Here is a 70,662-nt window from a genome sequence, read left to right as displayed (position 1 = left end):
AAATTTCCAAGTTCAGATGAGATTAAGAACATAGCACCAGTTTGGTGTAAGGCTGAAGGTAGATTCCATTGTTCCGAATAACCTTTAGATCTGAATTTACCATTCCCTCGATATCCTTCAAAATTTGGTCTTTGCTCAGAGCTTGCCCCTATTTCTACCGCCGGGGGTAATTAGGCAGTCCCATAGTTGTATCAGATGGGGGTCTATATGTTGTAATGCTGAGGAGGAATATATCTGTTCTGAGAGTTTTGCCAATTGTAGGTATTCTAGCTCTCAGTTTTCCTCTAACTCTTGACCTGCTGTTATAATTTCTGGAATTTCTGGAATAATTTTGGTAGGGTATGGTAATTCCTTCCCACCACATTCCATTGCGTCTGGGAAATAGGCATTCAGGGAATTTTGGATATTTTCTGCTTCAGAGTTGGAAGTATCCTCAAAGAAGGTTGCTAGAAATTCATCATCCTTTGTCATAGGGTATTCTATGGACCGGTGTAAAGAGGGCCCTGACCTTGTATCACCTGCATAGGTACCATATGTCGTAGGGTGATGACTAGTAACATCAGGAGGGCAAAGAATTTTGATTATATTATCTGCCAGTTGCTTGCTTTGTGGTGGTGGATTATCATCCCATGAGGGTTCTGATAGCTGCAGATCCGGTGCCGCTTCTGGTATCGCATAGGTGACATAATAGTCAAACTTTCCACTTGGTTCTCCTAAAGTATCCCATCGTTGCTTGTTTTTTTGTCTTTAGCCATGTATATGTTAGTTGTTGTTGCAATCCCTCCATATGGTCTTTTGATGTGGATCCAAAAGCACCATATCCTCGGGCTGTGTCATCCAAACTTTCTACTTCATATAACTCTCGTGTGGAGATATTTTCTAGGATCAATTGCGTAATACACTCATGTTTCTGCAAAAATATACTTTGGTTAGTGGTATTAAATGCTAGAATTTTTACTTCACCTCTGTAATCAGAGTCTATTATGCCCGCTCTGATTAAAATTTCCTTTTTGAGTGCTGTGCTGGATCGTGTTGCAATTCTTGCATAAGTTCCTTTTGGCATTTTGATGCTAAGTCCTGTTGTTAATAATGTTCTTCCTTTTGCAGGAATGTCTTGAGCTCTATTGATTGGTAAATCATAGCCAACCGCTCCTTTAGTTGCTCTTCTGGGTAGTGCTACTGAGTGGTATATTCTTTTGACTAGAAGTCCTTCTTCTTCTATTAAGATCGCTACTGTGTGCAACCTTAATTCATCTTCATCGCTTTGAACTTCATCATTTTTATTGTAGGTAGCTTCTTGTGGAAGTGGTGCTGCTTTATAATTTGAAAAGCTAATAGATAATCTTCCATCCAGTAAGTTGCTACTTGATACTTCCGCGGGTTGTAGAGAAACAATTATATTTGTGGGGCGTACCACTCAGTTTAGGCCTTGTAGTTGTCTAACAGAATATCATCGTCCTAGAAGGACAATCACTCCATGACTTGTTAAATAATCAACAACACCGCTTACCTCATAAGCGAAGGCAACATTTGGTGTGTTAGAGAGTCTTCCGATTAATCCTCTGGTAATAAGGAAATTGGCTTCACCATTCTGCCATGTTTCATATCCCCTTGTCACTATAGTTAATTGGATATTTCTAAAGAAATCCCCAATTGTCATCATAATATCTGGAATAACATAAATAAGTTGGCTTTCTCTGGCTAGATCTACCTCCATTGTTGCTATTATTGACTTGTCATCTTGCCACCGATTATCTCAGAATAGGACGAGGGCTAGGTTACCTTCTTCTTGCCCGTGAAGGATTTGAATTCGTACCTGAAGGACGTCTAGATGAATATACTGTGATACGGTGCGTGTTTTGTGGGGTCGATAGGATGCTGTGAGTAGGAGTCAAGGCCCCAAGAGGGTCAGAAGTCAAGCTGACCTAGAGGACAGGAAGGTCAAAAATCAAGCCTCCGTGGCAGGTCAGCAGTCAAGCTGATCTAGAGGACAGGAAGGTCAAAAGTCAAGCCTCCGTGGCAGGTCAGCAGTCAAGCTGATCTGGAGGACAGGAAGGTCAAAGGTCAAGTCTCCGTGGCAGGTCAACAGTCAAGCTGATCTGGAGGACAGGAAGGTCAAAAGTCAAGCCTCTGTGGCAGGTCAGCAGTCAAGCTGATGTGGAAGACAGGAAGGTCAAAAGTCAAGCCTTCGTGGCCAGTCAGCAGTCAAGCTGATGAAGACAACAGGAAGGTCAAAAGTCCAGCTGACGTGTCCAAAGTCAGAGTCTTAGCGGACAGGGCGGTTAAAGGAGGAGATCATAAGACCAGCCCTGACAGTGAGTAATAAACGGGCCCAAGGGCCAGATATAGCTAAGAACGGAGACTACAGGCCAATAGGTCAGAGACAGATCCAGCATGCAGGTCGGGATGTTCATGCCTTGGATAACAGTAGACAGATGGGGGTCGGCAGACAGACCCAGCGTGCAGGTCGGGACGTTCATGCATTGGATAGCAGCAGATAGATGGGGGTTGGCAAACAGACCCAGCGTGCAGGTCGGGACGTTCATGCCTTGGATAATAGCAGACAGATGTGGGTCGGCAGACAGACCCAGCGTGCAAGTCGGATCGTTCATGCCTTGGATAACAGCAGACAGATGTGGGTCGACAGACAGATCCAGCGTGCAGGTCGGGACGTTCATGTATTGGATAGCAGCAGATAGATGTTGGTCAGTAGACAGACCCCGCGTGCAGGTCGGCACGTTCATGCCTTGGATAACAGCAGATAGATGTGGGTCGGCGGACAGATGCAACGTGCAGGTCGGGACGTTTGTACCAAGAATCAGAGGTCTTCTTACAGACCCAGTGCGCAGGTCAGGACATCCAAGTCAAAGAGTAGAAGTCTGGATATAGACCCAGAGTGCCGATCAAGATGTGCAGGCCAGAAATAGTAGAGGACAAAGGCAGGGCAAGCCTAGATCTCGGAACGCAGGCTCGTCGGTCAGACACTACAGGACAAATTAGCGAAGGAATCGTAACTGCTTGTCAGAGAGAATAATCAAGGTGTCAGGGAATATGCCAACAATCGGGGCTCAAGACACCTTCGGTTTTGCCGCCAGCCTATCAAGAAAAGCCACGTGTCCATCATCGCCAGACAAAGTCTGACAGCTGACATTTCCTGACACCCGTCAACCCCAGAAACTTCCATTGCAGTATAAAAAAGGATGTCTTGTCGCTTATGCAGGTACGCTCACTCGTCATTTTTCACTAGTCCTTTACTTCTCGTCCTTTTGCTGCGATTTCTGAGGAAAAAGTACCTGACTTAAGCGTCGGAGGGCCTGACCCGGGGACTTTTTCCCTGGTTTATGGTCTCTAACGACAGGGGGGCTCATTTGAGTGTGTGCAGAGATACAGCGTCAACGTTCGGGTCATCTCTCTTCGTCGGCTGCCCGTGCGAACCTTTCCAGGGGGGTACCAGGTAGATTCATCGCTTCAACGACTCTCCGTCAACTTTCTGCACAACAAGGCCGCTTTTATCCGACTCAGCTTCCGGACGGGATCAAATTTGGCGCCGTCTGTGGGAACACAACCTCTGTGGGAACACAACCACCTGTTCCGGAACGTGACGATGGAGGAGTCTGGCCGCATAAATGCCACTATGACTGCCGGAGAGTACGAGCTCTTCAAAGAAGCTAAGAGGCGAGCAGCCTCTGAGAAGCAGGCGACCGTTTCACGACCACGACAAGCTCCTGCTGAAGCTTCCAAGGAGCCCCTCCCTGTTTCAGATTGGGGCTCTGAAAGAAAGTAGCCTGAGGTATTTCCTCAAGTTCCTTATCATGAGCCTGGCGTGGGATATTATCAGCCAGAGCCTCAAGGGCAAAGCCTCAAGAAGGAACAACCTCAAGCCTCCATGGCTGAAGGTTCCTTGCCACGAGACTCGAAGAAGGGAAAGGCCCTTATCGTACCTGAGGTGTTTCCCGAAGATTCGGACGAGAAAGTACATTTCTCGACCAGAATTTTAAATGAAAAACTGCCTAAGGGTTACCGAGCCTCGTCGATCGGAGAATATGACGGGAGCAAGGCACTTGCGAAAATGTAAAAATGCAGCCCTGTTGCACCAATACAGCGATGCCGTCAAATGTAGAGTTTTCTTGAACACTCTAGCTGGCTCAGCCTTAAAGTGGTTCGATGGGCTACCTCAAGGGTCCATTACCTATTTTTTGGACTTCAAAACGGCTTTTCTGCGCCGATTTGCTAGCAGCAAGAAGTATCAGAAGATAGATCATTGTCTCTTCGCTTTGAAGCAAGGGCTGACTGAGCCTTTAAGGAGTTATATCAACCGCTTTAATCAAGTGGCTCAAGATGTCCCCACTGCCACTTCAGAGATTCTGATGAGCGCCTTCTCTCATGGATTGGGAGAGGGAGAATTCTTCAGAGATTTTATAAAAAATTCAGCTCGGAATTTTGATGAGATGGTGGAAAAAGCTACTTCCTACATCAAGGTGGAAGAAGCACAAGCAGCTCGGAGGAAGGCTGAAAGACCACCTCCCTCCACCAACAAGCAAGAAAGAAGGGTGCCTCAACCACCCCCTCAACATCTGCCGCGAGCCCGGGAAGCTAGACCTGCATTTCATCCCGGGCCGGAAGTCAGACCCACACCTCGAGTTGCCACCGTGCATGCTCCCCGACCAGGGCCATGGAATAATCGGTACTGTACTTATCATCAGTCACGTACACACGATACTAATCATTGTTTTCAGTTCGCGCGAGACTCCAAGAGGGCTGCCGAGATGGGTTTACCTCCGCCCGAGCTAGCTCCTCAATTGATCAAGATGATGGAAGAGCAAAGGGGGGCGACTGGATAGGCCGGGCAATCTCGCCCCGACCTCGCAGGACCCAGTACTCATCAGCCTGGCCGGGGAAAAGAGCCAGAGGGATCACGGGAGGCTGAGAACAGAGGTAATGTTGCTGTCAGAGAGATCAGCATGATCTCTGGAGGACCAACTGACGGAGATTCAGGGAGAGCACGTAAGTCTCATGTCCTTCGCTTAGAGGTTCATGCCGTCGGATGCAGTCAAGAGCAAGCCGCCGGTCCCGTTATTAGCTTTGGGCCAGCAGACCTGGAGTTGCCTCATGACGATGCGCTCATCATCAAGGCCATCATTGTCATTAGCCGAGTTTCTTGGGTGTTCGTTGATACCGGGAGCTCGGTCAACATTCTATTCCGGACCGCATTCGAAGAAATACAAATTGATGCTGCTGAACTCCAGCCGGTGGCCACATCTCTATATGGATTTACAGGCAACGAAGTGAAGCCTATGAGTCAGATTAAGTTGACTATATCTTTAGGCACTGAGCCGTTGGTGCGTACCAGGAGGAGCACTTTCATAGTAGTGGACTCCCCTTCTTCTTATAATGTCATTCTAGGAAGGCCCGCCTTGCATGAAGTTCGGGCCGCTGTCTTGACCTTCCATTAAAAAATCAAATTTCCCGTGGCCGAGTAGGTCGGGGAAGTTAAAGGGGAACAGAGGGTTTCTCACCGGTGCTACATCGACATGGTCCGAGTGGAGGCTTGGAAAAATCAAAGGATGCAAGATGGCGATGTCCATGCCGTTCAAGAGTAGCCTCTGCCAATAGCCAAAGAACCCATCCCTTGGGAAGAAGTACAATTATATACAGAGCGACTTGAAAGTTTGACCCAGGTGGCAAGCGACCTTCTCTCTCCCCTCAAAGAAGAGTTAATTCAGTGTCTGATCTACAACCGGGATGTCTTTGCCTGATCTACTGAGGAGCTTCCCAGGGTCAAGCCGGAAGTGGCTGAACACAAGCTGCATTTATTACCTGACTCCAGGCCTGTAAAGCAAACGAAAAGGAATTTCGCAGCCGACCAGAATAAAATAATAAGAGCCAAGGTGGATCAACTTAAGAAGGCAGGACATGTTCGGGAAGTTCAATTTCCCTCATGGCTCTCCAATGTAGTCTTGGTGAAGAAACCCAATAATAAGTGGAGAGTATGCATAGATTTCCGAGACCTCAACTGGGCCAGCCCTAAAGATTGCTATCCTCTGCCCCGGATTGATCAAATGGTGGACTCCACTGCTGGCTGCGAGAGGATATGTATGCTAGACGCTTACCAGGGGTATCATTAAATACCTCTAGCAAGGGAGGATCAAGAAAAGGTTAGCTTTATTACGGCCGACGGTACTTTCTGTTATACTGTCATGCCCTTTGGTCTCAAGAACGCTGGAGCCACATACCAAAGAATGATGGACAAAATCTTCCGGGAACAGATCGGACGAAATGTAGAGGTCTATGTAGATGATATACTCATCAAATCCCCGCTGGCCGTGAACTTGATCAAAGATGTGGAAGAAACATGCAGGACTCTTCGGCAATATGGGCTGAAGCTGAATCCCTTGAAATGCTTATTTGGAGCTAAAGGAGGAAAATTCTTGGGTTACCTGGTGACTGAGCGAGGAATAGAAGTCAATCCTGAAAAAGTTCAAATATTAAAGGATATGCAGCCTCCTCAAAATTTGAAAGAAACCCAGAAGCTGGTCGGCAGAATAACAGCCCTGTCAAGATTTATTTCCCGATCTGCAGACCGAGTTGCTCTTTTTTTTCAAGGTGCTAAGGAAGGCCTCCAAGTTCCAATGGGACGAAGAATGCACCAAAGCTTTCGAAGAGCTAAAGAAGTATCTGGAGACTCTTCCCTTTCTCTTTAAGCCAGTTGTAGGAGAACCCCTATGGGTTTACTTGCCGGCCACCCCTGAGGCTGTAGGGGTCGTGCTCATTAAAGAACATGACAATATACAACGACCAGTGTATTTCTTCAGTCATTTATTGAAAGGAGCCGAAGCTCGATACACGACCCTCGAGAAGTTGGTTTACGGATTGGTCCTTATGGCTCGGCGGCTAAGACCGTATTTCTTATTGCATCCAATCGCAGTCCTAACCAATAGCACCATGGGAAGAGCGCTAACCAATGTAGAAGTTGCGGGTCGGCTTATCAAATGAGCAACATAGTTGGGAGAGTATGACATACAGTATCAGCCACGCATCGCCATTAAGGCGCAAGCCTTGGCAGATTTCTTAACAGAAGTTCATCAGACTAACTCTGAAGAAACCTCGAAGATATACGTGGATGGGTATGCTAATCACCAGGGAAGCGGAGTAGGGTTCTTGGTAATATCTCCTCAAGGAGATATACTTCAGCTGGCAGTTCGATTAAATTTCCGAGCCATGAAGCAGAGTACGAGACTTTGTTGGCCGAACTGCAAGCAGCCCGACATGTAGGGGCCGCTCGGGTAATCATTTATTCCAATTCGTAGCTGGTAACTCAACAAGTGGCAACAATTTTATGATAAATTGTGACAAATTACAAGTATATCAGGAAGCATATGAAAAGATGAAAGGGGAATTCGCAAAAGTCACCGTGACTAAGATTCCCAGGTCAGAAAATGAGAGGGCAGATGAGCTAGCAAAGATGGCTAGTTCCTTGACTACTTGGGTGTTGGATCGGTCAACGACACAAACTTTTTTGATAGCTCAGATAGACCTGCAAAACAATAGAGAGGCAACTATTGATTGGCGGGCACTCATGATTAATTATCTCAAACAAGAAATCTTACCGATCGACCCAGAAGAATCACGATTGATAAGGAGACAGGTCCATGCTTATGTCATGATCGGGGACCAGCTCTACAAGAGGTCTTTCTCTCGACCCTTACTTAAATGCTTGAGTATGGAGGAAGACGACCAGGCCTTGCGAGAAATACATCTGGGATGTTGTGGCAATCATGTTGGTGGTTGGACATTATCTCACAAGGTACTCCTGGCTGAGTATTTCTGGCCTACTTTACAAAGGGATACACATAAGTTGGTAAACACATGCTTATCCTTTCAGAAACATCAAAACTTGACGCATCGACCTACGACCCTGTTGAGAACCTCTATAGTTTTATGTCCTTTTGATCAATGGGGCATGGATATCGTGGGACCTTTTCCGATGGCGCCCGGTTAGAGGCGTTTTTTATTAGTGGCGGCGGACTATTTTTTCAAGTGGGTAGAAGCAGAAGCCTTGGCTTGGATCATGGAAGATGCCGTCATTCAGTTCCTATGGAAGAATATTCTGTGCAGATTTGGTATTCCTCACAAGCTGGTGTCTGATAATGGAAGGCAATTTCAAGGACAAAGAATCTAGGCCTGGTGCAAGGGGTTCGACATAATGCAAGCTTTTACTTCAGTGGCATATCCTCAAAGCAATGGTCAGACCAAGGTAATCAATCGAGAAATAGTGCGATGTTTGAAGGTCAAGCTGGATCATGTGGGCGACAATTGGGTGGAAGAGCTGCCAAGCATTCTGTGGACCTATCGTACAACACCTCAAAAAAGTACAGGGCTAACACCATTCCACCTGGTTTATGGCAATGAAGCAGTTGTACCCATAGAAATTGGAGTGCCATCGATCAGAAGGACCCTATATGATGAAGGAAACACAGAGCGACGGTTAGCCGAGCTGGATCTTATTAGTGAAACTCGGGACAGAACGGTGGCTCGGCTGGAAGCCTATTGACAAAGAATGAGACAAAACTATAACAGAAGAGTGATTCCTCGATTCTTTGGAGAAGGAGATCTGGTCTGGAAGCAAATCAAGCTAGTGGGGGACGTGACTAAACTAGCACCTCAATGAGACGAGCCTTACAAAGTCGTTAAAAAGTTAGCATTCGGAGCTTATTATTTACAAGATGAACGGGACAGGAGGCTAGATCGACCATGGAGTGCTAATTACCTGCGACCTTATCGAGTTTGAAGAAATAGGTCGGGAAGTGTAAGCTGGGTGATATGCTGGTCTGTCCCTTATCTAACAAACTAGGATAGCAGACCAGCGAAAAGTAGATCAAGGAAAGCAGAAGAAGATGTGAGAGAAGAAATTATATGTCCTAATACTTTTTATGACAAAGGCTAAGCAATTTTAGTAAAAGCAAGCCTTAGAATGCCAATGAAGAAGTGGCAAAGTTCTTTACAAGAAATTGTTAAGTCATTACATACAAATAGCCAAGAAATGTCACTTGAAAGGAGCAAAAATTTCATCTGGAATCTCTTTGAGGATCCTGTCATGGTCTAAAAATTCAGGAGGCGGAAGGGACTTTAAATAATCTTGCTCATAAAGTTGATGCAGAGCCCCGCCCACCCCATAGATAATAGACGTGGAGAAGCGGTGTCCCACCTGTGCACAGAATTCTGGAGAGCACAGATATAAAGCACGGCTCTGTAGGCAGCGATCGTTCTCTCCATCTCTGTAAATAGCCAGAGTTGTTGATACGCCTTCTGTAGTGGTCCGAGCCTGAGCTAGTTCATTCCAGGCAGTGGCTAATTCTATGGCTTGGGAGGTCAACTGGGTCTCCTGAGATTTCAAAAGGGCCTTCTGCGATTTTAACTTCTGGTCTTGATTTTACGACAAAGTCTCGGCAGCACGCAACTGCTGAGTCAATTGTCCCATAGCCCGTTGATGCTCTAAAGCTTGCTGATCTATACTCTGCTGGTGCATAATATCGACTTGGCTGTGCTTTTCTTGGAAATCTTTAAGTTCCTGCCTGGCCTGCTTTAGGGATACTTCTAGACTATTCTTCTTTCTGGTCAAATCTTTTATCTCAGCCCGCAAAGCATGACTAGCTTGAGCAGGATCATTCAATTGCAGTTCCAGTTCAGCAACATGGTCCCGCAGCACCTTATTCTGATAATGAGTAGCATGGAAGGAATTGTTCACTGCCAGGGACTCTGCACAAGCCTGAGGCATACAGAGAATATCTGATAAGAGAGGGAAAAACAACAGTTTGAAGAGCTTCAAAGTTTACCTTGATATACAACTCTGCGAATCTGTCCATCTGAGCTGGGGGAGGCAAGGAGTCCATATGTTGTATGCTCTCTTCCCATAAAGTGGCCAAACAACCTTTCATTTTGAGGAGGCTGGTGGGAACATCTGTTCGAGACCATAACCTCTCTTCAGAAGGAACAGTGGTACTATAACAGTGATGAGTAAGCGGGGGTGGTCCTGACGGCCCTGCGGTTGAGCTAGGAGGAGCTGAGGGCCCCGCGGTTGAGCTAGAAGGAGCTGAAGAGGGCCCCTGAGGGGGTGCTAAAGGTGATGTAGCTGAAGGGCGTTCTGAGGGGCCAGCTTCACTACCCTGAGGTCGCTGCGATGTGGAAGGGTGAGCCAGCGGAGGCTCGACCTGAATATCAGACGAAGCGGGGGGATCATTTACATGGCTCGGGATTGGAGGTGAAGTCACAATGGGAGGTGTAGGGGAGGCAGTTGCGGTTGGGGGAGGAGAAGGGATAGATGACGGGCCTGAGTCGGATGCCGGACGAGGGGCTTGGCGCCGACGTCTCTGAGCCAGCGGCTGGTCATCCAAATCAGAATCATCGAAGGGTGACCGAGCCCTGCGTCTAGAGGGAGAAGGGGCATCCTGGCTTAGGCAGTCATTTGTGGAGCGGGCCCTGCGAGCCGCTTGAGAGGTGTTAGGATGTATACTAAAAGTCTAACTTTTGGTATAAACATTTATATAGAAATAAGAATCACATTGGTCAAATGTCTATATTTATGATAAATGTAGTTGTTCAATTAATTTATATTGTAGATAACATGATGTGTGGTGTCACACACAGATGATCATGTTATCAGTATCTTATAAATTATAAACAGTAGCTCACGACCAAGATGGAAAGGAAAAAACCATTGGAAGGTCGTAGTGTAATTATGTATTAGTTTATCTTAACTATATAATTACACTAGTACACTTAGAGTGTATTGAGTAGGACCATTAGAGGTTGTTTCTTTTATACTGACTTTATAAAGGAATAAGGACTTTAGTTATTATGGAAGTGTGTGCTCTTAATCCTAATATAATAACAAACACATATATTTGATAATTATTTCTTTAATTTATCAATGGGTGAGATTTAGTTTGATAAATCAATATGCCCGATAAGTTGGGAAATGATATCACTTATAGTGTGTGTTGTTGATTATAGAAGGAAACTGTGTCCTAGTGATCTAGGTTGAGAATGTCCCCAAGAGGAGCTCATAAGGATTGTCATGTTAAACCCTACAGGTGGACTTAGTCCGACATGATAATAAGGTTGAGTGGTACTACTCTTGGACTAAGATATTAATTAAATGAGTTGTTAGTAATTCATTTAATTAGTGGACATTCATTATCTTAAGCATAGGGAGACTAACACACTCATAATAAGAAGGAGCCCAAAAATGTAATTTGGGATTGGTGAGGTAGTTCAATAATAGTTCTCTAGTGGAATGAATTATTATTGATAAAATTAAGTTGTGTGTTCGGGGCGAACACGGGATGCTTAATTTTATCGGGAGACCAAAACCAACTCCTCCTCTTGGTCCCTATCATAGCCTTTTAATTATAGAGTACTATACCCACCTATACCCACCTTCTTACCCATCCTATAGGGGCCGACCAAGCTAGCTTGGAGACCAAGCTAGGGCTAGCCATGGCTTGGTTCATGGGTGAATTCATGTGGCCGGCCCTAGCTTGAACTCAAGCTTAGGTGGCCGACCCTTTTAAAATAAAAAGAAATTTTAATTTTAAAATTTTTCTTATGTGGATAACATGATTTAAAAGAGAGTTTAAAAATTTAAATCTTTCCTTTTATAAGATTCTACAAAAGATTAAGAGAAGAGCTAAATCTCTTTCCTTATTTGTAGATTAAAAGGTTGATTTTAATTTTGGTAAAAACTTTCCTTTTAATCATGTTCATGATTTAAAAGAAAGTTTAAAAATTAAAATTCTCTTTTATTAGTTTCTACAAAAGATTAAGAAAAGATTTAATATCTTTCCTTATTTGTAGATTGAAAGGAAATTTTAATTTTTAGAGATAACTTTCCTTTTTGGAAATTATCCACATATTTAAAAGAAAGATTTTAATTTATAAAATTTTTCTTTTTATTAACCAATCATGAAGGGATAAAAATTATTGGAGAAATTTTTATAAATTTCCGGAAACAAATTAGGAAGTTTTAATTCTTGTTTTAATTTAAACTTTCCTTGATTTGGGGATTGTAGGTGGCCGACCATTGATATTAAGAAAAGAAAATTATTTTTAATTAAATAATTTTTTCTTTTTCATGGCAAAGGAATTAAGGAAGTTTTTATTAAAATTTCCTTATTTGCCAAGACCAAGACTTATAAAAGAGGGGGTAGAGGTGTCTTCATGACGAACGACACTATTCTTTTTCTTCCTCTCTTTTCTTCCTAGGTGTGGCCGGCCCCTAGAGTTTCCCCTTCCCCTTCTCTCTTCTCCTTCTTGTGGCCGAGACTTCATCACCTCTTGGAGACATAGAAGTGGCCGGATCTAGCTTGGAGAAAAGGAGAGAAAGGAGGCTTGTTTCTTGCATCCCTTGGAGCTTGGTTGGTAGAAAAAGTTCTTCATCCTTTGGAAGTTTTTGCTTGGCTGAAACTTGAAGGAAGGAAGAAGAAGGTGCCTTGGTGGTTCTCATCTCGGAAGATCATTGCCCAGACAATGCCCGAGGTTAGAAGAGGAATACGGTAGAAGATCAAGAGGTCATTGAAAGTTCACAAAGAAAGGTATAACTAGTAATTATTTTCCGTATCATACTAGTTTTATTTCTTTGTAAAAATATCAAATACAAGAGGCATGCGATTCTAGTTTTTTGAATTAGTTTTCGAAGTTGTGTTCTTTTGTTTTTTCTTTTCCTTGTGATTTGATTGTTCTTAGTGGTTAACCTAGGGTTACTATGGGAAGGTTAAATATTTAATTTCCTTAAAAGGCTTTGTCTAGTCGGTGGTGGTTGCTCCCATATCCAAGAAGGCCAAGTGCCTCGCCATGCAGTACTGGAAGTCGATTTTGGAAATAGATATTTAATTGTCTTCGTGACCTAGGTGATTTGGATCGAACGTGTTAAGTTCCGCAGGAGATCCAAGTCTAAACCTAAAAGAACAAATAAATTAAACTTAGGATCAAACGTGTTAAGTTCCGCAGGCGATCTAAGTTTAATTTAAAAGAACACATGGTAGCTAGGAAAATGTTCAGACCTTTGTACAAAATTTTTGTACAGTGGAACCGTTAGGTTTTCCGAGTAGCAACCAACAAGAGGCCTCTCTGAAAGCGGGGCTGGCAGAGGGAATGTTGCCCGTTCCTCCACCAAGGCCCATACGTCTTTCACCAAGGCCTAGACCAGGGATGTAAGTGGCTCTGGGAGGACTAGCCGATTGGAGGGGTGTTAAGGTAGTAGGTCGAGCTGTACGAGGGGCCCGGGGGTGAGCAGGAGTGGCCGGCCGTGGTGGATGAGCAGCCCGGGGACGAGCAGGGGCGGCTGGCCGAGGTGGATGTACAGTGTGTGGTCGAGTGGGGCGAGCCAAGGGAGCAGATCGGACACCAGCCGATCCTCGTCGAGTAGGTCGGGGTGGAGGATGGGCTGGGGCCACCCCACCGACTGAAGTCGAAGACGAGTGAGGGAGGGCTCTCCTCTGTAAGATAACTCGGCCACGCCTCATTAGTTCCATATCGCTCAGAGGAAGGGGCTGAACCTCTGAAGCGTAGGTTAAAACTTCAGCTGCACAGGATAGGGTGTGAAATTAGTTGCCGTAGAAAAGATAAAGTGCCCACAAAGTGATATCAGGAAGGAAAGAGAGGCTTACCTAGTGAGAGAGGCGTATCAAGGGTGTGATAACTTAAGCAAAAATTGGACAACAATTCTTCCGTCGATAATAATCGCGTCAAGTTCAGCTGCCAGTCGGACAAGCGAGACGAGACTTCTGTGTAAGAAGAGTCAAGATGAAATTCCCCTAGTTCGGGAGGGGGAGGAAGTGACTGTTGCCATCGCAAGGGCCACTCCACCTCGTGGGGAAAGATAATGAAGAAGAATTTGTTCCTCCAGCTCGGATCAGAAGGAGAAAGGGGTGAGAAAAAAGTAGTTCGGAGACGGGGCTGAAAACGGAATGCGCCCTCTTCCTGGCACCGAAGGGTGAAAAAGCAGTGGAATAAGTGGATGGACCAGGATAACGCGCACACATCGCATAGTACTACAAAGCCGCAGAGGATCCTGATGGAGTTGGGTGTTAGTTGCCCCAAGGGAATTCGAAAGTAGCGGCAAAACGTTAGAGAAGAAAGGGTGAATAGGAAGACGAAGTCCCGCCACGAATTGCTCTTTAAAGAAGGTGCTGGAGCCAGCAGGGGGATTGAAGAATTGATGAATTCCAGTAGGGATAATCACTTGCGCGTTATCCTGAACTCCATAGGTGTAGCGCAGGTCGTCTCGCTCTAATTCATCGAAGGTGGATGAGCCAGGATAGTTTATGTTGGATCGAGACGCGCTAGAGGGGGGGGGTGAATAGCGCTCGCGGCTATTTTGTTCGATTATCGGAATCGTAAAAACTATCGGAGAAGTAATGCAGCGGAATAAAGAAAACAAGCACACAGAAAGACAAGCTATTTACTTCGTTCGGAGTCTAAGGTGACTCCTACTCGAAGGCCCGCGATCCTTGATCGCTTCTGGTGGGAAACAACTATAAGATCGTAAATTTACAAAAGATGATTTACAAGAAATACAATAAATAAATTATACCGACAATAGGAAGTTCTAAATTGAAGGTTCGGGTCGTCGGCGTCAAGTTGCAGCACTTCGAGATGAGTTCGTTAGCAGCTAAATGCATAAGGAAGACTTGGAAATCATTGATTCAAGCTGCTGGTCGAACCCCCTTTATAAATAGTGTTCAAGGCGCCTTGAATGCTACCCAAGGCGCCTTGAATAGGCCGAGTCAGCCGCGGAGATAAGGAGCGAACTGGTCGAATCTTATCACAGATTTAAGACGCCTTCCACTGTTCACAGGGCGCCTTCATCTGTTCAAGGCGCCTTCCACTGTTCATCAAGGCGCCTTGAACAGCTTCTCGCAGCCAGCTCCAGCCTTGCACCCGAGGTGCCTCCAAGCTCCATGAAGGCGCCTCGGACACTATTCATCCGAGGCTTTAGGTTGCTTCTTTGCACCTGCAAGATACGTTAGTCCCAAACACTACTCTGCAGCACAAAGTTAGCACATAATACAATAAATATGATAAATGAAGTATTGACAGTCTCCGGACTGTCCGAGTCTGACTTCGGGTTTCCAACCGGAAACCCTAGATCGACCCGACGCCTACTGTTCCCTCTACGGGGAACGCGTCCTCACCTACTCCACTCAGGAGATTTATCTGTTGCCAGTACGATCTTCCAGATCGACTGGACTTTTTCTCAGCACTCTACGCTTCCGGACTTTCTGCTGGACATCCGCTTCCCGGCTAGTCCAGTCTTTCACCTGGTTCGCGACACCAGGACTTTCCACCTAGGGTTACCACCTCCTAGGACTTTTACCTGAAGCCATCGACCTGCCAAGACTTTCCTCATAGGGTTACCACCCCCTATGACCTAGGGTTACCACCCCCTAGTGTTTTCTCTTTGCCTAACCGCAGCTAGGACTTTTCTCCACCTAGGGTTACCACCCCCTAGGACCTAGGGTTACCACCCCCTAGGGTTTTCACCTGCCTAACCGCAGTTAGGACTTTCCTGAAACACTCATTCAACATGTTAAATAACAGAGAATCTTAACTTTGAATCCCTTTGCCATTATCAAAACTTAGGTTCGATCGTCGGATGCTTCCTGCACCAACAGTTTACCGCCGTCAGAGAAGAAAGAAAAGAGGGGGAGGCCATGAGAAAAAGAAACAAGAAGAAGGAAGATCAAGTGGAAAGCTATCGACACAAAAGCAGGAGGATCAGAAGTAAGAAGGAATGCAAGCGAAGAGACAAAAGACAAGGATATGAAGCGCGTAAAGTCGAGAGCGAGGAGAATATTTATAGTCGCCGAGCAAAGGGGCAATTTCATCACATTATCATCCGTCGAAGCAAAAATAATGAGCGGGAACAACGAGAGCCGCAAGATCTTCCTCGGAAATAACGCCCAAGGGCATATTGGGAAAAGTACCGGCGCGGACTACGAAGAGGCGAATCTCGGGAAAGGATACGAACTGTGGTCTTAGAAAAGGGCCCAAGCTTTCCTGGTCTGAATTAGCTCTTAAATACCCCGGTCTTCGTTTATGCAGACCTGGACCATGAGGGACCCCGGTCTGGGCATAACTCTTAATGTCCCGGTCTTCGGTTATACAGACCTGTAAACAAAAGCAGCTTCGGTTATACAGACCTATAAACAAAAGCAAAGGACAGATCGAGGAGCAAGACCAAGGCAGGGGATCAACAGAGGAGGGCGAGGAAGCAGGTCAGGAAAATAGGAAGATCCCCGACCAAGGGCAAATGAGACCTAGAATAGGGGGCCAATTTACACACGGTCTGGGGGCATTTTAGATGGGTTCAGACGACCAATATACCAGACTACCAATAATAGAGCAACACACTATCAGATGATTAATATGCTAAGAGAAAATCGTGAGCCCGTGATCAGGGAATATCATGAGAAGGATAAACATGATAAAAGGAAGATAAGTCAAGAAATAAGTTGAAAAATTAGCCACCGTTTTACATCCCATTTTATATCAAAAAATGCAATACATGCTGCCATTTTAGGGATTATCGTCCGCTAGGGCAGGATTCTCATCAGCAGGGCTAGCAGGAGGCTCAGGGAGGCAGGAAGTAGAGTCGGCTGGAGGCTCGGGAAGAAGGAAGAGGTCGTCATCATCTTTAAAGGAAGGGAATGACCCATCAGGAATCTCATCCATGATGCGACCTATATCTAGGGAATATTCCGAAGGGGCAGTCCGAAGCAAATTTTGTTCAAGCATTTGATGAGCTCCTCCACCCACACCATAACACACCATGAAATTCATCAGATCTCCCATTTTCTTCATGAAGAAAGGGGAGGTAACATAAGCTCGCCTGTAGGCCCTCAGACGATCTACTTCACCTGCCTGATAATCTTTCAGCGTAATCTCGGCCTTCTCCTTGTTCGCGTGGGCCAGAGCCAAGGCTTGTTGACTTTGGGAAATATCCTCTTGAGCCTTCAGAAGTTCGGCCTGCATAGATTTAAGTGTCGCTTGGCTGGCCTCCCACTAGCTTTGAAGGGTTTTCTCCCAGTCGGCGCCGGAGGCCAGTTGACCCTGGACTTTTGCTATGGTCTTCTGAAGATTCTCCCGGGTTTTTTGCAGGCTAGTCAATTGGGCATCCTTTTTATCTAGCTCAGCTGCTAGTGCCTGACGTTTCTCCACTTCAGAAGCCAATTTCGACTCGCTTGTCTGAAGAGCTGCTTCCAAGGCCCTTATCTTGTCAAAAGCCGCATGAGAAATATTGCGGGCAGATTCGGCAGACTCTCCAATTAAGCGAAGATAATGCGCTAGGTCTCCGGGAGTCGGGTTGAGAGGATCGCGGGGAGTTAGGGGCATCTCTATTTCCTCAAGACGAGCCTTCATCACTTCATTTTCTCTCTGTAAGTTGCAGGCGTATTGAATGACACTCAGATTGGCAGAGCAGGCCTGCGTTAGATATAGAAAGAACAATTATTAAAGATTCCAACGGAGGAACATAAAGATAAGAGGACTTACAGAAACCATCTGGCAAGCCGCTTGATCTAGCCCCGTCAGCGGGGGATTCTTTCAAAACTTTCGATGACCTGAGCGCCATGAGGCCGCTAAGTCTCCCTCCAACTCAACCTTAGCAACAAGGGGAGGATCCCCTTTAGCAGTTTCTGCAGCGACCTCTGAGCTTGCGGAGGAAGGCAGGCGCAAAAAATCAGTAAAGGAGTATTTCTTGTGAGTTTTCCTACGAGATCTAGAAGTAGACACGGGAGCATCTAAAGGAAGGGAGGCAGATGGAGTGGCAAAGCTCCCGGGCTGGTCCACTAAAGGTATGGGCAGCTGACCAGGAGAAGAAGCCTGAGCTGGAAGAGAAGCCTGCTCGGGAGTTATATCTCGACCAGAAGCCGGGGTTGATATGTGGGGCGACGTAGCGGGAACTTCGAGCCCCACACTAGTCTCCCGGGCGGGAGTAGCAGTGTTAGTTTCTGAGGGGAGAAGGGCAACAGATGAGCGACGGCTGAAAGGAAGAGGCGACGGGGATGCCTGAATAGCTGGAGTAACCTTTTGCCTCTTGCGCTGAAGTTTCGAGCGTTTGGTGGGTCGGGAAGATGCAACCCGCTTTGCTCCAACCTGCTCCGCAGTGGCCCCCTCGACCTGCTCTTCGGTAGCCGGGGTGATCTGCCCTACAGTAGCCAGGTCTTTTGTGGAAGCCACATCCAGGGGTATGACTAAAGAAGCTTCCTCTTGGGTTGGCGCCGTCAAGATAGGTGGTGGAGTGGAAGGAGCGGACTGTGAAACAGAAGGACCAGATCGGGAGGAAGCTGCCACATTTTGTTTAAGCTCCTCACTTAAATTTTTCAAATAGGAGGCAGACCGGCGCTTAACATCGGAGGTGTATGCTCGGAACATGGCAGCCTCTGCAATAAGAAAGAAAGATACCTCAGTTAGCGCATAGTGGCTGAGAGGAAAACGGGGTCTTACCAAATGGAGCCCCGATGTCTGCCCGAACAGGGCTGAGCCCAAACAGATACAGAAAGCCTTCCAACAATAATATAGAAAGGCTAACGTTCACGCCTTGCAGGGCTTCTGAGGTGGCATTACATGAGGATTGATGTTGATGTGCAGGGAGGTCGGAAGGGATGTCAGGGTGCCACTGTGTGGGCCCAACAAACGGCCAAGAAGTCTGACAAAGAAGAAACGGGATTTCCACCGAAAAAGGCATGTCCGAAAAAAACTTGTAGCCAGGCCTAGCTTGTACCATAAACACTCCTGGCTCCGAGCGTTTGAAGGAATAAAAGTGGTGAAAGAGATGGACAGTCAAAGGAAGTTGGTATACGCGACAAAGAATAACGGTGCCGCAAACTGTCCTAAAAAAGTTAGGAGCAAACTGAGAGATGCAAATGCCAAAGTATTCACTCAGGGAAGAAATGAATGGATGGATGGGAAAACGAAGGCCTCCTAAAATCTGGTCTCTAAAAATGGTCATGAAGCCTTCTGGAGGGTTAGCAGGATGCTCATGCGGCGTAGGAACTCGGAGTTCATAAGCGGCACTAAGTCGCAGGTCTGAGCGAATCACAGATAGGTCGTGATCGTCTATATCTGAAATAAAGCAGTAATACCAAAGAGTGGTCTTACCATCAGCCATTATCAGGATAAAGAAGGTAGCGGAAGAGATTAGTCGAGGAGGAGAAGAGCAATAGACGGAGGAGCCTAAAAAGGGAAGGGTGTAGACGCTGGAGAAGTCGAAGCAACAGAAAGAAGGCAGTCAAAAAGCGCAAGGCAATGACTGCGGACTGCATTTAGGGTTTATAAAGGGAGTTCTCCTAGGGAATATCGAAAAGAGATGTCGAGTATCTTTTTGGGTGAAGCGCTTAAAGCCATCCGATCGCCGAAGAACCTACTCTTATGGGAAACCGTGTATAAAAAGGAGTGGCGCGGGCGGTGTCATCCTGCATAAGCAATAAAGGCATGAGACAGGTGTCGATCTCCTAGGAGTCGTATTAATGATGAGCGTGATAAGGAAATCATGATATGAAGCAGGAGTACGGAAATGCTAAACACACGATTTTCTCGGGAATCGTCAAAGAAAATTAGCGGGAAAAGAATTCAAATACAGCGAGGCCAAGGATGAGTAAGATTTTAATACAGTTATTCTCACAGCATCACTAATGATATATTTCTTGATGACAGACGAAGTCTAAGCGCTTCCAGCAAATCCTGATCGGGAGATCGACCCCCAGGTCGGCAGCATAAATCCCGGTCGGGAGATCGACCCCCAGGTTGGCAACACATATCCCGGTCGGGAGATCGACCCCCCAGGTCGGCAGCATATACCCAGGTCTGGAGATTGACCCCTAGGTCGACAACATCTATTTTGGCCAAGAGGTCACCTTCCAAGTCGGCTGTCCCAGACTCTTGCCCCAGTGCAAGTTATAAGTGAGCACGGCTCTCATGCCCAACGACCTTCCAGGTCGGCTGCCCCAGACTCTTGCCCCAGTGCAAGTTATAAGTGAGCACAGCTCTCACGCCCAACGACCTTCCAGGTCGGCTGTCCCAGACTCTTGCCCCGGTGTAAGTTATAAGTGAGCACGACTCTCACGCCCAACGACCTTCCATGTCAGCTGTCCCAGACTCTTGCCCCAGTGCAAGTTATAAGTGAGCACGACTCTCATGCCCAACGACCTTCCAGGTCGGCTGCCCCAGACTCTTGCCCCAGTGCAAGTTATAAGTGAGCACGGCTCTCACGCCCAACGACCTTCCAGGTCGGCTGTCCCAGACTCTTGCCCCGGTGCAAGTTAAAAGTGAGCATGGCTCTCACGCCCAACGACCTTCCAGGTCGGCTGTCCCAGACTCTTGCCCTAGTGCAAGTTATAAGTGAGCATGACTTTTACGCCCAACGACCTTCCAGGTCGGCTGTCCCAGACTCTTGCCCCAGTGCAAGTTATAAGTGAGCATGACTCTCACGCCCAACGACCTTCCAGGTCGGCTGTCCCAAACTCTTGCCCCAGTGCAAGTTATAAGTGAGCATGACTCTCACGCCCAACGACCTTCCAGGTCGGCTGTCCCAGACTCTTGCCCCAGTGCAAGTTATAAGTGAGCATGGCTCTCACGCCCAACGACCTTCCAGGCCGGCTGTCCCAGACTCTTGCCCCAGTGCAAATTATAAGTGAGCACGACTCTCACGCCCAACGACCTTCCAGGTCGGCTGTCCCAGACTCTTGCCCCAATGCAAGTTATAAGTGAGCATGGCTCTCACGCCCAACGACCTTCCAGGTCGGCTGTCCCAGACTCTTGCCCCAGTGCAAGTTATAAGTGAGTATGACTCTCACGCCCAACGACCTTCCAGGTCGGCTGTCCCAGACTCTTGCCCCAGTGCAAGTTATAAGTGAGCATGACTCTCACGCCCAATGACCTTTCAGGTCGGCTGTCCCAGACTCTCGCCTCAGTGCGAGTTATAAGTGAGCAGGGATCTCACGACTAACTACCTCCTCGGTCAGGCAAGGATTTTCTCGAATATTACATCTTATACTCACTTACACACCCAGCCGCAAGCTAAGCCTACCTTCTACTAACTCATTGACGTTGGTCACTAGTTCATATGATATGAGGTAACATTGGGTAAGCAATCTACTTCTTTGTTGTTGTTATTTTGGTTAGAAATATTAGGCAGACACAGGTGTTCTATAAAGACATCATGATATCCAAAGCAAAGTGTGTAGTTACAATAGTAGGGAATACGGGCCAGCAAAGAATGCAAGACTCAAGTTGGGGGTGGAGGAGACTGGGGTCTAGTCAGTCGGACTAGAGCCTCCTTCGACTAGACTTGAGGGGGAGGCTTGTGATACGGTGCGTGTTTTGTGGGGTCGATAGGATGCTGTGAGTAGGAGTCAAGGCCCCAAGAGGGTCAGAAGTCAAGCTGGCCTGGAGGACAGGAAGGTCAAAAGTCAAGCCTCTATGGCAGGTTAGCAGTCAAGCTGATCTGGAGGACAGGAAGGTCAAAAGTCAAGCCTCCGTGGCAGGTCAGCAGTCAAGCTGATCTGGAGGACAGGAAGGTCAAAAGTCAAGCATCCGTGGCAGGTCAACAATCAAGCTGATCTGGAGGACAGGAAGGTCAAAAGTTAAACCTCTGTGGCAGGTCAACAGTCAAGCTGATGTGGAAGACAGGAAGGTCAAAAGTCAAACCTTCGTGGCTGGTCAGCAGTCAAGCTGATGAAGACAGCAGGAAGGTCAAAAGTCCAGCTGACATGTCCAAAGTCAGAGTCTCAGCGGACAGGGCGGTCAAAGGAGGAGATCATAAGACTAGCCCTGATAGTGAGTAATAAACGGGCCTAAGGGCCCGATATAGCTAAGAACGGAGACTACAAGCCAATAGGTTTGAGAAAGATCCAACGTGCAGGTCGGGACGTTCATGCCTTGGATAACAGCAGACAGATGGGGGTCGACAGACAGACCCAGCGTGCAGGTTGGGACGTTCATGCATTGGAAAGCAGCAGATAGATGGGGGTCGGCAAACAGACCCAGCGTGCAGGTCGGACGTTCGTGCCTTGGATAATAGCAGACAGATGTGGGTCGACAGACAGACCCAGCGTGTAGGTCGGGTCCTTCATGCCTTGGATAACATCAGACAGATGTGGGTCAGCAGACAGACCCAGTGTGCAGGTCGGGACATTCATGTATTGGATAGCAGCAGATAGATGTGGGTCGGCAGACATACCCCGCGTGCAGGTCGGCACGTTCATGCCTTGGATAACAGCAGACAGATGTGGGTCGGCGGACAGATGCAACGTGCAGGTCGGGACGTTTGTACCAAGAATCAGAGGTCTTCTTACAGACCCAGTGCGCATGTCAGGACATCCAAGTCAAAGAGTAGAAGTATGGATATAGACCTAGAGTGCCGATCAAGATGTGCAGGCCAAAAATAGTAGAGGACAAAGGCAGGGCAAGCCTAGATCTCGGAACGCATGCTCGTCGGTCAGACACTACAAGACAAATTAGCGAAGGAATCGTAACTGCTTGTCAGAAAGAATAATCAAGGTGTCAGGGAATATGCCAACAATCGGGGCTCAAGACACCTTCGGTTTTGCCGCCAGCCTATCAAGAAAAGCCACGTGTCCATCATCGCCAGACAAAACCTAACAGCCGACATTCCCTGACACCCGTCAGACCCAGAAACTTCCGTTGCATTATAAAAAGGGATGTCTTGTCCCTTATGCAGGTACGCTCACTCGTCATTTTTCACTAGTCCTTTACTTCTCGTCCTTTTGCTGCGATTTCTGGGGAAAAAGTACCTGACTTGAGCGTCGGAGGGCCTGACCCGGGGACTTTTTCCCTGGTTTCTGGTCTCTAACGACAGGGGGACTCGTCTGAGTGTGTGCAGAGATACAGCGTCAGCGTTCGGGTCATCTCTCTTCGTCGGCTGCCCGTACGAACCTTTCCAGGGGGTACCAGGTAGATTCATCGCTTCAACGACTCTCCGTCAACTTTCTGCACAACAAGGCCTACCTTCATCCGACTCAGCTTCCGGACGGGATCATACTGCATCCTACTTCTTTATAGTTGATGAAAGCTTTCTTCCTGAATAAACGTCCGGTCTATCTGATGATTGTCCATGCATAAGATTGCTTCCTCTGATCAGTGCACATATACACGATGATTTGCGTCATCTCTTCGAGAATGATATAGCACTTCAGCTGGAGCTATTGCTGCCCTTTCCCTCATGGACATCCTCAATTGTTCTTGGGGATTTATTTGTTGCTCCAGTGTCTGTTGCGTTGCCACTCCTCCCATTATTCTTTGCCTCATTCGTCGGGACGCTTATTGTAAGTTGTAAAGACGTCTTTAATTGTGCCTGTACTCCCGTATTTGATCCTCCACCAGGGGTGTAGTGGGTACTTCTTGGGTTACCCTGGTCCTGGTTGACATTTCGTACCTTTTCCTGTTCTTGCTGGAGGATTTTAAGAGGGTCTTTGAATATTAGAAGCTTCCCCTTCGATTCCTTGGGTCTTTCTCCTGAGCCTAAAGATAAATTAGAGAGCTTTGTAATTAATTCTTCAGGTAAAGTGGGTGTACCTTCCTTCTTCCTTTGGTAATTAATGATGCCTTTTAAATCATCCCGAATTTCTTGGATGCTTTCTGCAATTTGTGTAAGCAATTGAAGTTGAAGATTATTTTGCTTGATGACTGCTACCCCGTTAGCAATGGTGTTTGAGTATTCACTTGGTTTTATGAACCCAAGAGCAGGAGGTTCTAGGGATTCAACGACTCTGATTACTTCTTTATAGGAATTTGTATTTCTGGATAGCGTATAGCTCATCCAAAATTTGTTTTTCTATTTTTGATAGTTCCTGCTCCACTTGATGCAGTTTCTTCTCCAAGCTTACTGATAGTTTAAGAGTCCTCTCTTCAATGTTTTTTGGCTGCTACAGGACTTTAGAGATTAAGCTCCTAGCCTCTTGTTGAGTAAAAGGTCTATTGCTGGCCTGTAAAATAGTCAAAGCTTGTATCGCTTTTCTAAGCTTTTGCAATTCTTTTTCCAAGGCTTGATTTTATTCTTGGAGAATTTTTACATTCTTCAAATAGACTTTACTTGCTAAACAAGTTTTGTTGTATAGTACAGAAATATTATGAGCTAGTTTCTTGTGGGATGACTTTTCAATTTTTGCTAGATCAAGGTATTCTAGGTTTGAGATTCGTTAACTAGTATACCAATACTATATTGCTTCCTCCCATCGCTCAGACATAAGAATTGAATATGGTATCTATCGGTTTTCCCTTCTTAAAGGGTTCACACTTGACACTTCACCTTTTCAGTGATTTTAAATCATAGGAATTCATCCTTTTATCACCTTACGTCTATTGGCATTGAATGAGGCTTACACACTTGATAATACAATTTCTATTTGCTTTGCTGCTTTTATGTGCCATACAAGCCGTTGTAAAGGCAGAGGAGACAACCCTACATTGGCATGAAGGTTAGAACTTTCTCCTCTTGGATTTTCTGAAGAATATTTTGAAGGACAAAGGGAAGATAAGAAATGAGGTTTTGGGCTCTGATACACTGCAAAGCAGCAACAATAAGGATCAAAATTGTGCTACAACAATCAAACCTATTAAGAACTGGATGACTTACCATAACCTTGTAGTTTCAACTTTGCCTACAAAGTGCAACAGCTTCAAACGTATCAAAATTTTTCCCAAACAAAGAATTCACCTACCTCGGCGATTCCATTGCAGAGGTCCTTGAAAGAGAGAGCCAACTGGAATCCCTTGAGCCTGTAGTTCCTCTGCTTCTTCCTGGATCGCGTCGACGGGTAGACATAGAGAAGAGTTATGTAGTCTCCGCCGCGAATGAATTTGTTGATCGCCCACTGGAGGGTCGAGCGGGCGGCGCCGGCCTCCTCCATCACTACCACCACCTTCTGGCTCTCCATGCCAAGTCCAACGCCAAAGGCCGTTCACAGATGAAGTGCGAGGCAGTCGAGGTAAGGGTGAGGAGAATGTGACATGACGAATGGGATCGGGTTTAAATTTCATAGCTCCGACCCGATAGTATGAGAACTACATCGCACCGTCAAGTAGTTCCACGTCAACTTAACGGAAACATGTCGACGTATAATTAGCCGGGAGGACACCGTTCGACGTGGCTCCAATTCCCACGTGAAAGGACCTTAACCTAAACTTAAAGCGACCACTGTGGGGCATGCGACGACCGTTGCCGCTGAAAGAGATCGCCGTCGCCGGAGACTGACTCGGCTGCTCGATCTCGACTCCTCGCTACTTCGTCAGGGCATCCTCTGCCTCCTCCTCGACGCCGTGAGACTTGTTCTTCCACCTTTCCCGGAGTCTTCCCTGTTTTTTGCAGCGAAGCTGGTTTCTGGTCCGTATCCTCCTCATGGCCCTCCCTTTCATCGCCCTTGCCTTCTTCCTCTACCTCACCCTTGAGTTTCCTGCCGGATCTCCTGGCCCAACCGTCGTCGCCACCGCCGAAGAGAGCGTTCAGGTCGGTGGAGTTCTTTTATCCTCTGCTCTAGACGTAGGCATCAGTTCCATGAACAAATTATAATCCTTTTTTCTGCGGATTACATATGGAAGTGTGATTAAGTTGATGCATGAAAGAACAAAGTTTCGGCGGCATTCGCACGACGTGCCCTATGGCTCAGGGAGTGGGTAGCAGTCTGTCACTAGATTCCCCAATGTTGATGATTCAAATAGCTACTGGGTATGTGTGACATTATCGAGTTTATCTTTTGTTTTTTCATTATTATGCATTTAAGAAAATTTCATGATTTAGATTGTTTTAAAAGAAAATTTAAGGAGAGTGGCATAATAATTTCTACTCTTTAAAACAACACATTGGTGTGTGATCATCGTGTAGAAAATTGAGCTGGATGAAATTTGGATTCATATTAAAACTGAACTGTTTGAGATTGCTTTAACAGCCGATCCAGATGAACTTGACCAGTGCTTTTGGTGGAAATGTTGCTGCCCCTTCCCTACTGGCAATTGTGTCAATCACAACATCAACATCCTCAAAGCTTGTGACATTTCCCTCTGCAAAATTAGGATAGCAACTGCCAGTGGATAATGAAGTTAGAATTGGTCTACAAGATAAAACCAACCAAATAGATAGGAATAAGAATTAGTCTTTCAGACTGAGTAGAAAGGAGCATTATTCAAATCCTGATAAGTCTAAATATACATATTGTAATCAATCACTTTACTCTAATAATTTATTCTTTCATGATTTTTAACATGGTATCTCAGCCGCCACCAGTCCTTTAGCATTTTATTTTTCCTTTTTTTTTAAAAGAAATCTTTTGGCATTGCTCTTCTTCTCATTTCCTCTGTCATCTCATTGATTCGTCGCTTTATAGTCCTAAAATAATCCATCACTCTCCACTCATTACCTGAAACCCATTCTCACTTAAGTGAAAGACTTGTAGGTCGATTTTCCCCTCTCTATGATCTTGGCCAAAGCCCTAACTTACCTTCTCACCTTCATTGTTACATAGAGATTCATCATCAGATTGCTAACTCCACCACTTCCTACTAGAGGTCCCAACGGCTAGCTCTATTGGTGTTCTGTCGCTGTGGCACCTTCATCTTTGACCGCAACCATTCTTTTCACATTGATTGATGCTCTGGACTTGCCAATTGGTTGCTCCTGCCTTTGCCTTGCCAATTGAAGTTGATTGATTACCACCCTTGCTCCACCAAATGATCAAGACCTCTCTTTGTCTTACTGTAAAATGCATATTTCTGATTATTTCTTGGAAGCTAACTCATCATCCTATAAGATGTGCAGATCATCTTTAGACAATGTGGGTTTTCTGATGATTGTTATTATTTTGTGTATATATCATTCAAAGCAATTTCATACGGATATCTACATGATTGTTAATCCATTTGAATGTAGATTGTGAAGTCTCCACCTGAGTCTTCTGTAAAACAAGGTGATGTTATCCCGAATGGAACAATCATACGACTGCAGCGTATGTGAACTCGAAAATGGTTACACAGCCACTTACATGCTTCACCAATTACTAGTAATTTGGAGGTTAGTATTCATTTGATTTCTTATATGGTCTCTGCATATCGGTCCTTACATTAGGCCTTGGTTGCTGAATCTTGCATGTTGCCTGTGCATATTTCTGATAATGGAAAAATGACTATTGTGTGCTGCTTGTTTTGGGATACATTGCTTAAAGAACAATATGAATGGATATGTTAAGATAAGGGATTACTTTTGTCAGTTATCTAGCTAAGTCTTTATACACTGTCCCTGCAAGATCAACCATTATATATGCAGCTGCTATGTTGGCTACTGCATTAACAAAGAAGATAACTGAGCAATCACCATCGTATTTGTAGATATCACACTAGTAGATGGGATTCGTCTTGCATCATCAACAGATTATTGAAATTTTCAGTATGATAAGGCTTGTTTATGACCAAAACACAAATGAAAGTAAACCATTCTACTGTTATTTTTAAATGTTAACTTACATCAAGTTTGTTATGATCGAGTGTTGGTTTATTGATTGATCTCATCAAACCAATATAAATACTATCTGTTATCTATATATATATAGATAATGATTCTTCATGTTTGAAATTAAAAAAAAAAAATAGAAAACATAAAGTGAGGAGACCGTTGGATATCCTTTTGCAAACTTGACCCTTATTGTACCTTAGAATAGAATGTCTTGCTTATTGTGCCAACAAGGATCAGACATATGGTGGTGGCGGTTGAATTAACATTGAACCTAGCTTTCAAGTACTGTTTAGACGTTGCTTGCAGTTTAGCAAGAGCAAAAGCATGAAAGTGTGACCAATAGCGAAGGTTTTCAAGTGACCGGTCATAGGACAAATGTGAATCTTTGTACGTTGCTTCAGTTTTTCCTATGACTACAATGGAATCAAATAGTAATACTCATAAAAGGTTTTCATCTTGTCTTTCCACAATAAAAACTCAACCCTGTTTGGATTGCTGAAACATATGGCTTTTTGAATACTAGACTTGCTGAATTTTCTTGTTTTCTAACCTATAGGTGAGCTGAGTTGGCGGAGAAGAGCAATCTGATACTGGAGACTTTTGGCGGTTAGAACGGCTTTGGAGCTACTTGTCCTACTTTCGCATCTTATGAGCAATACAAGAGTTCTTGATTTTAACATTCTCTTTATGTTTCAGATTAGAGATTGAGGGAAACGGTAAGACATGGAAACCAGACGAAAGGATAAGACTGCGACATATCGATACTAGTGGTTACCTACACAGTCATGACAAGAAATATACCCGTATAGCTGGAGGACAACAAGAGGTAATCTCAATGTTTATTTACTAACATCCAACTAGAGTTCTCAAGATAAGAAAAAGACATTATAGAAGATTGTTCTACTTAGACCACAACATCTACTAATGCTTAAGTATTGATCCTAAAAATAGAGACTCTAGCTTACATTGTAAGCATTGCCAATACTAAAAAGATGAACCCGACGAGAGCTTGCATTATCTTAGTCTGAAATGTTAACAGTTAAGTTTACTTGTGTGCAGGTTTGTGGAATTCGTGAGAAGCGTCCTGATAACGTCTGGTTAGCAGCAGAGGGTGTCTATCTTCCAGTCAACAATAGCAAGTAATATGTGAGTTCTCAAGCTTTGCATTTCGAAGAGACTTCTCTGTAATATTTGTAGTAACCAGATTATTTCGAAGAGACTTATTCATACAACAAGCTACAAATTTCTATTCTTTTCATGCCATAAAATTAAACTATAGGGAAATTGTAAATCATAATTAAAAATTGCTCAAGCTGGTGGCACAACTTGAACTTTTAAAGATTCCCAAACCGTCTATGGTGGAGTTCATTATGTCCGGGAAAGCAAATGCATCTTCCTCTTCAGTGCCTATCTGATTGAGTAAAAGATGTCTCCACGGCTTAGTTAGTTAAAGGGTTGCATCCTTACTATAATGGGACAAGGTAACCATTTCCAACGGATGCATGCTCTCGGAAAAGAAAAATCTTTCGATCCTCTAACCATTTAGCGGTCGGCTATAACTTGATCCCGTGATTTACCTTTCTTCATATAACTTGAGAACGGACTCTGAGTTATGTCTTGGGTGAGCGTAATCACTTGACTAAACATAAAAAAAGAGATAGTCAGACGGGCCTTTCCAAGAACACACAGATCAGTCATAGGTAAATTTGACCCTCATAGATTGACCACTAAGTAAATCTAAGAAGTGCGGATGGATTTGACGGGTGATCCAACATCACGAATGGTTTGATCATTTTTTCTCGCACAAGATATTTGATTAGCTCAAACAAAGTAGGAGAAACATAAAAAAATCGCTTAGAAATATTACACGTAGATCTTAATGTGTTTTTTGGATGTGAACAGTGTTTGAAAAATCGGTCTAGGAGGCGGCACCTAGGCACTAGGCACCTGCTAGCCGCATTGAAAATATTCTAGTCGGTCAGCCTAGGCGGCCATGACGCTAAGGCGGGATTAGGTTGGCCCTAGGTGTCGACTAATCGGTCAAATTATCTAGGCGTCGTAGAAATAATGCAGAATTTTCATGATTTATTTTAGTTTAAATTTTTAAATTTAATGCTTAATTAAAAAAAATATTGAAATGTAACTTTGAGTTTGTGTCCAATGATATTGAGTTTCGATAAAGAATAAGTTGTTAAAAATTATGACGAACAAGAAGTAAAATAAATTTATAATATTTTATTAGTTATGTAATTTTAACTTTATTTTAAATTAATGTTATTGTATTAAAGTGATAAAATATGATATCGTGAAATCCATCTATCTTTGCCTATGCGTTAGGCGCTTAACTAGTGCATAGTGAATTATACCTTCAGATATGAATGGCAATTCGGGAAGACATCCCACCCTTCACTGAAAAGGATCGGCTTCTCGTTAAGCATTTCCATCTGCCCCGGCACACTTTCCTACGGAAGGAAGCAGCACAGCCCAAGGCGGAAACTGAAGCAAGTAAACCTAGTGATGGAGAATGATTGCCAACATCAAAAGGACGGAGAGTGATGCATCAAAATACCAAAAAAACAAAAACGAGAAAATTGCCTATTAAAATTTTCTTATTTAGAATAAAAAGAAACAAACAATTACGCAAGATTTTCCCCCACCTTCTGTTCTTATGAATTTGTATACAATTACTTGCATATTTTAATAATAAAAATTATTTAAAAAACAATTTTGAAAGAATTATACTTTTAATTAAAGAATATTTTAGTTGTCTGCTTAGGATTAAGATTAAGAGACTAGGCGGGGCAAACATATTACTCATGTTTGTTTGATTACACAAGGAAAATAAGTCATATTTGGTTGAATAAGCCACATTAGTAAAATAAGATTAGATGATTCAAATGATCAATTATGCTAAAAGGGCTTATGAATCACTAAGATCGCTGCATCTGGATGACGCCGATATCACAATTTTTTTGTCGTTTTTTTTTTCCAAACTAGTTAAATTTAGATTTTAGAAAGGGAGCAAAAACTAGGAGACATGAAAAGGAGATCCTATCGATCCAGTTGTCGGCACGTGACCGGTCCCGGCGCATCACCTGTGAGACCAGCCGTCTCTACCTCCGGCGTCACCGGAACCGTTGCTCACTCTCCGTATCGGCCGTGGGCAGTACACCACCCACGACTGCTGGTGGTGCTCCTGCGAGCTTTCCTCCTTCGGCTCCGCCGTTGGAGGCTCGCGCTTGTCCTCGAGGTCCCGCTTCCTCCCGATCGTCCCCCCGAAGAGCCTCGGGCTCAGCCCCAGCCATGGAACCGCGCTCGTCGCCTTCATCGCCGCATCATCTTCCGTCGACGTGTCGTCCTCCAACTCGTCGTTCTCTTCTCCTTCCGCACGAGCGGTCGGCATCAGCTCCAGCACCGTCGAGGGAAGAGACGCCGCCTCCCAGCCGACGCCGTCGCCCGCGTGCTTGGACACAAGGGCCGTGATATGGTTGCACAGTCTCTTCATTTTGGCGAGTTTGCGGGAGAGCCGGGCGTTCTCTTTCCTTAGCCGATCGTTCTCCTCCATTAATTCAACCGAACCGCTAGGCCCAGATGACCCCGTAGGCGTCGTGGGCGACGGCCCGGGAGAGGAGTTCGACAAGATGACCTGCTCATCCCCCGAGTTCTCCGGCGTCCCCGGCAGGTTTAACGAAACATCTACCTGGATCGGCGCCGCAACGGCCGGAGCAGATGGCACGATTTTGCGGCGGTGGATGTCGCAAAGGAGGCGCTTTTCGCCTCTGCGGAAGCAATCGTTAGCGAACTCCCACCGATCAGCGACAATCTTTCGAAATCCCTAACCAAAAAAAAAAATCACTAAAAATTCAGGAATAGGAAGCAGAGTAAAATATCGAACCTCGTGATCGGAAGACACCTACGTAAGTGTTGAGCTGGCGTACGAAGCTGGAGAAATTGTTGTGCTTGAAGTACTTTGGAAGCAGATCCCTCGCGAACTCCGCTGGACGCCACACCACGAACGTCGACCCGTCCTCGCCCCACGAGATCATGTCATCCACCGACGGATCGTCCACCAGCTGATACGTCTTCGTCAGGAACGGCGTGAGCAGCGGCCTCTGCCCATCTGCCGCCGGGGGCAGAATTTCCGCCACGCCGGAGAGCTTTTCGACGGCCGGAGGCACGCGGTTTGTAGTCGCCATCACCGCCTGCTCGACGGAATGCTCCGGGCTTCTGGATTCCTCTGGAAGAAAGAGGTACAGCGGAGGAAGGAATAAGAAAGAACTAGAAGGAAGCGTGGGACCCTCCTTCCCCAACCCAAGTTCTAGAATTTTCTCGCCTTCTTTTATATTCGATCATATTGCTGCCTTTTATCTGATTGACAAGTGTACGGTTGGATGTGACTATAGGAAGGATTCCGAAGGGACACGTGTTGACAAGAGTGTCATCGTAAAGAAGTGCGAGTTGGAAAGAGAGCTTTACGGATATTTTACAAAAGCTTAAAATAGTGGCGTAAAATCGTAGTGATTTGCCACAAAGGTCGTTCGTTTTTTCCTATTCTCCCTCTATTAGCTCAGACAGGTTAGCAATCTGACACGAAACACATTTGTCGCTAAGAATTTACTGCTGCGAACAACATTTTAGCTGTAATCATCCTATTGTTTTGTCCAATTGCCCCACCAAAATCGTAAAGTATGAACTTCGGAGAAAGAGAGCCTTAATTTTACACAAAATGCCCGGTTGGGTATTCTTGTTCGCTGCCGTTGTAGTCGTAATACAGCCGCTCGCCCTTCGTTATATCTCGATTCGCAATCAGAAGAACGCGAGACTCGCCATTCACGCTGAACCGGACACATTTGAGATTCTGTTTCTTCTTTCCATCCCTGCTTGACAATGAACATAATCAGAGCATTAGGCGCTGCTGTGCATGCAAGAAGAGGAATTGGTTAAAATTCAGTGGAATTTAAATGACCTTGTGTGGTTGTTGATGCCATTGATGAAGCGGGCAATGTTGCTTCGCTGATCAGGGCATATCACAAGGCTCTTTGAAGGATCCTCAGCTGAAAGTAATGTCATCATGCTATCGCCATCGTCGTGTTCTCTATTCTTCAGGTAATCAACGTCGCCGACATACTCTGTTACGATGGTTAGGTCCCTGATGAACCTATCAGCCTCCACTGTGAATCTGTTGCAGGCAACGATGATGGACAAAGTTAAAGGTGGCATTCACAGAGATTGCAAACATAGAATATGATGCTTATGAGGAAGATGCTAACCCTTCAAGAGGATCATAAACCACCATCAGAGGAGGCCATTCTCCCTTCTCCATCATTTTCTTACACAGGTTCAAGGTTTCAGTGTCTTCCTTAGACAACACCTGCATTTATCATGCATCTTTTAAACTTGGTGGAAGGAAAGATTTGAAAAATAGAATTCATCAATCGAAGTCATAATTCATAGTTGATCTGGCCAATCTTACATTGAATTAGAATCTATAATCTATGTGAATGGGATCAGAAGGAATCTAGGAATCCATTACCTGCATCCCTCCTTTCTCAGAGCATGCGAAATTCGCTGACCTTGGAGCCATTCCGAGGCGGTAGGTGAGCTCATTGCTGAACACGGCCCCGGTGGCCGTTAAAGCGGTGGCCAGAGACGCCATCTGCTCCAGCCTCCGGTCCGGATCCTCACTAGGGTTGAAAGGTAGAAGCTTTCTCTTCTTCTTTGACATTACCAATCCTCCTGACCGCTTCTTCCTCTTCCTGGACCCGAAATCTTCTGGTCCCGAGGACCGTTGTAACCGGAAGAAATCAACGATCTTGGTCTGGACCAGAGGGAATTCTGCAATCGAAACCGTCAGATCGACTGAGCGCGATGAAATATAGTGTCGGAGGTAGTAGAAAAGAAGAAATGACAAAAAGAATAACTCACGCTTGGGTTTCCTGTCGGCGGAGCACAAGGGGCAGAACCAAAGGCCCTTAGGGACGCAAGCGAGGATGGGGCGGAGGCAGAAGGTGTGGAACCCTCGATCGCACTTGTCGCAGAGGAGGAGCTCGTCGTCGTTGTCGCCGGAGTGGCATTCCTCGCACAAGGTGGTTTCGAAGCGACTCGCCTTTGCGCAGGACGGAGGGGAGGTGTAGGGGGGAGCGTGGGTCCGCCTCCTGAATGGGATTTTGGGAGCCATGCGAGGCGATGGGAATGGAAGGGGAGTGAACAACAAGGCCCGGATGTATAACGGAGCGCAGAAAATTGGCGGGTACTATTGGTTTTGGCGCGCAGAATTGCGGCAACAGGTTGCAATTTGGCGCCAAGCTTTTCTGAGTTTTTGTTCCCGCAAATACAAAAAGACTTCTTCCCGGTTAAATATTCTGAAATAAAATCTAATTCGAAAATATTATTCTCTAAGCTTAAACATGACAATTCAATTAAATAATCAATTTCAATTTTAAATTTATAATTAAGTTTACTAATTATCCTTTTTTTAGTCGTTGAAATTTGATAATTTTTTATTTAATAGTCTCTCCAATTTCAGAGATTTTAGAATTTGACCATCTATTTTTTTTACCCATTTGATAAACCTTTAAAAAAAAGGCTAACCCTTTGTAATCCATCTTTCAATCAGTAATATTTTCTATTTAATAAATTTATCATCCTAATGTTTGGTGTTCTCTCTTCATTTTTTTTAATTGACATTATAAAGTATCAAATATTCATCTTATGACTAATTCTAAGAATGATTATCTAAACCCGACCCATAGAAGTTTTTATTGATCATGATAAATCCTTGGCGTTCAGTCTTTCATGTAATCTTGTGTTGTTGCATCATGGGGATATGAGAGTTTTGTTTGTGAGAAAACACAGGATGGATTACTAATGCATGCACCTAAAAACAGCTCCGGAATAGTACAGCTCGCAAGGGATTCATTAGCAAAGGAATCCTAATCCATCTACCTGAATCAAACTACAAAGGTAATGCAACATTAGAGGCTGACAGCTGAATTGCCCCCTTCATCAAGGTTGACCAACAATCGCCTTTTAGCTGTTTTGGCCCTGTAACACCACACTTCAAATGCCTCACTCAGATCCGGATAACTCGACTGCTCATTTCTCTTCATCCAGTCAGCAAGTATATCAGCTTGATCGTTTGATGGCAAGGCAAGCACAAGTGAAGTGATTGCACCTTCTATGTTCTGACATAAATCGCTGTCCATCTTGTGAGGAAATGAGTTGTCCTCCACGCATTTTGAATCAAGTATAGGCTTCAGCTCCCTAATATATGGGAGCCATGTCTTCAAGAACTGGACTCTGGATGGCGTCGGAAGAACCACGCTGCCGTATCCAATAGCATCCAACACTTTCCCAGTCACTTCGATCAACTTAGCCTTCACAGACCAGAAAGTGGAGTTATACTTCTCATCTTGAATGACTGCTAACATGTGATTAGATATAATAGCCCAGTTAGAAACAAATTCCTTCATCATTTCCAATTTTGGAAGTATATTGCTCATCCACTCAACGTCTGATAGGGTTTGGAAGAGGCATTGTTCAGCTGCTTCTGGGGACTGTTTAAAACCAGAGGGCAGCCAATCCAGTGTGGTTGCTAGTGTAGTGAATATCCTGGATAGGCATCCACTTACCTCAGATTTTACATCCTCATCTGTGACAACCAATGGAGTGTCTTCGTCCTCCATAAGCATGTATTCAACTTGTTCCTGTGCAGAATTTTTTAGATCATCTGTGAATGGAGGAAAGGAACATCCGACGGTCGTAGCACAATGTAAAGCCGAAAGGAACACATTCTTAGTAGCATTTGAATCAACAGGTTTTATCCGGGCTATAAGAGGTTGAGCTTCGGGACCTAGAGTGGAAACAACTTTAACAATTTCTTCCTCTTCCTCTTCCCCCCAAGGCACAGCCTCCAAGTAATTGATGCAGCTCTGGTTGATTGATCTGCACTCAAGAGCAACTGAAGCTCGAAGAATACCAAGCACAGATATGACAGAATCCCATGAGTCTGAAACTGATTCTTCAGATAAATATAATAGCTTCAAGAGCTTAACATAGTTTTCATACTCGCCGCTTTTGCAAGGAACTTCAATGCAATTCTGCGATTCAAGGCTTGGATTACTAAGATTGTTCTTGGAAAGCAAATCTGAAAAGTACTTGCTTTGTCTCCTTAGAATGGATGAATGGCAGCGGAACCACTCAGGCTTCCCATCTCCATTCCTTAAGCGAACGGTAACATCACTAGTTGCCTGGTCACCAAAACCATAACTTTCAGCTGAACTGGATTGTTCCATATGCACAAATAACTGCTTTCATTTCATGGTTTATCTCGGAACAGGTGAGGTTTAGAGATCTGTAAATGAAGAAAAAGAACAATTTTTCAAAACCCAAGTCTAAAATAGTAAAATTTGAACAAAGCTCTTATCAAACTAGCCTAGCTAGCACTGCTTTTAGTGTGTTTTGTTGGAATTTTCTTACTTGTGGACTGATATTAATAGCTGATTTTGGTTTCAATTGAGTCAAACTAAATAAATGGAACCCAAAGTGTTTAGCCAATGCAGTGAATGAATTGAATGAAGACATCATTTCATTGCAGTAAAGGTGATAACTCTCACCCCGGGGCCCCTTCAGGACTTTCCCACACAATCTCGAAGAGAAGTAAATCACGAGAGGCTGGGTCAGGCAACCAGTGAGGCATTGTGCACACGTTGAGGATCGACTCTGTGACCATTACAGTAACACCATATACAGGTACCAACTGTAAAGACATCATTTCATTTTTGCAAAAGGTTATACGTTGACCCTGCAGTCATCTGTAAAGAGGTAAGAAGGAAACTGAGCGGGCCACCACATGGGAGGGTATTTTCCCTTGGCTTTGCAGGGAATCAACCTTGCCCATTTATGCAAATCTACCATGTGGCAACCAACTTCTGATGGATGGTTGTGTCGGCCTGATACCCTAATAATTCTTTGTAGGAGAGTTGTTTAGGACTTTACATCTACAAAAGACAATTAGATCTCCTCTTTACTCTCGTGCTGTCTGCTTGATCCATAAAAGGGCATCAAAAGGAGCGGAGAAAGGTTAAGACTCAAACCAGGGAGAATAATGGTATATTTTTTATTTTGCAATTAATTTCTTGCTCAATTTACAAGATGTATGGTGGTAGAGAATTTTCCAACCTGTGGCATCAAAACCTCCATCTCCATGTAGACATATAGAACAAACTGATAGATTCATATCATTTACTAGTTAAATGAGTCCAAAATGACACCCTTTATTCTATCACCACTATATACTTTCATCTGAAGATTGAACCACCAACAGTAAATTAAAATTTTCTTGTTCACCCATGGAGATCTCCAACTGTAATGAAGCCAGTAAGGATAATCTGTATATGTAATTGGTGTTAGAAAACTATCTTATTTGCTATTGGTTTAGTGTCATCCTTGAAGTTGTTTTGTATTCTCAAATATGAGAAAGTTTTTCTGCAAACCAAATACATTTCAAAAAATTCGATTGATGAAGCAATAGACACAGATTCACCGATCAGTAATGTCAGTACCTAAATTTGTCAGTCCAATTAGAGAAATTAATCAGCAATCTCATCAAATTATTTGAGGGTATCATTCAGAAGCGTAAAGAGAGAACAATATTATTGGACAGCAATCAAGGTAAGAAAGTACAAAAATCCACATAGAAATTACCTGATGCGGTCGAGAGTCGTCGCCAGTGCTTCTGCAGTGGAGGAGGAAGAGCAGGTAAGTTGCCGAGAGGTAGAGGAGAGGTCACGGTGGCGATCGTCAAGGGGAACGACGACACCTTCGCATCCTCCATCGGTCGTCCATCGGATCCTAAGCTGGAGAAGCAGCAGAAAAGGGCAGAGGGGAAGAAGCTTCCGGCGTCGCGATGGAAGGGTTTCGCCAAGGAAGGGACAACAACGTGGCACGCTCTTAATCACCATATTTATTTGACCTTTGACAAAATAACTCTCTTTGTGCTACAATTTACAACAAGAGCCTTCGTACTTTTCGGAGAAGGCCTCACCCCCTTGTCCTGAATTTTCCTTATTCCCGTGTCATACTAGTCTCTCCAGTTCAACTCCCAGCCCTTGGCCGGACTAAAATTATACCTTAAAAGGAAGATGAATCTAGAGGGATCGCCACCTGCGTGATCTACACGGGAATTCGACCAGATCTGAGCAGGAGCTTAGATCGACGACGGAGGAAATCTTGTTCAGATTCGGCTAGATTCCGACCCCGATCACACCGACAATGATCCCCCTAGGTTTACCTTCCCCTTAAGGTATAGTATTGATCGGGTTAGCGCAGAAGGCCACCGACGGTGGGCTGGGGCAACGAGTGAGACACGGGGATAAGAGCTTTTGGGGACAGAGGATCCGATCTCCCTTAATTAGTATTATGAAATATCCTTGAAGCTGATGATTAACTTGGGTGTTGGTCCTTCCCGACATAAAGAGACATTGTGCTAGGATAAATATCTTCTATAATTTATCTTCTTTATGAGGTCCTTCTGAAGGGATCGCTAAAGTAATAATTTCACCTTTTGCTCCAATGTACAACATGCTTAGGCCCTCATAAGTCGGGACAGTTGGTATTTATATGTGGTGTTACTATAATAAGTCACAGAGTCGATCCCCAATGTATGTGCAATGCCTCCCTAATCACTTCATCCCATGTAAAGGGTTGTTGTGCTGGGTGAAGCCCTCATGATTTACCTTCTTTCCAAATCGCGTGGGGTAGTCCTGGAGGGACCCTTGTGATGAGTGTTATCACCTTTTTTACTGCAATGTACAACATGATTAGCCTACTGACATAACTGAGTTATTACTTGAGTGGTAGATTCTATTATGAAAGTAGAAATCAAATCTCCGAGGAATAATCCCTTTGGGAATAAAATCCCTCCCACCTAGAAAGGTTGCTTGTACCATGATTTACTCCATTCATCTTGTTGTGGGACCGGTGGTGTGAGGTATTTAGGATGAGCGAATTACTTTTTGCTATATGCATAATGTGCTTATATCTTCGGGACTATGGTGTGATATAAATGATAGAATGAGCTCTCTGAATGATTCGAAATCTCTCCCCGATCATATTACAGCCGAAGAGTTCAATTATTTATGACGCAAAAACTCAAATGTACAATATGTACCCTCCTATCGATGAGAAACTTTTGTGACTGATCGTCTCCAACATTAATTGCATTATTAAAAAAAATGTACAGCGTGCCTATTTTGTTTTACGGTTTGATTCATTCATCTCATTTATCTCATTTGGGTCACACTGGTTATGCTTCTCAGATTTGTGTTCTTTTTCGGTTTATATATATATATATATCCAACATAGTTTAAGAAAAAGTTTTATGAAATTGTTATTTTGCAACCAACATGGCTTCAACCTCTTTTATGATTAATATTTGAAGTCATCACACGTTGGATTGGAAGCCTTCGCTATGAAATTAACTTTCTTAACATATGGGAAGAAAGTAAGCCTAACTTGCTAGACTCATACATGGGAACTGAGAGCAAACAAAATCCTAAAAAGAAAAGTCACGGGCAAACACCATGAACCAAGAGGACCAATCAAAGAGTAGATTAAGAACTTCCGTTGGACTTAAAATTTGATGAGCAAGGAAGCTCAAGAACTAAATAATGGTAGGAAGCATGATAGTTTCGTAATTACATATGGAGTACTGGTAAACAACCTTGTACAAGGTTGCAATCTATTTGCACAGAATCGAAGCACTATCTAACTTCCTCAGTACTCTGATTTGATTTTCACATCTCCATTCTGTAAAGTTTGCAGGGACTGTGCCGGCCTCCTCGATTCCTTCGAAAAAGGAACTCATGTGATCAGTAAAAATTGACCCTATTTTTTTGTCCGAGCAAAAACAATTAGACCAAACAATTGTCACTATGAAATGTTTTGGATCTACAGTTTTTATGCAAAGATTAGTGCTAATATACACAAGTAGTTTGGATGGTAATCTGCCAAAAGAAATGTGTTTCCAAAACCCATATAGCGAACACTTGATAAAATATTGGCCAACTTGTCTGTTAATATTCTTTGTTTTCAAACCTCATCACTGCAAGTTAATGCACTCCATGGCTGACGAGCAGTATTTTCTGAAGCTTTACATCCTTCTTATTTATTTCAGACACAGTATGATTATATGATTCAGTGTCTGGCTAGCTATAACTCGCTGAAAAAGATGAACTGAAAGTGTTGTCTACTATTCATGCAATTGTACAAATTAAGTAGTTGGATATCAGAGCAGAAGCATAAAATTAGCATTGGTTCTGGATAGCAAAAGAAATGTTGGATTTTAGCAAAAATTTAAGGATGACTCTGAAGAATTGAGCTTTTGACTTACGGCAGCAGAAGAGCGGATCTCCCTGTACATGTCTACTTCATCTGGGAAAGCATGATCAAGTTCCTCAAGAAGATTCTTTCGAAGACTCTATTGCCATAGTAATGATCAGGAACCATTGCAATGATATGAAACAATACAAGGAAAATGGCTAATCAGGGAATGTATAAAAGCTATTGGCATTAAAATTATTCCAAACTAAGAAATTATAGTTAGTTACGCTCTCAGTTGAGAAAACATAGTACACAGATCAACAAGATTAATGGCATTCAGGTTAAGAAATGCTGGACAGAACAAGATTGTTTGATTCCTTAGCACAATAATCTATGTGAAGCTTGTCCTAGCAAACACCCAAATGTAGAACAAAGATATATATATATATATATATATATATATATATATTCTCTAGGAAATAAAGGATTCTCAAAAGTACTTTTGAATTAAAAAAAAAAATCTCCCTTCCAAGGTTCATTGGTGTAGAAAGGACTAATAGAGACTAATAGCACAATATACAACGTAAATACATGCATCTTGAAATATTCATTTTGTGGAAAAAAAAAATTAAAATTTTCAGTTTTTTTAAAAGTAGGGAATTAAATTATCAAATCAGTATTGGACAAGCAGTGCAGTAAGATTGAAATCAATGTTCCAATTTTAGAGGTGACTTTCATGCTAAAAAAAGGCTGACTCCTTAGGATTAAAGGTCAGCAAACAAGTTATTTACTCAATATGTAGATAAACATGACAAAGCTTCTGTTAAATGAACATAAATATGAGGATTAATGTGAAAAATTATACATTCGTTAAGAGAAATATTGCTTAATCAAGGTTCATATCATCAATAATTTCGGATAATTTTGAATTATAAAGTGCATTAAATCATGAATGTGTAAGGTTCATCTAAAAAATGTAAAATAGGACGAAAATGTTTCCTCACATCCTATATATGTAGTGTATTTGCCTTATTTAAGAGCATAATAGCATACAACCAATCGAAATATTGACCATGATTTATAATAACAAAAAGAAGTGTAGGTCTATATATCATTTCGATCAAATTTTTTTTTCAAATTATCTTATTTTATTTTATTTAGAATCAGAATAAAATGAGTTATATTTCATCATCAATAGCTTCTGAAACAAGATAATAATCATTAGCTGTACTCAGTCTGTTGACTTCAAGTCTACAATTTCAATTTGAGAAGATTTCTTCTCAATGATTGACAACTCCACAATGCCCATCAACTTTGATCTTAACACAACAAGACTGGTATTTCTACCCATCAACTTTGGTCTTGGAGCAACAAGACTTGTTCTTCATAATCACCAGAGTCAAGTCCACACTCACAGTAGACTATGGGACTTCAAGCAACAAGATTTATTCTTCTGTGTTATCAACAACTCTAATTCCACCCTCCTTGTTCTCTGCTTCTATAACATAACAGAATTTAATTTTTAAATAACGTACATAGGCATGTTAATTTTGATGGCTAGGGTATATTTTCTGATGGGCTTTCCCACTTGCATCAAATATGATTTGTATCCAATCATGTGGGATCATCGTGATTCTTTATCAACTCATGGTGTATGTTCTTTTACATCTGCGGCAAAGCCAAGGTAAATACCTCCCTTATGCGTTAGTCACTATTCCAAAGGCTAGTAGCCGCCCGTGATTTACTTCCTCCGTGTTGGCCCTGGGACGGGTTGGCGGGGGCGTTGGGGGCGAACGTATTTGCCTTTTGCCACAATGTTCTTTTACATCTGAATCTACCCAAATTCATATGATAGAAAACATGATTTGTGTGATTCTAACAACTATGGTGACAATTTAAGTGTTCAATTGTATTGCAACAGATCTATGTCAACGAAACAAGTTTTTCTCTAGAAAGGAACTTTAGCTCTCCACTGCATCAATAAGCCAAATAAGACATGATCCACAACTTCACAACATAGAAAAAGATAAGAAAGATTTAAGCAATAGGCATATATTTGTGTCAAATAAATCCTAAGAACAATGGAAGCATGGCAATTTACCTTAAAAGCATCAGTCTTTCCTTTGGTCATCTGGTTTTTGGCAACACAACTATTTATCACATCCTTAGTGAACTCATCTGGATTCTTCCCATCATCTATCAAACTTCATGGAAAAAGTGAATCTTTTTAAAGCTATTCAAATACGGACAGGAAAGAAAAAGAGAAGCACAAATTAACGGAGATCAGAAACCGACTTGACGACCTCCAAAGGGATCTGCACGTCACACTTGTCCGCCATCTTCTGCATCGCATCGAGCTCCGATACCAAGGCGTTCCTGGGGCAGCCAAAAGATCACTCAAAAACCCTAGAATAAGAGGCACTAGCATCTCCGCGGCCAAGGGAAGTGAAGAAGAGAGAGGGCGAGAAGGGGCAAAAGCCTTACAGTCTTTGGAGGAGAGGAAGTTGCGAGGCAACGCTGAAGGAGGATACCGTTACATAGAGCTGGTGGAGGAGACCGAGGGTCTTGTCGATGGAGTTGATAACCTGATTGAGGTTCTGCTTCGCCTCGTCCACTGGGGCGGAGGCGACGGCTGAAGTCGGGTTGGGGGCCGGGCTGGGTGTGGCCGAGGCGGAGGTGGAGAGACCGCCATTACCGGCGGCGGAGGAAGAGTTCTGCGGTGACGGATCCATGGAATCCGTAACGAGGTCGCAAGGATCAACACGACTATTGGAACGAAACCAGTCAAGGACCAAGAGCAACTTGATTAAGTGGCCCACTAGTAAATCTTACGGGCCGTTATTGGGTTTACAATCACAACACAAAATACATTTTATTGAACGAGATGTATCACGCAATCTTAAATCATCTTTACAACACAATCTTGAAGAATAAAAGAGAAAACCTATACATATCTATCATTCTTGAATAAAACAATCTATATCAATCTTGTATCTTACTTTTTATCCCATTCTCTACTTTCAATCGAAGTTGCAGAACTAAATGCCTCCGAGGCATTCTGGCACTCTTGTTCTTTCACCTTGCCACATCTGGAGATGTCCAAACAGCAATCTTTTTTGAGCCAATTTGGCAAAGACTCCAACGTGCCCAATCCAATGAGTGTTAAGTGGTCCACCATCTGTTTGAGTATCTTCATGCTTTTTGGCAAATGCTTCACACCAGGGCACCCAACTATTTCCAACTCTGTAAGACCGCTGAACTTGCTCCAATCCCACGATTTAGATGTTAACAGAGTTCCATTGCTCAACCACAGCCTCAACTTCTTGACGGCTGTGACTTCCACCTCCAATTGCTCCAGTTTGGGGCACTGAATGATCATCAATTCAGTGAGCTTGGGGAACAGTTGGGATTTCCTTGTCACCTTCACCCATTTCTGTAGCTCAGGCATTTCAGAGAAAGTGAGCTTTCTCAATGAAGCAAATGTGCCATTTAGACCATAGAATTCATCATCCACTTTACGCACTTTGACCATCCCACTTATCTCGACAACCTCAAGGCGAGCTAATTGCCCGAGTGGGGGCAGACTAGCACAATCCCGGAGGTTCACAAGCTTGATCTCTGTCAAAGTGTAGTGATATGGTTGCCCATCTTTCATCCACATTGGGAAATCCTTGCCTGAGTAAGAATTGATCTCCAATGTTCGCAAAGCCGTGCTGGGTTGGAGGCATTCAAGTATTTCCAGCAATGAATCAGAGCTTGCACCATCATCCCCATTCCAATGCAGCACCAGATTCCTAGTGAATCTTTTGTTCTTCAGCTTCATGGCTTCAGCATCATTCGTGCTCCGCACTCCTTCAAGGCCTCTTAACTGCAAGTCTTCTAGATACTTTAGCGGCCCTAACTCAGTGACCGTGCAACTTCCACATTCTTGAAGTACAACAAAGCCTGACAACTGCCTGAGCTCAGTCAGTTGCCGCATCCCACTGGGCATTTTAGTTAATGACAAACACCCAACTAGACTAAGGCTTCTCAAGCTTTTCAGATTGCCAAACTCATCAGGAAACTCCACTAACTGACGACAACATTCTAGGTCTAACTCTTGCAAATCTATAAGGTTCGTCACTGATTTAGGCAGCTTTGTGAGGTTTTCACAAAATGGTAGTTTCATTACCTGCAAGTTCTGGAGCTTGCCGATTCGATGGGGTAGTTCAGAGAGCTTGTGGCAATGAGCCAACTTCAAGATCTGCAAACTGCCGAGGTTGCAGAAGGAATCAGGGAGTGTAGCGATGTCGGACCAGGAGAGGTTGAGGTATCTCAGGTTGACCAACCCGTCTACAGTGTCAGGCATTTCCGCCATTTTAGTAGCTCGTAGATCCAACACACGCAAGTGTCTGAGGTTTGAAAATTCGTCTTTTAGCACCGTTTCAATTTTTTGGCCTTCCATCTTCTTCTTCTGCTCTTCATTTTCAGCAACAAGCATGGTCAACTTCAAAGTTCTCAACTTGGAGGGCAAGGTCATTGGCAGCGTCAAATCTGTACTCGGATGAATAAGCACGGACAAATGCTGGCATTGCGGTTGGTGCGTTGATTTTGGAAAACCCTTCGTCTTCCAATAACTTAGAACCTTTTTTTCGCTTTCAGAAGATGGTTGTGTTGCTTCAAGGATGGGCAAGCTGCGTATCAGATCGTTAGTCAGGCTTTTCTGTTGGCGCGAGTCTTTAGTGGCGAAGTGGCGCAACGAGCGCTTCAGATTGCTTATTATCAGTGCTTTGTTACTTGAATCTTGGATGAAGCCTTGAGCCGCCATCACGTGGAACAAGTCTTCGTAGTCATGCTCATGATCCTGCTGAAACAACGAGGAGAACAAGTACAAATGTGCATCTTTAGGGATAAGATACTGGGACGACCACGATCCAAAATGCTGCTCGTCCTGCAGTGGTTTCGGCAGCAGATATTTTTCTATTTGATCTTCCCATCGACCCACTTCGGTGCACTGGAGAGCTGAGCCCCAAACCTTGGCTAGCGACGGGCTGCCTCTACTCTTCTCGTGCAATCTACCAGCGAATCTGTCCAAGATTGCGGAAGAGGATTTGCGAATCTGTTTGCCCTCGTCGTCATCTCTGATTAACGCTGATGCACGCCGCCGCAAGAGAGTTGTCCATGAATCCCTCGATAAGCCCAACACGGGGGGTAGTTGTTTGAAGGTAGGATTCCCTTCGGGAAAATCAGAATGATGCACCGAGGTTACGGCGACGACTCTGCTCCCCGGCGACCCCAGGCGGAGGAAGACATGCCTCAGCTGCTCCCACTTGTCCCTGTCCTTCATCAGGACGGGGACGTCGTCGAGGACGAGAAAGTATCGGCCGACGTTGAGCTTCTTGCTGACGTCGAGCCACAGTTGTTGCAGATAACCCCGGTGGCCGCACGGCTTCTTGGTTACGGCCTCTACGAAGGAGCGGGCGACGGTCATGGGGTCGAAGGAGAAAGAATCGGGCGAGTCCACCCAGACGTGGTGTTGGAAGTAGTTGCGCACCCAGTTGTGGTGGAAGACCTTGCGAGCAAGGGTGGTCTTCCCCATTCCTTCATGGCCGACGATGTAGAAGATGGTGGGGATTTCCTCGTACTGCTGCTGACTCTGAAGCTCTTTTACGATTTTATTTGTTGTATCTTCTAATCCCTGCACCTCGTTATTCAGGACGGTGGAGAAATCTTCATGGTCGGCGTCAATGGAATCCATCATCTCCGCTCGGAGGCCCAATGAGGAGGCCCCCCCGAAAGCTAGATGATTCAACTTGCTAGCCGTCTCCGTCAGCCCCAGCAGAATATCACCGCGAACAGACGGCGATTTCTCCGCCGTCTCCGTCAGCCACAGCAGAATATCACCGCAAACTGACGGCGATTTCGCCGCCGCCTCCTTTGGTAATTGGCAGCGGAGAATTCTGCCGAGCAGTTGATCGACGTCCAATACGGCCTCTTTGACGTCGTTGGTCCATTGCTCGACGTCGGGCTTAGTGATCGCCGTCATCAGGCCGTGCATGTACATGGAGTTGATCTTCCACAGGCTGCCTTCGATCATCTCCAGATGGTTTTGGACTCTCAGCAGACCTGCCTGCGCCTTCAACGAAGGCGACGGCAGCACCTGCGACAGGATGCGCTTCAGATCCGCCGCCGCCATTCTTCTTCTCGCTCTCGCTCTTTCTTTCTTTCAAATCGCTTGATGCTTGAAGGTGTACATGTTTGCCGACTCCATTTATAGGATTGCATAATGCTTTTGAGATTGTGCCATGCTCACTGCGCGCGCTTCGAATCCAATACCTTTTCCATTTTTGACTGCAGCACGCCAAGAACAACCTTTGCTGAAATCTTAAAACTAATTAGAAGCTGCCTATTGGCCTGTGTATCTGTATGAACCTCCCTCTATTTTCATGGGGCCGACACTAAGGGGACCACTAAAATAGCGGATCTACCTTTTTAAAACTAATTAGAAGCTTCCCGAGAATAGCACAGACGGTGGGCGCATGATATTTTTAACATAATAGTTGATATTAACGGATCTACCTTTTTAAAACTAATTAGAAGAGGAAAGAAAATCATAGCTAGTCCGGATATGAATTTATACTTACCGATTCTCAAGTTTGGTAGATTCTTTTTTTTTCGCCCTTTTTTTCTCTTTATTCTGTTCATCCTTTAGATCACTAAGCTAACTTTAGATCACTAAGCTAAAGCGTGGTATCTTCCACTGAAGAAAGGAGCTACAAATAGAACTGACCGAGTCACCGTGGACTGGATCCAAATCGGACCTAACTAGAAATGGGAACGGGTTAACCGGTTGATTATCTATTGACCCAGTTTAATGGGTTCATATGTAATCGTTAGACCGAACTGAAGGGTTTCACTGATATTTATTTTAAAAAAAATCAAAAATTTTAATTTCATCTTAAATTTTTCAATGATTTTTTTTTTATTTAATGATATTTATAATATTTTGGTGATATTAATGGTATGATTAAATACAAATCAACTCGTTATTTTTTAATTAAGCTAATTAATTGGACTTATAGTTAAACTTGTAGCTGTAGGGTTGATGATACTCCTAATATAAGGGGAGTTTAATGGGTTCATCTGTAATCGTCGGACCGAACTGAAGGGTTTCACTGATATTTATTTTAAAAAAAAATCATAATTTTTAATTTAATTTTAATTTTTCAATGATTTTTTTTATTTAATAATATTTATAATATTTTAGTGATATTAATGGTGTGGTTAAATACGAATCAACTGGTTATTTTTTAATTAAGCTAATTAATTGGACTTATAGTAAAACTTGTAGCTATAGGGTTGATGATACTCCAATGCCAATAAAAAAAATGATTTTCTTATAAAATAATAATTTGAATAATAAGAGGATCCACAGATATGATCATAAAATATTTTTTAAAATAATAATCTATGCATAAAAGTAGGACGCATAAATTGTACTTCTAATTTATCCGATAACTAAAAAAAATCTAACTCCAAAATTAATCGGACGAAGTCAAGAAAAAAATGATTTGAATAATAAAAAAAACAAAACACTCTTTTATTTTAAATAAAAGGATTAATTACTTTTTGTATTTTTTAATCAACTTTTGTATAATATTATCATATTAACTCTGAAAATTTTAAAAATAAAATTTCTAAATACTCAAACTCACCTCTCACCCCTTATCCAAATAACCCACGTTCACTCCTCGCTCTTTCAACCCTTCTCTCATCATCTCTTACTCATTTAACTTTCATTTTTTTTAAATTATGTTTATATATATTCGATTTGAAATTGAGAAAATTAGAATGCAGTTGACTTTAAAGTTGATTGAAAAAACATCGTCAGAGCAAGAACACCTACAAGCTAACACAGAGGAGGAGAAAAGGAGTGTCAATAAGTAGACCCACGTTCAAATTAATGAAGTAGAGGAAAATTGGAAGAAGAACAGTGGAAAAAATGAATACAAAATGCACACATAATAAAATGTATCTTTACTTTTGGGGATAGGACCCTTTTATAATATCTCCCTAACTTCTCTCTTAATAATCTTTCTAATTAATCACGTGTCTTATCGTGATATGAAAATATCAAATCACTATATTTTTATTGAATTGAGCTATCCCATTGCCTATGAATCTATCTGAAATCAGTAAAGGCGGTGAGCTAGACACGTGGCTCTGCTACTGACACAATGAAGACTTTGTATTGTCCTGCGATATAAGGAGCATTAGTGTCTGGTCAGAGAAAGGGTCCTCAACGTTGACTCTTCGACGCTCAAGTCAGTGCTCAGTTTTAGAGAAGAAAGTAGTGAACTGTAGCAAATGACGTGTGCAAATAACAAGCATCGCATACCTCTGTCTGTAAATGGAAACCTCCTTTTATAGTGTCACTATTGTATTATGCACGCATCTCAAAGAATTAGCATGTTTCCCAAAGCTTTCCTAAGAAAAGGTAGGCTATAAACTATCTCTAACATCTTTCCTTAAACGAGCCCTCCAATTTCTGTGACTTAACATGCTGAAAGTTTCTAAAGGGCGATTTGTCAACGGGATATTCTTTGGTCTTTCTGGCACAAACTTTCAAAAGAGTATGATATGACAGGTAGCTGGGTCCCGTTGTAGGTCGACAGGTAGCCGCTCGACCGATATATCGCCAGCTCGGCCATATAGAATGCAACTATCGACCTGTTCTTCACTCAACCTTCGTGTTGTCAGAGAATTGCGCTATGTATGATTGACCCTTAGGTCCGATTGATAAGGATGGTGGGCTGGGTAAATTAGGACTTAGTTCCAAACCTCATCTGCAAGTTGCAGAGGACGGTCGTTCGGATGGTCTAGTCGTCCCTTCTCGTCTGACCAGCGTTGCAAGCCCACTTGGCCAACCTTGCTTGGTCAGCAGTCTCGAGGTCTATATGACTTTGCAACTTTGATCGTTTAACTTTGACCTCTATGTCAACCGGTCCTCACTACTTTTATCCGCTTTTCAGATGGTCCATCTTTATCACCGTATCATAAATCTTCCCCTCAAGTCTAGTCGAAGGAGGCTACAAGTCCGATTGACAGGACACTTAGTATTTTTTACAACTCTCCTTTCCGACCGATCACTTTGCTATCTGGGCTGCCACTCGGTTTAAATGATCACGACCCTTATTTACAGATCCTAATGGAACTCTTTTCTTCCCGATCGGGCGACTTCGAGGATCACGCCGCTCGGATCAAATGTTGGCTACACTTGGCTGGTTGTTATATCTTTTCCCATCTTTTTCCCGAGTGGCCTCCCATATTCATAGTGTCTTTTAATTACTGTTGATGTCATCCTATTTTTTAGAAATCACTCAAATCCTTTGCCATTAATGCAAAGCATGCCGAACATGACTTTTTATCATGCGTCTGCTGATCGTTTACATTCCTCATTAATGCCACATGTGATTGATTGACACGTGTCACACTTTCATGCAGCTAAATGTTTGATGTGATAGGTGACTTTTGGGATTCGATGTGACGGCTATTTTTCAAATTTTGATGGCCCAGATCAAGTTTCATTTTACTAAACTTTTGATAGGACGACTCTAAAAAACTGACAACAGGGTTTTTAAGGCCTTCGTTTCTCCTCGCACTGTGTTGCCTTCATCTTCAATTTCGTCTGCTCCTTTGCTTTCTATTTCTCGTCGCCGACGATTCATGTCCAGTAAGTTCTTTTCCATTCCACTTTCAATCTTCGATCTTCATCTTTCTCCATATGGCCCGCTCTCCTTCTCCCCCTCCGGTTGTCCCCGGATTGTGGTACACCTCCACTTCGTCAGATTTTAATGGCGATGAAGTGGATTAAATAACCATGATCTACCACATCCCTCCTGATCATAAACTTGCCATTCCGTCTAACTACGATCGTCCCCACACCCCTCTTGAAGGGTTTCTAACTTTTTTCAGACTAGTTCTATGCCGGCCTCCGTTTCCTAGTCCATCCTTTTTTTGCCGAAATCTGTAGATGCTTTCATATTCCGTTACAGCAACTGGTGCCTAACTCTTTTAGGTTACTGTGCGGAGTGGTAGTATTGTTCCATCGGTATAGGATTCCCCTTAATCTTCACATTTTCATTATTTTTATTACACTAAACAATCTAAATCGGGCGTCTTCCTCTTCCAAGTTCGGGTTGGCACCGTGTATTTTGATAAGATGCTCTCTTTCAATAAGGGTTGGAAGTCTCATTACTTCTATGTCCAACTTCCAGTTCTCGACCAGCTGGCAAAGGCAGCTATCCAATTCCCCCGAGCTGGGAAAATACAAGTGGGAGCTAACCTACCTCCAAGCCGCGGCGCAACTAGCCAGCCTGAAATATCACATACACAAACTGTTGTTGGAGGGTGTTTTGTATATGTTCGAGTTAAGTCATGTCTGCGTCTAGCTGACCTACACTTTTGGTGAGTAGCCTTTCCTTCTCTTGTTTTTGGATCTAATTGATTTTTTTTTTCTTTTTTGCACCTAAAATGATGTTTAGGGCTCTACTCAACGATTCCACTAAGTTAACTGATGGGGAGCTAGAAGCTTATGGAGTTGCCAAGCTAGAGAGCCATGGGCATTTGCTGGTCAGGACTTCAGAAGCATCGGCTGGAGAAGAAGAAGTGAGCAGAGTAGCCGGGAGTGACACCGCTGCCAACATTGGGGAGCTACCTCCCGAGCGGCCTTTCTTGGCGCTCGTAGCGGTGCCTCGAAGTCGACTACTTCTGCTGAGCCATTGGTTCAGCGACAACGCCGCAAGAGGCTCCGAATGGAAGCTGCTGCCGGCTCGACAACTTCTACCGCCGCGTCTACACAGTGACCACCTTTCGAACGGGGAGAAAGCTCCACTTTTGTCGCCCCTGAGAGAGCCATAGGTGGACTAACTCCCCCATCCTCTGATCGAACACCCTCTCTATCATAGCTGCCATTCAGTGCCATCATCATCCAACCCCTTTCTTATATGCTACCTATGCCGGTCGGCCCAGCGACCCCTTTCTCCGCCATTCACTCCACTCCAGTGTCAAAATCAAAGGGCAAGGACAGCTTAGAGCCAATTAGCTCCAGTTCGCACAGGCATATAACGACCATCCTTAGATTGCCAACCAATGAGTGGCGTTATCCCATTCCAGAGGAGCCACGCACCCCTGAGTACAAGATAAGGATTTAGGGTCCTTTGGCCCAGACTTGGACGGAAGCCAGAGATAGGGCGAAGACATTCCCCCTAATGAGTTGGCTGATCGGTTCAACCAAAATTCCATAGGAGTAAGTTCGTGTAATTTTTAAACAATTATATTTTTTGCTCAGCTCGACCTAATCAATTTCTTTATATACTAGTTTTGGGTGGACGACCTGGCTATTTGCCAAATGCTGGCCCAGTTAGACCATGAGCTCAAGCAGGCGCAAACCCCGGTCGGGGATGCAGGCGTTTCCCACTCCTTGATCGAATGCTTAACTACAGAGGTGACTCAATTAAAGGAGGACTTGGAGAAGCAATCTGAGCAGCTCATTGGGTCTGAGCGGGTTAGGGGTGAGCAAAAGTTCGGTTAAACCGAATAACCGATTGAATTTAAAAATTCAGTTCGATTTATTCAGAAATTCATTTTTTTTTCCAAAAAATTAGTTAATTTGGTTAATTCGATTTGGGTTCTATTTTAAATTTTTTATTCGGTTAAACCGAATAGACCGAATTTTTGAATCAAATCGGTTTTTTTAGACTATAAATTTTAGATCGAACCAAATTTTTATTAAGTCAAACCAATTTTTTTTTTTAAAAAAAATCGGTTTGTTGGGTTTGATTTTATTGAAAATTCAATTTAATTCGGTTCTATTTTTATCAAAAATCGGTTTGATTCAGTTTGTTCGAAAAAAATCGGTTCAGTTCGGTTTTAACCGAATACTCACCCCTAGAGCGAGCCTTGACTGTGGAGAAGGACAAAAATCATGATCAAGCCATCAAGTTGGAGAAGCTAAGGTAGCAAGCACATAATTTTGCAGTCCTTTGTGTTGTGAGACACCGAGCGGTGGTAGGAGTAGAATATTGGGATCCATGGTCGGGGCTCGATGGATCTCATCCGTCAACTTCCACATGCTAGGTTGCATGCGGTCGAGACTTCTGATGTTGCTATTGAGGGCCTGCTTAGGGCCCTTTTGGGGGCGCATTATTGTGAGCCACTTGACGCTCGTGAAGACAGCAGGCTTAGGAATCACTTCTTTCTTCCGAGCTAGCTGAGCTTCCTCCACATTGATATATTTTATAGCCCATCTGAGTAGGCGATCAAAGTCCCTAGGAGGCTTCCTGATAAGGGATCAGAAGAAATCATTATCTGTAAGTCCTTGTGAAAATACACTTACTAGAATTTCCTGAGTGGTTGAATGGACGTCCATAGCCATTTGGTCGAATCTTTTGATGAAGGCCCGTAATGTCTTTATGGGTACTTGAGTGAGAATAAATTTATAGTTGTCTTCTGATAGCAACAACTGTTGGAGAAATGTTGGAGGAACACTACTTGAAAATTCTTGAAGCTGCAAATGGATCCAATCGACAGTCTTTTAAACCATCTCTGCACCGAGCCAAACAATGAAGTGAGAAACACTCGACATTTGACTCCATCAGTATATTGGTGGAGTGTGCTGATGTTGTCAAATTTGAGTAGGTGATCTTCGGGCTCAGTCGATCCTCCATACTCTCTGATCGACAAAGGTCGAAAGTGAGCCGAAAGCTAGTCATCTAGAATTTCTTGGGAAAACTATAGATTTACCCGCTTGGGAGAATCGTCATTTTGGGGTGCTTTGCCCTTACGGGCGTCCCGAGCATGTGCGTCCTCGGAGGACGATCTTTGTGTTCTTTTCGCCTAGCCATGCTCTTCTGAAGACATTTTGAATAATGCTCTGTGGTATGGGTTTGACGCATTGGGCACTAGCGGTAAGTTAGTCGTCGGGACGGGTGCCTAGTGGAAGGCGTCCGTTGGCTGGTGGTGTAACGCCCCGCCCCGCCCCTCCCGCTAAGGCGACGGGGGTTACTTGACGACTCTTGCATACTTAACACAGCGGAAGTCTTACTTAGAGAATTTAAAAACCTTTTTCTTACTTAAAAGTCACAATAGACATAAAAGGTCCACATAGCATGCTTATCATAAATTTTGGGTCTTAATACCAAACACATACTTAAAGTCATGGAGTCATAAAGTAAAAACATCAACATGGCAAATTTCTTATTAAATGAAAGCAGGTCATTTCTTTTAGCCAGTCCACTACCGCACACATCCTTCAAGCCCTCCTGCTGCTCCCCTAGTACATCCATTCCTTGCCTTTATCTGTAGTATAAGAAAGTAAGCTATGAGCACTCATGGCTCAGTAAGTTCCTTTTCTACTCACGAAAACCGTAAAGCATATTAAAAACATAAGTCATAAGGCATAAAGACAAATGTATCATGTCAATAGCATATCATGGCATATCATAACATAACATAAAGTATCATGGCATAATCATAAAGTATAAGCATGATAAATTCCTAAACATATATCATGCAACATATGCAACATGTCTTTTGAAAACTTATACAATACATACTTAAACATAATCTCAACATGATTAGGGCTCCGGCTTGTACCACATACATAATTGCGCGCGTCCTATGTAGGTCCAAGGTAGCAAGTCTTGAACCCTACAAGGCATACATACTAGGCCCGTTTCTTAGTCCATCGACCTAGGGGCACTTAGGAGCCCATCCCTAACGAGGCCCGTTTCTTAGTCCATCGACCCCGGGGCGCTTATGGAGCCCACCCTTGGTACAAGCCATACATAAAGTAAGTAGCATGACTTAACTTACATATCATAGTTCTTATCATTTCATGCATATCATATTTCTTAACGTATCATAAAACATGCATATTTGGGCACACAGCACATGCATGAATCATAACATACATCATGAACATATCACTTATCTTAAAGCATGCATATTTGGGCACACAACACATGCATGAATCATAGGCTTGCATAACGAATGTATCATTTTATCATGTCATAAAGTAAGCATGTTTGAGCACATAGTACATACATGGGTCATAAGCATACATGAAAGAACATAACACATATCCTAAAAAGACATAACCATTCATGGAATCATTAAATATCATCTCTTCATAGCATGTGAGGTATATCTAGTCACTAAACCCATATGGCTGAAAGTCATGAAAGGTCCACATGATCTCTAGACAACATACAAACATAAAAATTCTCATGATATCTTCACATACTAACATAAGAAAGATCATAAGCATGTTAACCTACATTTTAAAGCCCTCCTAGGTTTCCAATTATTTCATGGCCGAAACCTTTCATGAAGAGGAATCAAGTTCTAAGCAACATGTAAACATATATACCCTATACCCATATCATATTATATTTCATAGGGAACTACTTAAGCACATTTAGTTTGGGTTCTAAGTTCCCTAAGCTCCTAATCATATCATGGCCGAACCCTAGCTTATCTCATCCTAGGTTACAAGTAGCATAGAGGTGTTGAACCTTAAGCCAACATGTTATACATTTTCATGAGGAACAACATAAGCATGTTTGTTTCAAATTTCAAACTTCCTAGACCCATTAACTCAAGGTGGCCGAACCTAACAATCATGGAATTAGATTTTTAGTGGCATAAGAGTATGAAACCACAACTACATTCCATAGCATACATCACAAGAACATCATAAACATATATAAGTTGGGTTCTAATCTCTCTAAGCCTTTAAACTTGTAGTGGCCGAAACATGTAAATCATGGAACTAGATTTTTAGTGACATGAGAGCATGGGAACTACAACTACATTTCATAGCATATATCTCAAGGGCATCATAAGCATGTATAAGTTGGATTCAAATTTCTCTAGGCCCTTTAAACTTGTAGTGGCCGAAACATGTAAATCATGGAGCTAGATTTTTAGTGACATGAGAGCATGGGAAACACAACCACATTTCATAGCATATATCTCAAGGGCATCATAAGCATGTATAAGTTGGATTCAAATTTCTCTAGGCCCTTTTAAACTTGTAGCGGCCGAAACTTAACAAGCATGAAACTAAGTTTCTAGTGGCATAAGAGCATGGAAACCCTACCCAAATTTCATGGCTTCATAACAAGGAACAACATGAGTACACTTAGTTAAAAATCTACACATACTAGCTTTAAAACCTAATGTGGCCGAAAGTTACATGTATTCAAAATTCTATATAACAAGCAACCATAAAACATCAACTAGTTTCATATTATTTTATCAAAAAGGTCATGAGCCTCTTAGCCTTGGTTTCAACTTTCCTAGACTTCAACTCTCATCATAACCGAACCCTCATAAGCATGAAATAAGATTCATAACTAACATACAATCATGGCATAACATTTTAGCTTCATGTCTTGTCTTAGGAAAAATCTTAGCATGCTTGGTCTTAGGTTTCAAAACTCTCCTAGGCCTTTACTCCTTTCTTGGCCGAATATTCATGAGCATGTAAATAGAGTTTCAAACAACATACAAGTAAGAGAAAAGTTAACAACCTCATTATCATAGGGTACATAACCAAAAGAATAAGGAAACATGCTTAGTTTGAGTTTTGAACTTACCTAGTCTTCTTGTTCATGCTTGGCCGAAACATGTAAATCATGAAACTAATTTTTTAATTAATTATTCTAGCATGGAAACCATAGATTAACTTCTTACATAAAATACATGTCACAAGAAAAATAGAAAGCATATCTAATCACAACTTTCTTAAACTTTTCTTCTTGTTTTTGACTGAATTTTCTTAAACAACATCTTAAGTTTTTTAAGCGATCTATCTCCATGAAAAACCATACAAACCATTGTACCACAGGTGAGGGGAAGCTTACCTAATGTTCACTTGTTAATCCTTAAGAAATGGTACCCTTGGTGAAGAGGAAGTAGGGAGCTTCTTCTTCTAGCACTCCTTTCGATTTCTCTTGCTTGGAAAGGTACACCTTGAAGGCTCCTTCTTGTAATTTAGTTTTCTCTTAGGGAGAAACCTAAACTTGGCTTGTGGAGATGAGGGAGGAGGATGCTAGTCTCAGCAAAGGGTGAGGGAGAAGGGAAAAAAATGAAATCCTTTAGTTCCTTTCCTTTTTATGCTAAGTGAGTGGAAGTTACAAAGATGAACTTTGCTTCCCTTCCTCCTTAATGCATACATGTATTTTTTTTTAATGAAAAGATGTCCTCATTCCTTCCCCTTAACTCTTCTCTTCACTATCCTCTTTAATCTCCACGAAAATAGAGAGGAAAAAGGGAGAAAGACAACTTGTCTTTTGCTTCTCTTTTTCTTAACCAAGAGGTAAACAAGAGGAAGAAAGCTCATTGGTTTTTCCCTTGTTCCCTTACTAAATTATATCTTTACTTTTAACTACCATTTCTATCATTTCCCTTTCACATATTATTCATTATCTTAGTGGTTAACATACACAATTTTATTTCTATCCTTGGTGAGAGGTTCAAGGTTCAAACCTTCACCTCTTCTTTTTATTTCTCTTATTTTTTTTTCTTCGATTCTTCTTCTTTTATGTTCTAAAGCAAATAACACCCATATACTTATCTTATAATTTTGTGGATGTTACAGGTGGTTTAGTTGCCGCTCGATGTGACCCTCCACTTGAGTCCCATGTTCAGCATATTGGTCAGTAGCGGACATAGCTAGGTTGTTCAACTTTCAGCACTCGACTGTTATTTCTTGTTGTTGTTGCACCGTCTTTACAACTCGAGCATTTATCAGCATCTCCAACTCTTCTGGGGTTAACGTCACTATGGTGAGCCGACCAGTGTCTTCCATCTTCACGTCTCGGATGCAGGTGAGATTCCTACAAATGACACCAAATATGATCTTGTCGGAAATCGGTGAAGGCAGTGAGCTAGACACATGACTCTGCTGCTGACTCAATGAAGACTTCGCGTTGTCCTGCGATACAAGGAGTGTTAATTTTGGGCCAGGGAAGGGGTCCCTGGTGTTAGTCCTCCAACGCTCAAGTTAGTGCTTGATTTTAGAGAAGAAAGTAGTGAACTGTAGCAAATGACATGTGCAAATAAGAAACATTGCATAACTCCGCCGGTAGATATAGATCCCTTTTATAATGTCACTATTTCATTATGCACGCATCTCAAAGCATTAGCACATTTCCCAAAGTTTTCCTAAGAAAGGACATACCATAAAGTGACCCTAACACCTTTTCTTAAACGAGCCCTCCAATCTCTGTGACTTGATAGACTAGAAGCTTCTAAAAGATGATTTGTCAATGGGATATTCTCTGTCATTTCTGACACAAACTTTCAAAAGAAGACAATATGATAGGTAGCTAGGTCCCTGCTGCTCGCATATTCAACTATCACTATCCATGAGTGATTGAGTGGGAGCACTACAGGATAAGCAACATCTCCTCCGGCTATCACTACCCATGAGTGGCCGAGTGTGCAACGCTAAAATTGACTGACGACTCTCTCACACAACAAGGGAGACAATGGTTGTCAGTATGCATGCAATGATATGTAGTCAACATATATTAATAAATAGAAATTAGGTATGCTACATGAAACCCGCATACTCGATAAGATACATGAATAAACAACAATCAAAGCAAGTAAACATGATATCTAGTATCTGCTAAATATTATAGATGGTAGCATGAGACTATATAGATATGGAAACGAGTATCTCAAACATCGAGTGGATAGGCATCAAGCACAAGAAAAATACTAGTGGAGTCAAGGTAAATACAATAACTATCTGAATATATAACTCATACACTAAGGTCAAAGTACTAAAGAATCAAGGTAAGAAGGGCCCACCTTTATCGTAGCTCGTATCAACTAACTCCCATGTCGAGACGCTCGTCTCTAATCAGAGTCCTGTAATAAGATGTACGGTTTGGCTAAATCTCATCATGTATTAACTATCTAAACTAAATCCAAATCCAATTAGGAAACCATAATCAACGTGATCATTAATTATCCTTAATTAATGATAACTTCAATTACTTTCATCCATGAATCCTTTAATATTTCCAATCATAATCTACAATCCATTAATAAATCCAATACAACTTAATCAATTTCTATAATTAATTAACCAATCATTCAATCCAAGATCTTCCCAAATCAACTACTAACCATGATAGAAAAATGAATGAACCAAACCTACCCAAATCTAAAGACTTCGATGTTGACCCAGCCAAAGAAGCTTGCTGCTGGGGATTCATGGTCGGAGCTATAGTGCAGCCGCGGATCTCTAAACAAATCCTAAAACATAATCAACACATCCACAGCTAAGCATTAAACTCTAATTCTTAATCCACAACATTTAAACTAACAACTTACTACAAATCAGAATTTGAAATTCCTGTAGGACGAAATCCAATTGATGTTGTGGTGAAATTTTAGCTCTCCTCTTCGGATTTGATGAGGAGATGGTGTCTCTATCGATCATCCTCCCTTCTGAATCTGGACAGAGCACGGATGGGGCTCTAGGGCACAGTAGCGAGAGAAGATAGCAGTGATGAATCGGAAAGAGGAAGGCCCGCTGATGGCTATTGTGGTGTCGAGTCAGGGCAGAGGAGAGAGCTGGCGACCAACGGCTAGATTAGGTTGAAGATGAGTGATGGCGCTCTCTCTCCTGACCGAGGGTCATAGTATTGACAAGGTGGGTAGTGGTGATGATGGGTCGACACAGGCAATGCAATTGAGAAGAAGGGTGTGACTATGAATCGACAACTCCCTGCTCGTGGATGGAGAGATCAACAGACGACTCGTAGAAGGTGCAGGATTTGTGCCGACAATGGTGGATCGGCAATCGAAAGGGCAGAGGTGCGTGAGGAAGAGGGCGGCGACGTTGCTCGGCTATCAGTAGTGGTGGATCTGGAGGAGACCATGAGGTTAGGGCTCGGGCACCACTCGAGGTTAAAGATGAAGAATCTGTGTCGACATTAGGGCACGTCGCTAGCCAGCGTTTGGCGTCGGCGACAAGTCAGGGAAGAGGAAGGCGCTCACGAGGTAGCTGCGACATTGGGACTTCACCGGCGACGACAACGGGTGGCGCGACATCGGTGGTGGCATCGGGTGATGAAGAAGAGAGTCGGGAGAGTAGGGAGATCAGGCGGAGTGAGGAGGAAATAAAGGGAATGAACTTAGGTTTCATTCATTTATACTTAGGTTAATTATGTAACCTACATTAATTAAGGTTTAATCAACTCAATCAACTCCCAACTTAAATGGTATTCCAAACCAGCTTTCTTTAAACCTAATAAATCTACTTCTTAAAATATCTCCTCCGAACTCAGATTAAATCTAGAAAAATTTCTAAAAATCTATAAAAATTACTATAAGATTATTTTCTCAAATAATCTTATAATTTAATTATTATTTGGGTACTGTATTTTATATGACTAGTACCCGAGGTGCCTTCCATGCTAAGGAAGGCGCCTTAAGCTAGGCGATGGAAGACGCCTTCAGTCAGATAAAATTAGATTTCATCAACAATGAGAGGTGAGTTGTTCATGATAAGAGTTGGCAGGTTGAAGGTGCCTCTAGTACTATGGAAGACACCTTCAACACTTAATAAAAGGAGGTCTCACCCAAAGCTTCAAGATGACTCAAGTACATCTCTTCTACAAGCTTCTACATGTTCGTTCGATGTTCCGACTACTCCAACTTCGTGCTACTACTCAGCTATGATGCTGCTGCGTGTGATTGCTGCTGAGAAGTCATCTAACACCAAGCTCGATCTGACAATCTACAAGTGTTGGGTAACGAAATTTTTTTTGTGTACTTAATTATTTCTTAAATGAAAAGTGTAGCTTGTTACACTTATCCTATCTTTTCTATTGTATTTGTCTCCCTCTTCCGATAGTTCTGAAAGAGGATTATAAGGAATTTTCCATTGATATAGTCCACGAGATTGTGGACCTTGAAGTAAGAGTCGTCAAAGGCTCTGAACTAAGTAACCGATCGAGTTCTTGCTTTTCGTTTCTATTTTTTGTTCCGCTGTACTCACTTTGTTTTGAAAAGTTCAAAAAGAAAAGTTTTTAAAACCACATGATCCACCCCCTCCCCTCTTATGTGTGTAATGATCCAACATGGGACACTTTCTAGGAAAAGTAAGGGGACTGAGCCCTAGGGCCCACCCATCTTTTGGACCGGCCGGGAGTAGACTGGAGAAGTGCCTAGGAAAAGTGAGGGAATTGAGCCCTGGTGGTCCGATTGGCTTTTGGGATGGCCGGGAGTAGATTGGGGCAGTTTCCAGGAAAAGTGAGGGGATTAAATCTTGGGGCCGACTAGGAATAGATCAGGACAATACCTCTAAAGCTAAGTCTGGGAGGAAATGGTCGGTTTGGACACGTACTCCCCAACCTTGACTACCATCTCCTTTTGACTTTTGATCGCCATGTCAACTTGACTATTAGCCTCCCACTATTCCTGAGGTCATCCATTATACACCATGATACGGTGATAAAGATGGACCCTCCAAAAGTGGGGCAAAGTAGCAAATACTAGCTGATGTGGAGGTCAAATTCAAAGGGTTAAAGTGGTAGGGTCGGATGGACTACGAGACTGTGGATTAGGCAAAGTTGTCCAAGCGGGCCCTCAGAGCTGGTCGGATGTAACAGGCTGACCAGACCGTTTGAACGACCATCCTCCGTAACTTGCAGCTGAGGTTAAGAGTCAAATACTAAGTTACTCAGATCACCGCCCTCGCCGATCAGTCCGATCGGACACAATGCATTTTTCCAACAATAGTAAAGCCGAGTGAAGAACAGGTCAGTAACTTCACTTGTACGACCAAGCCGATGACATCCCAGCCAAGTGGTGCTCTGTCAGTCTACCACAGGATCCACATACATGTCTTGTTGTACTCTTTTGAAAGTTTTAACCGTCAATAACAAAGAATGTCATGCGGGTAAATCGTACTTTAGAAGCTTCTAGCTTGTCACATCACAAAGATTTGCATACTTGCTTAAGGAAATGTGTCAAAGACACTTTCGACTTATCTTCTAATAGAAAGCCTTTGAAAAATGTACATATGCTATAGGATGCATGCACATACACTATAAAAAGGGGGCCTCCGTTCACAGACGGAGGTATATGATGCTTCATTGTTTCACACGCTCTCTACTACTATTTGTTGCTACTATTCTCTTCGCTAGAACCGAATATTGACTTCAGCATCGGAGGGCCAATGCCTAGGACCTCTTCCTTGATCTAGCACTAACGATCCTTTACAACAGAGCCACGTTCTCAGCCAACCATCTTCTCAGCTTTCGGATAGGATCATATTTTGCGTCATCTGTGAGAATTTCACTTACATCTGAGACATGAAGATGGAAGACGTTGGATGACTCACTACAGTGACGTTAACTCAAGAAGACCTAGAGATGCTGGTAAACGCTCGGGCTGCAAGAATGTTACAACAATAATAGCAAGCAGCGACCAATTGTCGAAGGCTGAATGATCCAGTTGTATCAACGATAGGTTAACATGCTGAACAAGGAATATGAGTGGAAGACCCTGTCGGCTAGAAGTCGAACCACAAGCTGACAGGCGCCTTACAACAAGCACCCATCCCACCAGCACTGAATAGGTTGATCCCATAACATAGGGCGTTATTTCGCACGCCCTCGAAAGAGTATAGCCGAGTTGAAAGGACACAAGGATCCTCTTCAAAGAACACACCCATCCAGGATGTGCGGAAAGGTAAAGTACCCTGATTTGATGACTCTCCCGAGAGGATAAATAGGCAGTTCTCCCAAGAAATTTTCAACGACCAACTGCCACCTCACTTTAGATCTCTGAAAATCGGAGAGTATACAAGATCGACTGATCCTGAGGATCATCTTCTCAAATTCGATAACATAGTCATGGTCCACAAGTACACTGATGGAGTCAAGTGTTGCGTGTTCCTCACCACGCTATCTGAATCAGCGTAGAGGTAGTTCAAACGCTTGTCAATCAGCTTCATCTGTAACTTCAAATATTTCTGAACGACTTTTCTTCAGCACTTTGTTAGCAATTGCCTCTATCAAAAGATGAATGTGAACTTATTCTCGCTCAAACAAGGGTCCAAAGAAGCATTACAAGCCTACATTAATTGATTCAATCAAATGTCCATGGACGTCCCATCGGCCACCTATGAAATTTTGGTAAGTATCTTCTCATAGGGACTTACAGATAATGGTTTCTTTTGCTCACTTATTAGGAAGCCTCCAAGAAATTTCGATCACCTGCTCGAATGAGACACGATGTACATCAACATTGAAGAGGCCTAGTCAGCTTGGAAAAAAAGAAGTAATCCCTGAGCCCGCTGTTGTCCTAGAACACGGAATGACCCACACCAATTTGTAACCAAAAGGACCCCGAGCGCGCGCACCACAACAACACTAGGAGCCTCGAGCCCATGTGGTCTATCATATGGAGGCCAAGAGGGCAAGATTCCCTAAGCCCTAATAATGGACCTCGTTGTTCTTCTCTTACCACTGCTCGACAACTCACAACACGAAGGACTATTACCATTTCAACCCAAAACAATGCCAACCGACCCCCAAGGATTTTATCGTCGATCTCCCTCTCCTGAGCGCCACCATCACCGCCGATCGGGCAAAAACATGATCAGGGCAATGCACCTATCAAGTAGCACCAACCATAGCCCAAGCAAAGAGATAATCAAAGGCCTACTCGGGTATCTATCAAGTGGTCGGGACGGTCAGCTCGGGAGGAAGAGAATCACGACAATGCTGCCCGAGGAGACATCAGTATGATAGTGGGAGGCTCGACTGTTTATGACTCCAATCGGGCTCAGAAGCCACATGCTAGGTGGTTGGAGATTCACACAGTCAGGTGCAGTGAGGAAAAATCACAGGGACCAGAAATTAGTTTCAGTCTTCGAGATTTGGAGGGAGTGGAGATCTCTCATAATGATGTCATCAAGGTTGTGATTGCCAACTACAACATCCATTAAACCTTTGTTGACACGGGCAGCTCGGTCAATATTATATTTAAGAAGATATTTGATCAACTCCAGATAGATCGAAGTGAATTTTAGCCTATGACGACTCCGTTATACGACTTTATGGACAACGAGGTGTTGTCAATTAGCCAGGTTCGGTTGGCCATCTCTCTTGGGGAGGTGCCGCTTATGAGGACATGACAGACGAACTTCATCGTGGTGGACAGGTCTTCCATGTATAATGTAATTTTTGGTTGGTCAACACTGAACTAGTTTCAAGCAATCATCTCTATGTTTTGCCAGAAGATTAAGTTTCTTGTTGACGACTCGGTCAATGAAGTCAAAGGTGATCAATTGGTGGCGCACAAATGCTACGTGGAGGTGGTAAGAATTGAATCTCGAGTTGCTTGGAAGGCTCAATACCTTGAAGTCAACACAATTCGGGAGACTCCCCAACTCTAGTTTATGGAAAAAAAAAAGAAGAGGTACAAATTCATCCTAGCCAATCAGACTCCTCCACATTCATCGCGACCGATCTAAGCCCCGAGAAGAAGTCCAAGTTGATTACCTGCTTGAAGCAGAATCACAATGTATTTGCATGGACAATTCATGAGCTCTCAGACATCTCCCCGGTAATAATACAACATGAGTTGCATGTGTTAGGGTCGGTTGGTGCTAGAGAGAGTGGGGGGGGGGGGGGGGGGGGAAATAGCTCATCGCGCTTCGTTGTCTTGCTTCGTAATGATAATATGCAGTGGAATAAATATGAAACATAACTCACAATGCTAATACAAGGATTTATTTGGTATCCACCTCAAGAAGAGATGACTAATCCAAGAATCCACACATGACACACTCTCCACTAAGAAAAAATACTCTTTCTCGGTAACTACTGGAGGTGGAGAAACCTTGTACAAACTCACACAAGCATACAACTCTAAACAAGAAGTAAATACAAGATAATACACATGAAAACCTTCTTGCTTGAACCCTTGTAGCTTGTAGATGCCTCTGGACCCTTTGGAAAGTGAAACAACACTTCTCTTCCAAGCTCTTAGTTCGGTGATGAGTCACAGTGAAGAATCTTGTAAGCGCTGCTGAGAAGAAAGCTCACCACGAGCTTTATAATGTGCGCTCCTAAGGCTCCCAATCTATTGGACTTGCTCCCAATTGCTACGTAAGATCACAGCAATCTCAGCCGTCAAAAACCTACATCCAACACAACGGTCATTTCCTAATTGATCGGCTGATTGATTGGGGATCATTCTGTGATTGCGACATTTCTTCCCAATCGATCAGCTGATCGATTGGAATGTTGTTTGTCGCAACGCTATGCCAATCGATCGGCTGATCGATTGAACCATTGTTCAATCGATCGGTTGATCGATTGGTCTTCCCTTGACTTGCTTAAACCAAGTCTAGGGTCCCCATATCCAACATCCGATCAACCGTGACCTGTTGGAACTCCTCATGCTTAGCATCCGGTCAACCTTGACCTGCTGGGACTTCTTCATCAAGTATTCGGTCAACCCTTTAACCCACTTGGACTTTTCTCCTCGTGCTAAGTGTCCGGTCAACCTTGACCCACTTGAAGTTACCATCTCGTGCCAAGTGTCCGGTCCCTCATGACCCACTTGGACTTCCTATCACCAGATGTCTGGTCTACCTTGACCCACTTGGATTTCTGCATGTCAAGTATCCGGTCACTTCTTTGACCACTTGGACTTTTCAACACCAGGTGTCCGGTCAACCTTGACCCACTTGGATTTCCACATGCCTGACTTCACTCACCAGGTTTTTCTATCTGTCTGGCTTTACTCAATAGGACTTTCACCTAGTTTCACTCACTAAGATTTTCACACTGCCCGGCTTCACTCACCGGGACTTTCACTTGCCTAGTTTCACTCATTAGGTCATTCACCCGACTTCACTCACCAGGATTTCCCAACTGCCTAACTTCACTCACTAGGTCTTTCACTTGGCTTCACTCACAAGGATTTCTAACTGTCTAGCTTCACTCACTAGGTCTTTCAACTACCTAGCTTTACTCACCAGAACTTCCAACTGCTTAGCTTCACTCACTAGGACTTTCAATCTGCCTGACTTCACTCACTATGACTTTCAACTGCCTAGTTTCACTCACTAGGTCTTCTAATCTGCCTAGTTTCACTCACCAAGACTTTCCAGTCAAGTATCCGGTCAAACCTCTGACCTACTTGACTCTTCTTTACATCAATCTGATCAAACTTTTGTTGAAGTGTATACTGAAAGCCTAAGCTTTATAAACATTCATTATGAATAAAGAATCATATTTGGTCAAATTGTCTACATTTAGTTGTAGTTGTTCAATTAATTTATACTGTAAATAACATAGTATGTGGTGCCACATGCAGAAGATAATGTTATCAGTACCTTATAAATTATAAACAGTAGCTCACGACCAAAATGGAAAGGAACAAACCATTAGAATGTTGTACTGTAATTAGGTATCAGTTTATCTTGACTGTATAATTACACTAGTACACTTAGAGTGTAATGAGTAGGAGCATTTGAGGTCGTTTCTTTTATACTGACTTTATAAAGAAACAAAGACCTCGGTTATTATGGAAGTGTGTGCTCTTAATCCTAATATAATAACAAGCACATATATTTGATATTTAATTCTTTAATTTATCAATGGGTGAGATTTAGTTCGATGAATCAATAAGCCTGATAAGTTAGGAAATGGTATCACTTATAGTGTGTGTTATTGATTATAGAAGGAAACTATGTCCTAGAGATACTAGGTTGATAATGTTCTCAAGAGGAGCTCATAAGGATTGTCATGTTAAACCCTGCAGGTGGACTTAGTCCGACATGATGATAAGGTTGAGTGGTACTACTCTTGGATTAAGATATTAATTAAATGAGTTGTCAGTAACTCACTTAATTAGTGGACATTCGATATCTTAAACACAGGGAGACTAACACACTCATAATAAGAAGGAGCCCAAAAATGTAATTTGGGATTAGTGCGGTAGTTCAATAATAGTTCTCTAGTGGAATGAATTATTATTGATAAAATTAAGTTGTGTGTTCGGGGCGAACACGGGATGCTTAATTTTATCGGGAGACCAAAACCAATTCCTCCTCTCGGTCCCTATCGTAGCCTCTTATTTATTGAGTACTATACCCACCTATACCCATCTTCTATACCCACCTAAAGGGGGCCGGCCAAGCTAGCTTGGGAACTAAGCTAGGGCCGGCCTAAGCATGAATTTGGGTGGCCGGCCCTAGCTTGAACCCAAGCTAGAGGGGCCGGCCATATTAAATTAAAAAGAATTTTAATTTTAATTTTTATTATGTGGAAGATATAATTTATTAAAGAGAATTAAAATTAAAATATCTGTCTTGTAAAAGATCTACAAAAGATTAAAGAAAGAGATTAGATCTCTTTCCTTATTTGTAGATTGGTGAGATATTTTATTTTCTCTTTAAAAATTATTCACATGTTGCAAAATTAAAATTATGAAAATTTCTTTTTATCAACCATGAAGAGATTTTTGAAGAGAAATTTTTAATTTTAAAATTTCCAGAAACAAATTAGGAAGTTTTAATTTGTTGATTAAAACTTGTCTAATTTATTTCTCCATGTGGTGGCCGGCCAATATAGTTTAATTTGGGAAATTTTATTTTATTTTTCTCAATTAAATCATGTCAAGGAAATTAAGGAAATTTTATTGTAATTAAATTTCCTAATTTGCCTAGGCCAAGGAATATAAAAGAAGGGGTGGGGGTGCCTTCATGAGGTGAACCTTAATTATTTCTCTCCCTCTTTTGTTCCTTGGTGTGGCCGGCCATCATCATCCTCTCCCTCTCTTCCTCTTGTGGTGGCCGAACCTCTCTCTCCCCTTGGAGCTCTCGTGGTGGCCGGATACTACTTGGAGAAGAAGAAGAAGAAGGAGAGAAAGCTAGCATCTCTTGGAGCTTGGTTGGTGTTTTGATTTTCTTCCTTGGTGAAGCTTCCTTATTGTTGGCCGAACCTAGCTAGGAGGAGAAGAAGGTGGTTGGTGGTTTCTCATCTCGGAAGATAGTTGCCCACACAACGTCCGAGGTTAGAAGAGGAATACGGTAGAAGATCAAGAGGTCTTTCTAGAAGGTATAACTAGTAATTTTTCCTTTCCTCATCATACTAGTTATTTATGGAAATAATACCAAATACAAGAGGCTTACGTTCTAGTATTTCGAATATGTTTTTCGAAGTTGTGTTTTTTTTGTTTTATTTTTCCTTGTGATTTGATTGTTCTTTTCGGTTAACCTAAAGTTATTTTAGGAAATTAAATATTAGATTTCTATAAAAGGTTTTGTCTAGTCGGTGGTGGTTGCTCCTATATCTAAGAAGGCCATGTGCCTCGCCACGTCAGTACTGGGAACCAATTATGGAAATTAATATTTAATGGAATTAATAACTTAAGGTGATTTGGGTCGAACGTGTTAAGTTCCGCAGGAGATCCAAGTCAAAACCTAAAAGAACAAATAGATTAAGTTTTGGATCAAACGTGTTAAGTTCCGCAGGCGATCCAAAATTTAATTTAAAAGAACACATAGTAGCTAGGAAAAGGTTCAGACCTTTGTACAAAATTTTTGTACAGTAGAACCTCTAGGTTTTCCAAGTAGCAACCAACAATTGGTATCAGAGCTAGGGTTTTGCCTCTGTGTATTTGGTATTAGGTTAATTATGCACATGTCATACATAATTTAGGCAGGTTAATAGTAGGATGTGCTAACTTTGTGGATGCAGGATCCAACTATTATGACTTTTAATTATTATGTGTGTGATTGGACCCTTGGACATGTCAAGGGCATTTATATGTGTGTGCATGATTGTATTAAAATACAGGAGTATTTAGTTTTATTAGGATTTTATTTTTGATCTAGATACATGTACATTCCTTTTATGGAATATAGGATCAAAAATGTAAAATTCTATTTATGTCGCGAATCGAATCTTGCAAAGCGTGGAACCTTCTAAGGACCAAAGGCGCAGCGGAACTAGGAGCAAGATGGAGGCGACAGCTAGACCCGGTGGCGGTGGCCAAATATGGCAGCAGCTTGGGATGACAACACACGGAGGACGACTAGAGATAAAAGCCACAATAGTTGAAAATTAGATTTTCTATTTATTGCTTTTATATTGTGATGTGTGTGCATGTTAGTTTACAAGTTTAGTAGGCTAGCATAGTTAAAATTCCTCATTTATAAATAACTAAGTGGGAGAGGGATTTTTAAGTAAATCCCATGGTCTCCATTACTGGTTTGTAAGTGATGCAAACAAGCTTGCGCGTTGGCTCTGAGTGCCTTCCTCCATAACGGATGAGCTTGTTTGCAGATCACTAGAACATACTTCCATTTTTGGATGACTATAGGAAGTTAATTAAGAGCGTGTGATCTTCTCCAACGGAAGGGGCATAATCTTATTAATGGACTTAGTGTCAAGTAATGGTATACACTTAGACACATCTAATAGTATCCTCCCCATCGAAGTCACTGCTATTATTTGTGTGACCAAATGATATCAACTATTAATTTTATTTGTCAAAAAGTTAGGTTGACAAGATAATAAAATTAATGGGTTAAAACCCTCCTTTTACAAATGTTGAATTTGTATACGTCCACACTAACGTGGCATACAAAATTCACGGTGTTTTGAGGTGTTGGTTAATTTAAAATAATATTGTTTGAGGAATCAATATTATTCTAAATTTAGAGTTCTGACCAAAAGTTATTTGTGATTCTTAGGATGACTTTCAACCCACTGTCCATCATACTTCAACAGAATAGACTTACTGGACCTAATTACATAGATTGGAAAAGGAACCTGGACATTGTTCTTACTGCTGAAAGCTATAAATTTGTACTGACTGAGTCGTGCCCTGAAGCACCTACTGGTGAATCTACCCAAGAGGAGATTGAATATCGTAGGAAATGGGTAAAAGCAGATGAGATGGTGTGGTGTTACATTTTGGCTTCAATGTCAAATGTATTGCAACATCAGCATCAAGATTTACCAACAGCCTATGATATTATGAACAATCTCAAGGAACTCTTTGGTCATCAGGATAGGGCTTCTAGGCAAGAAGCCATGAGAAAGATAATGACAGCCACCATGCAAGAGGGTACTCCTGTGAGAGATCATATCCTAAAGATGATGGCTTATCTGAACGAGATACAGATCCTTGGAGGAGAAATTGATGGGGAAACTCAGATCGATATGATCCTCCAAACGCTACCTAGAAGTTTTGAGCAGTTCCGCCTGAACTATAATATGAATAAGAGGATTTATTCATTAGCGGAACTACTGACAGAACTTCAAGCAACAGAAGATTATTTCATCACAATTCTCAAATTCACTATGCTGAAAATGGTTCTACTTCTAAACCGAGAGGAAAGAAGAAAAAGAAACAAGTTGGCTCAGCAAAGAAAGTGAATAAAATTCAGAGTACAGGATTTAAAGCTGGAGTGAAGAAGCCGAAGGGCAAGTGCTTCATCTGCAAGTAGTCAGGGCATTGGAAGGCGGACTGTCCTCGTAGGAATCAGAACAACAAAGGTATATCTCATGCTCTAGTTGTTGAAACATGTTTAGCGGTGTTATCTACCAGCACTTGGTGTGTAGATACGGGAGCCATTGATCATGTCTGCAATTCCCTGCAGGGGTTCCAGGAAACCCGACGACTAACTGAAGGAGAGATTACCGTCTACATGGGCAATGCTACTAAGGTGGCGGCTGTTGCAGTGGGAGACGTCTACTTATCTTTTAGTAGAAATAGAAATTTGATTTTAAGAAATTGTCTTTATGTACCCAGTTTTAGAAAGAATTTAATTTCAGTTTCTAAACTGTTTTTAGATAGATATTCAGTTTCTTTTAGTAACGATGTAGTTATTAAAAGAAATAAAGTGATTATCTGTTCTGGTGCATTAGTTGGCAATTTGTATACTTTAAATCCAATTTCTTCCACAAGGCAAAACATGGAAATTTATAACTCATCTTCTAACTCTAATAAAAGAAAAGAACCCTCGAAAATGAACCAAGCATATCTTTGGCATCTAAGGCTTGGTCATATTAACTTAAGTAGGATTCAGAGACTTATAGCTGATGGACTTTTGAGTTCGTTAGAGTTGGAAAATTTTCCAACTTGTGAATCTTGCTTGGAAGGTAAAATGACCAAGAGGTCGTTCAAGGCCAAGGGGTATAGAGCCAAAGAAGTGTTAGAATTGGTTCATTCTGATTTGTGTGGTCCTATGTCTGTCCAGGCAAGAGGAGGTTTCGAATATTTTGTCTCTTTTATAGATGATTATTCAAGATACGGATATATTTACCTAATGCACCGCAAGTCCGAGTGCTTTGATAAGTTCAAAGAGTACAAGGCTGATGTGGAAAAACGACTAGGTAAAAGTATCAAGACACTACGATCTGATCGTGGTGGCGAATACCTCTTAGGAGAGTTTAGGAATTACTTATCGAAGGTGGGATTCAATCCCAACTGTCCGCACCTGGAGAATGGTGTGGCGAGCGAAGGAATAGGACTCTTATGGAGATGGTTAGATCGATGATGAGTTATTGAATTACCAAATTCGTTTTGGGGATATGCTATGGAAACGAAGGTACATTCCGAACTTAGTACCTTCTAAATCGGTTTCTTCTACTCCCACGAATTGTGGAATGGGCGAAAGTCCAGTCTAAGACATATTCGGTTGGGGTAGTCCAGCACATGTCTGAAACCAGATCTTGATAAGTTAGAATCTCGTCTGAAGTTCGCGTGTTTGTAGGGTATCC

General features: G+C 42.9%; 5 protein-coding genes, 1 long non-coding RNA gene and 1 pseudogene across 6 annotated transcripts; 1 reads left to right on the top strand and 6 right to left on the bottom strand.

Moving 5' to 3' along the window:
* Positions 1 to 25,170: 25,170 nt before the first annotated feature.
* On the top strand, positions 25,171 to 28,794 carry LOC122009565 (annotated as a pseudogene).
* A 1,631-nt stretch (positions 28,795 to 30,425) lies between these two features.
* LOC122029524 (heat stress transcription factor B-2b-like) lies at positions 30,426 to 31,821 on the bottom strand. Its single transcript, XM_042588545.1, has 2 exons — positions 31,435 to 31,821; positions 30,426 to 31,352 (listed from the first exon to the last, which is right to left on the bottom strand). Exons 1-2 carry the CDS (start codon positions 31,711 to 31,713, stop codon positions 30,609 to 30,611), a joined length of 1,023 nt encoding a protein of 340 aa, XP_042444479.1. The 5' UTR covers positions 31,714 to 31,821; the 3' UTR covers positions 30,426 to 30,608.
* A 110-nt stretch (positions 31,822 to 31,931) lies between these two features.
* LOC122029518 (histone-lysine N-methyltransferase ATXR6-like) lies at positions 31,932 to 33,725 on the bottom strand. The gene is made up of 5 exons (XM_042588534.1): positions 33,443 to 33,725; positions 33,051 to 33,352; positions 32,788 to 32,888; positions 32,484 to 32,696; positions 31,932 to 32,394 (listed from the first exon to the last, which is right to left on the bottom strand). The coding sequence occupies exons 1-5, from the start codon at positions 33,693 to 33,695 to the stop codon at positions 32,235 to 32,237; spliced, it is 1,029 nt and encodes a 342-aa protein (XP_042444468.1). The 5' UTR covers positions 33,696 to 33,725; the 3' UTR covers positions 31,932 to 32,234.
* A 651-nt stretch (positions 33,726 to 34,376) lies between these two features.
* LOC122029510 (BTB/POZ domain-containing protein At3g05675-like) lies at positions 34,377 to 37,463 on the bottom strand. Its single transcript, XM_042588522.1, has 2 exons — positions 37,223 to 37,463; positions 34,377 to 35,870 (listed from the first exon to the last, which is right to left on the bottom strand). Exon 2 carries the CDS (start codon positions 35,809 to 35,811, stop codon positions 34,492 to 34,494), a length of 1,320 nt encoding a protein of 439 aa, XP_042444456.1. The 5' UTR covers positions 35,812 to 35,870; positions 37,223 to 37,463; the 3' UTR covers positions 34,377 to 34,491.
* A 1,666-nt stretch (positions 37,464 to 39,129) lies between these two features.
* On the bottom strand, positions 39,130 to 42,632 carry LOC122029501 (mediator of RNA polymerase II transcription subunit 10b-like). Its single transcript, XM_042588511.1, has 5 exons — positions 42,323 to 42,632; positions 42,134 to 42,214; positions 41,940 to 42,042; positions 39,909 to 39,995; positions 39,130 to 39,364 (listed from the first exon to the last, which is right to left on the bottom strand). The coding sequence occupies exons 1-5, from the start codon at positions 42,568 to 42,570 to the stop codon at positions 39,293 to 39,295; spliced, it is 591 nt and encodes a 196-aa protein (XP_042444445.1). The 5' UTR covers positions 42,571 to 42,632; the 3' UTR covers positions 39,130 to 39,292.
* Positions 42,633 to 42,833: 201 nt separating this feature from the next.
* LOC122002240 (putative disease resistance protein RGA3) lies at positions 42,834 to 46,013 on the bottom strand. Its single transcript, XM_042557347.1, has one exon. It carries the CDS (start codon positions 46,011 to 46,013, stop codon positions 42,834 to 42,836), a length of 3,180 nt encoding a protein of 1,059 aa, XP_042413281.1.
* A 7,108-nt stretch (positions 46,014 to 53,121) lies between these two features.
* Positions 53,122 to 59,011, bottom strand: LOC122029497. The gene is made up of 4 exons (XR_006125083.1): positions 58,232 to 59,011; positions 58,056 to 58,153; positions 57,704 to 57,763; positions 53,122 to 53,176 (listed from the first exon to the last, which is right to left on the bottom strand). It is a non-coding gene; the product is annotated as an uncharacterized LOC122029497 (long non-coding RNA).
* Positions 59,012 to 70,662: the final 11,651 nt, after the last annotated feature.

Source organism: Zingiber officinale, chromosome 1A (assembly GCF_018446385.1).
Source record: "Zingiber officinale cultivar Zhangliang chromosome 1A, Zo_v1.1, whole genome shotgun sequence".
In the NCBI taxonomy this organism is placed as follows: domain Eukaryota; kingdom Viridiplantae; phylum Streptophyta; class Magnoliopsida; order Zingiberales; family Zingiberaceae; genus Zingiber; species Zingiber officinale.
Note: the sequence above shows the minus strand (reverse complement) of the source record. Positions and strands in the feature narration are given on the sequence as shown.

What these genes read in the sequence shown, in the direction of transcription:
- LOC122002240 (XM_042557347.1), bottom strand. Translation starts at nt 46,013, where the DNA reads ATGGCGGCGGCGGATCTGAAGCGCATCCTGTCGCAGGTGCTGCCGTCG.
- LOC122029501 (XM_042588511.1), bottom strand. Translation starts at nt 42,570, where the DNA reads ATGGATCCGTCACCGCAGAACTCTTCCTCCGCCGCCGGTAATGGCGGT. An exon ending in CTTCCTCTCCTCCAAAGACT is followed by an intron (nt 42,215 to 42,322) that starts GTAAGGCTTTTG and finishes TGGCTGCCCCAG; the next exon opens with GAACGCCTTGGTATCGGAGC. An exon ending in GAAAGACTGATGCTTTTAAG is followed by an intron (nt 39,996 to 41,939) that starts GTAAATTGCCAT and finishes CTATGGCAATAG; the next exon opens with AGTCTTCGAAAGAATCTTCT.
- LOC122029510 (XM_042588522.1), bottom strand. Translation starts at nt 35,811, where the DNA reads ATGGAACAATCCAGTTCAGCTGAAAGTTATGGTTTTGGTGACCAGGCA.
- LOC122029524 (XM_042588545.1), bottom strand. Translation starts at nt 31,713, where the DNA reads ATGGCGACTACAAACCGCGTGCCTCCGGCCGTCGAAAAGCTCTCCGGC. An exon ending in TACGCCAGCTCAACACTTAC is followed by an intron (nt 31,353 to 31,434) that starts GTAGGTGTCTTC and finishes TTTTTTGGTTAG; the next exon opens with GGATTTCGAAAGATTGTCGC.
- LOC122029518 (XM_042588534.1), bottom strand. Translation starts at nt 33,695, where the DNA reads ATGGCTCCCAAAATCCCATTCAGGAGGCGGACCCACGCTCCCCCCTAC. An exon ending in CGCCGACAGGAAACCCAAGC is followed by an intron (nt 33,353 to 33,442) that starts GTGAGTTATTCT and finishes TTTCGATTGCAG; the next exon opens with AATTCCCTCTGGTCCAGACC. An exon ending in GGCATCAACAACCACACAAG is followed by an intron (nt 32,395 to 32,483) that starts GTCATTTAAATT and finishes ATTGTCAAGCAG; the next exon opens with GGATGGAAAGAAGAAACAGA.